The 60,948-nt window shown below is 36.5% G+C and overlaps 7 protein-coding genes and 2 pseudogenes across 12 annotated transcripts in view; 5 read left to right on the top strand and 4 right to left on the bottom strand.

Annotated features, from left to right (window-relative positions):
* The window catches only part of LOC108993387 (F-box protein SKIP23), a 3,718-nt gene extending 2,614 nt beyond the window's left edge, over positions 1-1,104 (top strand). The window contains exons 2-3 of one of the 3 annotated variants that reach the window (XM_035684432.1): positions 29-95; positions 650-1,065. In XM_035684432.1, the coding sequence (XP_035540325.1) occupies positions 29-66 (38 nt within the window). In that variant the 3' untranslated portion in view covers positions 67-95; positions 650-1,065. Of the gene's footprint in view, positions 1-28; positions 524-571 lie in introns of those variants that run through there. The other 2 variants (XM_018968283.2, XM_035684431.1) reach the window with 2 other exon arrangements.
* A 4,227-nt stretch (positions 1,105-5,331) lies between these two features.
* LOC108993428 (rop guanine nucleotide exchange factor 1-like) lies at positions 5,332-9,316 on the bottom strand. Of its 2 annotated transcripts, none has more exons than XM_018968347.2 (5): positions 8,730-9,316; positions 8,212-8,328; positions 7,566-8,098; positions 6,716-7,069; positions 5,332-5,987 (listed from the first exon to the last, which is right to left on the bottom strand). In XM_018968347.2, exons 1-5 carry the CDS (start codon positions 9,022-9,024, stop codon positions 5,559-5,561), a joined length of 1,728 nt encoding a protein of 575 aa, XP_018823892.1. In that variant the 5' UTR covers positions 9,025-9,316; the 3' UTR covers positions 5,332-5,558. The 2 variants fall into 2 exon arrangements, with proteins under 2 accessions (XP_018823892.1, XP_035540747.1); XM_035684854.1 differs by lacking the exon at positions 8,730-9,316 and adding an exon at positions 8,409-8,532 and having other exon boundaries at positions 5,382-5,987.
* Positions 9,317-20,999: 11,683 nt separating this feature from the next.
* Positions 21,000-25,464, top strand: LOC108993398 (coiled-coil domain-containing protein 124). The gene is made up of 3 exons (XM_018968297.2): positions 21,000-21,801; positions 24,729-24,848; positions 25,097-25,464. The coding sequence occupies exons 1-3, from the start codon at positions 21,244-21,246 to the stop codon at positions 25,106-25,108; spliced, it is 690 nt and encodes a 229-aa protein (XP_018823842.1). The 5' UTR covers positions 21,000-21,243; the 3' UTR covers positions 25,109-25,464.
* A 1,128-nt stretch (positions 25,465-26,592) lies between these two features.
* Positions 26,593-30,639, top strand: LOC108993327 (annotated as a pseudogene).
* A 2,124-nt stretch (positions 30,640-32,763) lies between these two features.
* Positions 32,764-36,609, bottom strand: LOC108993432 (L-ascorbate oxidase homolog). Its single transcript, XM_018968353.2, has 8 exons — positions 36,308-36,609; positions 36,064-36,173; positions 34,692-34,962; positions 34,471-34,573; positions 34,014-34,359; positions 33,491-33,856; positions 33,326-33,404; positions 32,764-33,225 (listed from the first exon to the last, which is right to left on the bottom strand). The coding sequence occupies exons 1-8, from the start codon at positions 36,455-36,457 to the stop codon at positions 33,013-33,015; spliced, it is 1,638 nt and encodes a 545-aa protein (XP_018823898.1). The 5' UTR covers positions 36,458-36,609; the 3' UTR covers positions 32,764-33,012.
* A 2,305-nt stretch (positions 36,610-38,914) lies between these two features.
* LOC108993409 (signal recognition particle 43 kDa protein, chloroplastic) lies at positions 38,915-40,542 on the top strand. Its single transcript, XM_018968319.2, has one exon. The coding sequence runs from the start codon at positions 39,315-39,317 to the stop codon at positions 40,419-40,421; it is 1,107 nt and encodes a 368-aa protein (XP_018823864.2). The 5' UTR covers positions 38,915-39,314; the 3' UTR covers positions 40,422-40,542.
* Positions 40,543-47,386: 6,844 nt separating this feature from the next.
* On the top strand, positions 47,387-49,585 carry LOC108993311. 2 transcript variants are annotated; one of them, XM_018968190.2, is made up of 3 exons: positions 47,387-48,001; positions 48,307-48,492; positions 49,267-49,585. In XM_018968190.2, exons 1-3 carry the CDS (start codon positions 47,546-47,548, stop codon positions 49,552-49,554), a joined length of 930 nt encoding a protein of 309 aa, XP_018823735.1. In that variant the 5' UTR covers positions 47,387-47,545; the 3' UTR covers positions 49,555-49,585. The 2 variants fall into 2 exon arrangements, with proteins under 2 accessions (XP_018823735.1, XP_018823736.1); XM_018968191.2 differs by having other exon boundaries at positions 48,613-49,367.
* A 981-nt stretch (positions 49,586-50,566) lies between these two features.
* On the bottom strand, positions 50,567-51,570 carry LOC108993312 (annotated as a pseudogene).
* Positions 51,571-52,774: 1,204 nt separating this feature from the next.
* Positions 52,775-56,805, bottom strand: LOC108993316 (lysine histidine transporter-like 8). 2 transcript variants are annotated; one of them, XM_018968196.2, is made up of 6 exons: positions 56,506-56,805; positions 56,282-56,415; positions 54,765-54,901; positions 53,956-54,392; positions 53,708-53,839; positions 52,775-53,561 (listed from the first exon to the last, which is right to left on the bottom strand). In XM_018968196.2, the coding sequence occupies exons 1-6, from the start codon at positions 56,611-56,613 to the stop codon at positions 53,076-53,078; spliced, it is 1,434 nt and encodes a 477-aa protein (XP_018823741.1). In that variant the 5' UTR covers positions 56,614-56,805; the 3' UTR covers positions 52,775-53,075. The 2 variants fall into 2 exon arrangements, with proteins under 2 accessions (XP_018823741.1, XP_018823740.1); XM_018968195.2 differs by having other exon boundaries at positions 56,282-56,805.
* Positions 56,806-60,948: the final 4,143 nt, after the last annotated feature.

The following is a 60,948-nucleotide window of genomic DNA, read 5'->3' on the forward strand; positions in this document are numbered from 1 at the left end:
TGAAGTGCTAATTTGGTGACTGCTACAGGTGCAAAATCAATTAGAAGAACTGGCATTGTAAAGTGATGATTATCTTCGTGGTTTATGGCCGTCAGGTAAATTGACAAACAGCTTGGTGCTTGCTAGGATCTGGAGCCGTGAATGCTTCTTAATTAATAGCTGTTGGTGTTTTAAAATCTTTTTGTACACATTATTTTGCTTATATGCAATGGAATTGGATCATTGCATGATTTTCTTTATCGGTGATTACCAAACTTCTCAAAGTGACTCAAGACACTCCCATTTATTACAAAAATGAGCCAGGCAACACGGATAAAAACATGTTTCTGGCCATTGAGGAACTATATTTCTCATAATTGATTCCTTCTGAAATTCTTCATCTTCTCAAAGAATCTCTATGGCATCAGCATATGGTAAATGGTTGTTCTTCAGTGCTTTGGAGTTTTGGAATTCTACCTTTGAACAAAATGTGCATATGCTAACAACACTAATAGTACCCTCCCCCCCCAAAAAAAAAAAAAAACCAAATAAACATTCCAATTTTGTTTGATGTCCTCTTGCAATGTTGAAGATTGACAGGTTTCAAAATATGCTCTGGATATGTATTTCAACTTTCTCATTAGCCAGAAAAGATATTTTCCCTCCGCAGATTCAAGTGCTCGGATGGTAGTAAAAAGAGGAACTTGATCTAAACATCTGTCCGCGCTGGTGCTGTTAAAATCACAGGTGGGAGTAGTAATGGACATGGAACGGCACCAATCTGACGTTTTGTAGAGATTATATCTTGAATAACAGAGTTCGACACGGACTTGGGGCGCCTAATTAAGCAATTGCAAGATGCTGACTCCTAGTTGTTGCTCTAGCAAATCTCGGCTTTTGATAATGTATTGTCGCAGTTGAGACTTGAGAGGGAAACAGGGGGAGCTATTGGCAACGGCTTTGCTTCTGAGAGGCGGTGGGAGCACTAAGAGGACAGGATTGTTCAGTAAAAATAACTGTAGACTGTAGTCAATAACTTTTTTGTATTTTGTTTTTCTACGCTAACGAAAGATGTTCATTCCCCAAAAGATCTCAATTCTATTATATAATACCTTTTTTGTATCATCACGACGACTCTCTCCACCTCCCGACTCGAAGACGTTCTCACTGATGAAAACTATGATGTTTCCTTTACACCCAGGAAAAGCAGAAGCTGAAACTTGCAACTATCACCCCAAAATAGCACTCCATCCCCCAAGCTTTCCAGCCCAACCCACTTCTTCTGACCTTCTCAAACTTGACCACGAAATTGATCTCGGCACCTTGACTTCCAGGACAGAAAACAGGCTGCAGGCGACAAACCTGCACAAACATGGAAACCAACTACAACTCGCCACTCCATTCGACAAAGACGTTCCTCTTGCAGGGAAACGCACAAGGCAAGACCAAGTCCAAACTTGCTTCCAAATAGGCATGTGCAGAAAACATTAGGACCCGGCCTGTCTGTATGGCCCGACCTGACCAAAACAGCGGGTTGAAGTAGCTTGCGGGTCGAACCCGCTGAAACCGATATAAAGACCAAAAGAAGGGGCAGTTCTTCTCCATCGTTGAAACTTGAAGTTCACTCACTTGAAATAAAAACTCAGAAACCCTAGCCTCCATCAAGAACAACGGCGCCATTTGTGGCCTCTGCGGCTTCCATTATCGGGCTCTACGTCGCCATCAAGAATAACATCGACATCGAGTCCCTACTCGAGAAATTGCACATAAGTGGTGTCAGCTCCTCCACCAAGGGTCACGCTGCAAAAGTTTCTTCTTCTTCTTCTTCTTCCGATGGGTATGTGGTAAAAAACGTTTCAGGGGGGTAAGAGATGAGATTTCAAGGGGATTTGTTTAGGGATTCGCAAGGAGGCATCAGATTCACTAACGGCTTCCGTAACTTTAATCTGGTTTTGGTTACCAACGTTGCAGGGGTAGGAGACATCGTGCGGGTGAGCATTAAAGGATCAAGCACTGGGGTTCGATTTTTCCAGCTTATTTTTTTTTGTGATTCCCCCTTATTTTAACTTGCTTTCCCAGCTTCAATTTTTCTTTATTTTCTCTAAAAAATTTGAAGTGATGGAGTGATGATAGTTTCAAGTTGTGTTTGTAATAGTGGGCGTTGGTTAAATTTGAAAATTCAGGAAATTGATTGTATAGAGATTGTGCATTTATCCATGAATTATCGAGAAAATGTGCACTTTTTGTATTGGTTTATGCTGGGTTTTGATCATATTGTATAGGGATAGTGGGATTTGTGAAATGTTTTTTGGATCTGTTTGTACACAATTCGAGATACCATTACCAGCTTCCAATCTCGGGTCGGGTCAGCCCATAGCAGATTGACCCGTTTTTAAGCAGGGTCGGGTCGGGTCGGGTCGGTCCAAAACATGGTGCGGGTTGGTCGGGTTGCAACCCTACTTCCAAAGGTTTCTTATGAATCGACAACAACAGTTGTTCTTGTGCTTTCAACTAAACAAATCTTGTTCTTAAATAGAACCACGTCATCGTACCATAGTTGCTGTTCTTGAATCATGTTCCATTGCTCATTTCCCGATGTATAATCAACTATTTTGCCACGAGCAAGGCTGGCCAATAAGATATCCTCACATTCAGAACTCAATCACAGGAAAAACAGCCTTCATGGTGATTTTTTTCATGCACGCATGAGCTGAAAAAATCTTATGACCCAGTTTAAAGAATCGGAAGTTTCTAATGTCCAATGCCATGGGAGTTCTTCTTTTCGAACTTGTAAGTGGCCTGTGGGTTCAGAAGGTGCAATCTCCCGTGCTTGTCTTCCTCTATCTTGACCAAATAATGACGAGGAATAGTTTTGTCAGGATCAACAATACTTTTGTAATTGGAATATTTATTTATTATTAAAAAAATACATATTAATTTTTTAATGTTCATATTATTCTAATAGATATAATTTTTTAATGATCTTTTTGAAGATTTGAGCATTAATGGATTTAATAAAATTTGACTAAAATTTAGCTAGAGAATTCACTTTTATAAATTTAGCTAACCACTTTTTAACAACATCAAATAACACTCTCCAACTCTATCATTATTCTATTAAAATATTGATTTTGATATTTATATTTATTTTAATTTTAATTATAATTTGAATATTTATTCGTTATTAAAATAGTACACATTAATTTTCTAACGTTTATATTATTCCGAACGGATATAATTTCCTAACAGTCTTTTTTTTTTTTTACAAAATTCAGAATCTTTCAACTGTGGGAGACGGCAACGGCTATTTTTCCTTCATCTGAATCAGTTGTTCTTTTGTCATTCTCAACTCTTGGCATAAAGCACATCAACTAAAGTTGTTGTTTTTTCATTTTTCTCTTCTTGCATAGGAGTAAGATAAATTTTTCTATATATTTTCTTCTTGCGCGGGAGGAACAGCAAGCAGCGGGAAAATAATTGTTTATGGTAAAAATAATATTTAGCCAGCCTAAGAGGCTAGCCATATTTGGCCAGTGAATAAATCTTTGGCTAAAATTATTATTCATTTATTAAGTCTATTATAGTGAATTTTTGTGCAACCTATCTAAACTTTGATCAAAATTTAGCTAACTTGAATTCACTACTTAGAGCATTGACAATAACCTCGTCTAAATTTTAACTAGAATTTGAAGTTTTGGCTATAGTCAAAACTTTTAGAGAGGTTAATACACATTAGACTAGCCATTCTAAAATCAAAATAGTAATATAATATTATATATTTTAATAATATTTTGTAAATACACTTGTATTTAATATTTAATATTTTGTATTAATATTAAAAGAGAGAATTAGTTAGAAGAGAAAATTATAAAATATTGATTTAGACATTCTACTGTGACTCTCCAAATATGACTAAGGGCCCTAAATTACTATAACTCAAAGTTGCAACAACATCTTTTTGACTAATCCAATGCAGGATTTTTAACTCAAAAAAAGTTAAAATTTAGACTTAAACTTGACAATGATTATGCCATTTTCAATGTAGAGCACTCTCATTGGATTAGTTAAATGTTAAATCCAATGATAATTTAACTATTAAAGAGTAAAATACACTCACATTGGATTAGTCAAATTCCAAATTTGGCTACAGTGACTTTCAAAATTTTTTCTAAATTTGAAGGTTACTGTACATACATCAAATACATATTTTATTAACTATTTCTCTCACTTTCTTTCTATCACATATTTTATCCCAATTAATATATTAATTTGACTTAGTGATATATTAATTTAATAAGAACATGATTATTAATTAACATATAATAAGTAGAATAGTAAAATATGATAAATAAATTAATAATTAAAAAAATTAAATATTTTTGAAATTATTAATTATTCATTACCATATAATGAATAAATGTATAATCTAATGTGAAGACTTGATGTGAATAACCAAAATCAAATTCATTTTATATTATTTTATGATTATATAATGAAAAAATAACTATTCTAATGTGGAGATTTATGTGAATGAAATAGTCAAAAGTCAAATTTTTTTTACATTCATCAAAATTATCTTTTAATTTTGAGTAATCTAATAAGAGTGCTCTTGTGATAATGGGAAGCCGGCTGGGGAAGCCAGGACGAGGTTGGGTGGGAGCCTCGACCACAAGAGTGAGGAATCCTCGACGTGAGACACCATTCCAATAATTGGACGTATAAATCCTACAACATAATTTTGGGAATCACGGATGTTCATGAATGAGAATATTTTCTACCAAGTCTAATTTTTATTAAAAAAAAAAATGGTTACGTCTTCTGAAATGTTTTGGAAGGGTGAGGTCCGAGATATGGTGACATATATAGTGGTTGAATCACCAAACCAGCTCTTCAAACTGCCCAGAAGAAAACAAATTGAAGGATCAGATGTTTAAGATTGCAAATTTCACATCGATATTAACAGCCGAAGAGTCCTTTTCGGGACTTAAGGATGTTAAACGAAGATCAAAAGTCGCTTTCACAGCAGACAGGAATGGATGGATGCCTTGAGTAAATTAGAGTGGGGTTATAGGCGTGAATGCATCAATGTTGGTAGGTTAGCTAGAAGGTTGCTTTCTTGGCGTTTCTTAGTCCGGACAGAAAGAAATTATAACATTTGGCATGGCTTGCTTTGCCCTCTTTAATGCTTTTGAGATTTACCTTGTGCTGAAAGTGATTGTGCATAGTTTTGAGTAAGAACCCTTTCCGTCAAGAGTCAAACAGTGCGTACTCAAAGCATACTCTCAACGGAAAAGAGAGTTTGGCTTTGACATTGGGAGGGAAAAAAAATAAAAAAATTCAGAGCATTAAAAATATGAGAAAATATAATCTTTTCACTTATCACCTAATAAAACTCCATGATCTAATGTCAAAACTTTAAACCATCCTAATTGTATTGCTAAAAATATACAATATTATCCCCTCCCAGATTTTTCTCGTTCTCACAGCCTCAGGGCTTTCAGTCCACCTCTGCAACTTCTTTGTTAGTTTAAGTCAACTGTTTTAACTTAAATTCACCTAGAAGGGTAAATTACACAGACTCAGTCTCGCTCCGGAGCATTTCCGGGAACCCTTCTGGCACTGAGGTTCCCAGTATATGACCACACTCGGTCTAAATCAGCAACGACTAGTTTTTCAGACTTCAAATCGATTGCATCCTTAGGAGTGGTCCTCCTCCGAGAGGAATGTGCTCTCCCAGGGCTTCCTATTACTGGTGTAGAACAGAAGGTTGGAGTCGCAAATGGTGAGCCATACGGGGTGTGGTGGATTGAGAAGGGGCTAGGAGACATTCTTTTCTGAATAGGAAGACCACCTAGACCTCCCCTGTTGAAAATGGACATTGATTCCGCTGCAGCACATTGCTTGGTCGCATCATCTACATAGAGAACGTCATCTATCCTGGCCATTATGTTAAATGCCAAGCTTTCCATCACTCTTGAGTAGCTTTCCAGAATTGACTGCCCTACATCCTGCCAGAAAATTTCTAACATGTTTTACTTCACTGGAAAATTCCTACCATTTATTCCCAAAAGATACTGCATGGTCGTAGCATGGTAATTGGTAAAGACAATATGGGAAGCTTCTTCAAACAGAAGAAGGGAAAAAACAAAGAACTCTAAATCAAATTCCCCATTCATCACTAATAAGACTCAAGAAAGATTTGCCACTTGTACTGTAATGGGAAGTAGGCGATTTCCTAGACCAAGAAATCCTGTCCCTCCCTCTCCCCCCTCCCATCCTAGACCAAGATCTGTCAGTTGTCCTAAGGCTCCACTAAAATGGTCCAGCTACAAAACTTAATCCAGGAAATGAATCATTCACTATTGCGTCTCTTGAGGTACTTACTGGTACAGACCACACATGTTCTGATTGTGAATTATGGCAACAAGACTATATAGTTAGAAGTATGTACTGGCACAAGGACGCACCAAAGCTTTCAATATCACAATGCCCCCAACTTTCCAAGAAACCCCATTTCCTCACTGCACCATTTGAGCCACAATGTATTGACAACCAAATTCTTTTTGATAAGTATTGAAACCAAAATAACAGTGACAGATATTTGTTGCAAATAAACCAAAAAATTGAGTCACTACATATTTGGCATCAATAATCAAAGTAATGCGTGTTTGTGTATGTGAATCTGTTTGTAAAATGTCATGTTTTTAGATCATAAAAGTTTATGAGAGCATCATACCTTATTGTATTGGATCTTGTTCATGTCCAGTGCAGTTTGTGGGAGGCCAGGGAATCGAAGCCTCAAGCTCTGTAAGAGGGTCTCTGCTCTTTGGGCCAAAAAATTATTCTTATCAGTATCAGCAACAAGGCCCTTGACCTTGCCACCCCAAGACGAGCGCCTAGATTTCATGTGAGTTGCGAGTTTCCTCTGGTCTTTCTGCTTCCAGACATGGGTTGCTGCCTCCATCCTGTTAGCTATCTCCAGAGTGTGATGCTCAGATGAAAGGTCCAGGCAATCAAGTAGACAGTCTGGAGAGAACTGCTCAGCAGTTATGTAGCGATAAATGATATCACCGAGACAAGTTTTCCCACTCTGCAATGGAAATCAAACAACAAAAGGAATCAATATCCTAATGCACAAGAACAAGTTTTTTCCTTTTTTTGGTTATGGGGGTTGTAGACCCATTTGTTTACATTCTCATTGATTTTTAATAAAACCATTAGCACCTATCATATTACTTAAAAATAAATTTTATATAAATTAGAGAAGCATGCCACAGCATAAAATGAGAGAGGTCAGCGGTTAATAAACAGATAAAAGATTCAAGCATCTTCTCGTCTTCTAGGCACTTTAAATAGGGATTTGGCACTGGAAAAAAGACCACAGGTATATATCCACCTACATCTCCTTCAATTAACAACCATTTCCAACAGCAATTGGTTATAATGGACCACTTATAAATTGCAAACACGGTAAATGGGTCAGATGCAGTCTAATATATGAAACAAAGCCGATGAAATGCATGCAGACTTATACATGCTAACTGTGTCATGTTAACATCACAATTAACCAGCGTGGAAACCCATACCTTGGGTAATGTCTCCAAGTAAGCACTGGGGATCTCCATCTCAGCTAGCACACTGCTATTAATTGCCAAGGCCGCCTTCAGTATCTGGTTTGCACAGTCCCTACACTGCTGCAGCCTCTTCCTTGCACCATCTGACAACCCACATGGCTGTACCTTTGGACATGGCAGCCACCACTTCTCTTCCTGCCTAACTGAAGGCCTTGCACCCCGCGATGAGTAAGTATCACAATCTCTTGTTTCACCCACAACTATCCCCCGATCATCGTACCAAAATTCTGTATCACAAAACCCATCAAGTATACCAAGCAACATCGCATCAAGCTTTTTAAGAGCAGGTAGATTTATGTACAAATCCGAGCGTGGCCTAGTTGCCATGACTTCGTATGTGCCTCCACCAGGGAACTGTTGTATTGAGGGGACGAGCTCCACTATGGAATCACTCACACATAAGAGCCACTCCATTTCTCGGCGCCACATTGCCTTCTTCTGCGGCGCCAGTGGCTCTAACCTCCACAGTTCACCAAACACGGTAGCTGCAATGGGAAACAAAATCAAAGTATTCAAACCATGAAACCAAGATATTACCAGGGAATAGATTCACATACATACATATATATATAAGGAAGAGCAGAGACAGCTGACTGACCAGAGAGATTGGTGATGGCATTTGAGATGGCAAGGGCAGTGCACACTCCTTTCCCTCCTCCAGACATGTCTTCTCCGAGAAGAAGCTTCGCAAATCTCTCCTTCATCATCTCAACCTCTGATAAAAAAATAAAAAATAAAATCAACACTAAAGTTCTTCTAAAATTATAAAGACTGAGATCTCAGCTTAACAGAGACCCTGCTTGGTCGCAGAGAAGCTGGAGTAAATTTGGCAAAAACAAAAAACTGCAGTAACTATTTTGACGCCATGCGTTCCATCATGCTTCTCATTAACAATACAGTGCATCGGCAAAAAATAATTTGAGTTTCAGAATTTTTTTGTTTTGTAAGGAAACAAACAGAGACGACAGAAGTTTAAAGAGGAGACATAAAATTACTCGGACAAAGTAAAAATTAAGCACACATGTATCACCCAGTGTCCCAGTTTAGTAAAAACAAATTTAGAGCTAAAATATTCAATAATAACTAAAAATAAACAAGACAAAAGAAACGGACTACCGGACAAATCTGTTTCCCGTTTCTCGGGCTTCTGATCCCAAAGCAGCACATCCTTGCCTCCAATCACTGGCAGCATCACTGGCGCCATGAGACCGAAATTCCGGACGAGGGGACGGGGAGAGGAGGTGAAAGAGCTGGATGCGCCACCCTCGGCGTCGAACCGCCGACAGGTGAAGCTACTGCAGCTCTCGGACTCGCTGACGTCAGCGCTCAAGCTGTAACTCCCGCAACGCTCGCTCTGCTCCTGGTCGGAGACGTACCCGTCCTCCTCCTCCTCCTCCGAAATGCTTCCCATTTCCACTGCCAAGATCGGACTCTCTCAACACGGATCTAGAGCAGTCAAGCGGACATCTGCTACAATGCGATGCAGCGTGGCAAATTCAAGCGAAACCAAACCCAGAATTAAAACAAAAAATAAAAAAGGGCCGCGTGGTTTGAAGCGGTAATGTGAAGATGATGATTGACGAAAAAGAAAAAGCGGGTACAAAAAAGCTCTCTGCCTCTCTCGGAGATAGGTTTACTCCCAACGTACTCTTTCTCCCGCTATATTTCAATAAAACAATATTACTTATCCTCTCTCTCTCTCTGAAACTGGCGATGGTTTGGTAATGCGAGTGGACCCAGTGCTACTAGTGCCACTGCTGCTTCTGTTATTGATGCGAGCAAAAGGTCCAAGAAAAGCAAAAGAGACGGCGTCTGCAGGGCTTAGCACCCGACACGCCCACTTTTCACCTGGTCCCACTCTGCACCCTCCTTAATTAAGACGTTCCTTCTTACCCAGAGGCCCACCTTGCTGACGTGGACGTAAACTTCTATCGTCGGTTCCCATCAGGCAATGTCGTGTCATGAACCATAGTATATTGTAACGAAGATAAATGTTTACTCGTTATTCTCGTCTCACACGTCAATATATAATTGGTTATTTTTATGCTTTAATTTAAATATAAATATTTATATTTAAATAGAAGAGTAAAAATAATAAATTATATATTAATATATAATATAATAAATAATAAATAAAATTTTTCTCTTAACCAACTATAAATATAAAGTGAAAGAAAAATTATATATATCATCTTTATATCACATATCATACATTATGCACAAAAATTTAAGGCTTGTATGCTTAAAATTTGTACTCACTTGTTTATTAAAAAAATTTGCAGTTAATTTAAGAGAAATAATATGAGATTAATATGAAAAAAAATATAAAAAAATATAAGATTAATATAAAAAAAATTAATTATTTAATAATAAATTTTATTTTTATTAAAATAATTATATAATATTTTTTTTATAATTATATCTAACGTTACTCTTTATTTAAACATCTTAAATATGTATCTAAAATTATTCAATTATTATTTTATTTTTTTTCGGATAGTTTGATTAAGGGTGTGTTTAGCGAGGCGTTCTAGATGATGTGCTCTGGATCTCCACCCCAAGTCTGATTCATTTTTATCTTAAACTGAATTGATAGTTAAGATTGTATTTATTTTCATTCATTTCAAAAATCATGATTGAATTAGGATACAAATTGTAATTCTTAAACTTTGTGAGGGTAACTACAAATTCGATTCAATAATAAATGTTATGTTAGGGGTGCTACCCATGTTGGTGGCAGGGTTTCATACCCCGTCCCGCCCAACGCTCAATCCATTATTTAAAATTTCTTTCTAAACTCCAATTATAATATAATTTAAAATATAAATTAAAATTTATATATTTAAAAAAAATATAAACTCATTAGCGTTATATTTTGAATTGTCTTGACCTTCTATGACAACTATTATGTAAGAGACCAAAATAATACAATAGTGATAGCTAAGCAATCGTTAACTTGAAGTTGAATTCAAGTTTTTAACAAATTATATATATCTATATATAATATATTTATAAAAATATTAAAAATTATAATTTTTTATATTAAAAATTGAGGGAGTGCGGAGCAAGGGGTGGGGGCGGGGCCCTTCGGGGTCAATCCACCCCCCCGCCCCGCATGGGGTGTTCCATGAGGGGCGGGGGCCCCTGCCCACGCATGAAAGGTAGCCCGCCCGCCCGCCCACCCATGCGGGGGCAAGGTAGCAGAGGGCGGGGCCCCACTGCCCACCCCTATGTTATGTCAGTAGTAAAATCTATTTTTTAAAAATCTATGTCCGATTTACAAAAGTCATCATAAGTTATTGACTCATTTCAACTCTTTTTTTTTTTTTTAATGGAAATAAACTCCATCTCATTCAATGAATTCAAAATTATAATTATGACTAATCAATACAGGAAAAATCCAGATTACTAGCTAAACTACTCATCTGTTAAGGGCTCCCCTGCCCACAAATCTCTTTATGGCGGACATTGTCTTAACTTCTATCAACTTTTTCCTGACAAACGTCAAAGAGAAAAACGTTCTATAAAAACAGAACTAAACAATCCCCATCCTCCAAAGGAGGCGAGGTACTATCACTCTCCGTCCCCCAAAAGAGGCAAGGTACTCTTCTGCTATGGACACCAAGTCCAATAGCTTATTTTATTATTATTGTTATTTTTAAATAACAACAAAGGACAGAACATCAAATACATAGGAAAAAATTGAAAAAAAAAAATCTTCAAGCATAAACATTGGATTGAGCAAAAACACTAGGCAAAGGGATGTAGTGGCGCGGGAAGGACGCACGCCACTCCAGGAGTTAGCCCGACTGTCGATCTTGAAAACCCGGCATCGCTAGCCCCAGAAATGCCAAGCGTGGCATCAGCAGAAAGCTTCTCGCAATGGCGTGGAAGCCACGCGCCACCTTCAACTCGCGTGTGCATGCTACACATCGCTTATTTTGACACCACGTTCGATAGGACTGGAAGATCGGCTGCTGAGAAACACCAAGGTGGGGCACGTGTAGTCTTTTGGTGCCGAAAAATTCCTGATCGGTGTTTCTCCCTTATTTGACCTAAAAAAACACACAAAATAAAAATAAAACACAGGAAAACAACATCTGGACGGGTAAGGAGGGAGGGAGAAAGGAGCTGAATCTCCCACCCCCTCTCGGTTTCGTTTTTTGGTGAGGTTTTAGAGAGAATGGAGAGGTTCTCTCCGTCCAAGCGACTTATCCAATGACTATATATGCATTTCAACTCATCTTATATGTTTATTGTAGCTCTTAAATTCTCACACAAAATATAATAAAAATTTTTTTACAGATACAAAGAGATTACACAAAATAAATTCACAAACTGATGTAACTTCATAGAATCCATTAGATCTACTTTATAATAAAATTAATTTTATAATCTGAATTACAACATCAAGCCACATCAGTTTGTAGATTTATTTTTGTGTAATTACTTTATAGTTAAAGTATTTTTCTACAAAAAATAATTGAAAATTTCCAGATCTCAAAAAAATGATATTATTATTTTTAGTAATGCTACTCATTATTCATTTTCTCGTCATCCAGTGATGTTGCATTAAATGATTGGAGACTATTTATTATGTTTCATTTGTAAACCTATCATTTAATATCTCATCATGAGATGATGAAATGATGATGAATATAATTTTTCTGAAAAATAATATTCTAATAATATTTTATTCAATTTTTAACTTTCAACTCAACTTACTATCCAAACATTTCCTAAAGCCTATGATTTGGATAAGAGTAGTGCTACATCTATTGATGGTGTTGCCTGACAAATTGTCCCGGTCATTTGGTCTTTTTTTGTTTTTCATTTCATTTTTTTTATACACTAAAACATTTTTAAAAAAAAAATTATAACATTATTAAAAAATACCTTCTTAATTACTAAAAAAAAAAATTGTATCAAAATCCATTGTTGGTAGGATGCTCGAAACAACTAACATTATTCTTTTGATAAATTTTAAGATTTCGTTTGGATTCAAAATTCACCTTAACTTATATCATTATTATTATAATTTTTTAAAATTTTAATATAAAATATAATAAATAATTTAATTTTTTTAAATTTAAAAATAATAATAATATTAAAAATAATATTTTATTTAATTTATTTAATATTTTATTTAAGTGATATGAATGGAGTCAAAGGTCGAATACCGTTGAATTGCAATAAATAAATACACTTTTTCCCGTGAAAAATCATTTCGGAATTATTATTATGGTCCATCGATGGGATATAATTCCCACTATTGAATGTACGACCTGATACAATCTAGATCGTTAAAAGACAAGAGATCCAAGGTGAGGGCCCTACTACCGGTCATCGACGGTCCAGGTTCTACAGAACCTGAGACTGAGAGAATTCTCGTCAGCTAGTGTCTACTGATAAAGGACCGAAATTGTGTGGTGGAAAGTATTCTCTCTCGGATGCCATTACGTATTCAACCGGTCTTACGTTAATACATTTTCTAATGTGGCGATTTGCGGTCTCCGATAGTCAGATTCATGTATGACCCAAAGCAGAAAATATTACCACGTTTCGAATCCCAGCTGCCGGATCCCTCGTGACGGATTTGGATTACGTCATGAAAATACTGGAATCGGATGGCTGGAATTAAATACCGGTTTTAATTCGAGTAATAATTACACTCTGTTGTCTGATACAAATAATTTAAATACCTTAATCCCCGTGCCGAATTATGGGACCCATTGCACGTGAATAAGATGGAAAGAATATAGTAAAGTGAATCGGAGCTTGGGAGAGTAGGCCAGGATGAGGACCACCGTGGAACTTCATGCACGTGATGAACCAGACGGCTCAAACCTATATATTACCGTAGGTCGTCTGGTCGGATGTGAGGAGCATAACCCGGATGCAAAATTCTATTAATTATTTATTTTTTTATAATCTTTTCACCATCTCATAATATATTATTAGATGATTAATAATTATTTATTATATTTTATTTATAAATATATTATCTAATATCATATTACGAAGGGATAAAAATTAAGATAATAAATAATATTATTCTAAAACGGATAAAGTGATGAGATTAAGATTTTCCGTCTCAATGCTATATATCTTACAACAGCCTTAAAAAGTGTCATTTTGCAAGTAGAAGTAAATGTAAATAATGACACTATTTTGGGTCGTGGTACCACAGTAGATGAGGAGAGTGAATGGGTCTTTATTGGATTGGATGGGAACAAATGTGATTAAATGTAGTGTCCACTCAAAGTGAGGCATAGAGCTTTATTTCCCATAGCATATTTATTTGAGCATTCTTTCAGTTATTATTTTCCATCATACTACAAAGTACAACCACACAGCACATAAACAGACTTTATTCTAGTTTGACTTGACTGAATAATATAAGAATAAATCTTCTCAACCTCCTAACACTCCACACTCCACATTATTTTTAATTTTTATTATTTTTTTCTTTTATTAAATATTTATTATATGAATAATAAATAGAAAATTTAAAATAATTTTAAAAAAATAAACTCAAAAAAAAATTTTAAAAAAATATTAAAAATTTTAAAAATTAAAAAAAGGGTGGAGTGTAGAGTGTGGTGGATGTTGTGTAGCAAAACCCAGAAGGCACGCCACTAAGATAGGCCGAATACCCATTATCCCTATTTAAAAAAATAATAATAAATACCCATTAGCCCCAAAATCACCCGACCGGTTACAACATCGAGCATCCGGATTTAGCTATTAGAAGATAAAGTGGCATTATAATAGATTAGTTCAATTCCAAATAATTAGAATTTAATTACAATCAATTTTAAAATAATTTTTAAATTTAAGAGTAACTATTTATACATCAAAAACATTTTATATTAATTATTTATCTCTCCATTTTATATCAATTATTTATCTCATCCTTTTAAATGACAATTGAAAAAATATAATTAGAATATGATTACTAATTAATATATAATATTATGAATAGTAAAATATGATAAAATAAAATAAATTCATAATTAAAAAAATTAAAATATTTTTGAAATTATTAATTACTCATTACTATATAATGAATAAATAAATAATTCAATGTGGAGATTTGATGTGAATAGTCAAAGTCAAATTTATCTTATATTATGTTATTGTCATATAATGAAAAAATGACTATTCTAATGTGGAGACTTATGTGAATAAAATAGCCAAAAGTTAAATTCATCTTACATTCATAAAAAATGTACTTTAGCTTTAGCTAATCCATTGAGAGTGCTTTTAGGTTGCTCGCAAATGCTAGATATAGCAGATGTATACACTGTAAGTTTTTTGCGCTCCCTTTGAAATAAAGTAGAAATAATTTTTTTTAAATAAATATTATATTTACCTATTTTTTTTTAAAAGAAGTGAGCAGTGCTCGCTCACCTTAAAATTGCACGTATGATTTCTCATTATATAGTTTTTTCGCTTTTAGTCATGCTTAATATACCATTCGTATAAATTCATTTACAAATATGTACACGCACACTCAATAAAAGTTGTCGACATAAAAATTAATTTATAAGACATGTCAAGATATATCAAGATATATAAATTTATAAATTTACTTTTATAAAATATGTGTAAGTTAAGCATATCTCTAGTAGGCTTGCAACCCGACCAGGGAAAACTGGATTTGGGATCGACACGACCACATGAGCTCACCAGACCAACCTGATCAGACCCGTAACATTCGAGTTGGGTCCTGATTAGGGTTGTAATCGAGTCGAGCTGGGCTCGGTTCGACTCAAAATACTCGAGCTTGAACCAAAACCCAAACTCGAGATTTTTATTTTTTTATTTTTTGTTCGAGCTTAACTCGATAAACTAAACTCTCAACTAGAGCTCATCCCACAAACAAGTTCGAGTCGAGCTGAACTCGAGCTCAAATTATTTATTTTTATTTTATTTTTTAAATAAGATTTAATAATTAATAAATTAAAAAAAAATAAAATATTTAATATTAAATTTATACAATTAACACATAGAACCTCTATTAAATTATAAAATTTTGAAAAATTTATAAATAATTAATATTTAACTAATTAATATTTATCCAAAATAACAATATATCATATACCTACATATATTATTAATACATATACTTAATATGATAATATATATTTCATATATAATTCATACATATTACTATATAAAATTATTAATTAATTATTATATAAATTATAAAATATACCAATAAAATATATTCATTATACAGAGCCTAGTCCGATGCCCCCCCGCCCCCGCGGGAAACATTCCACAATTCCATATTCGGATCTTTCCAACATTGTATAGAAATATGTGCTAATAAATCTTGAAGTATCGCGTGGATAAGATTGGCTTTAGTCTAGATCCCCGCATGCTGCAAAAAGTGAAAAAGTAATGCTACTCATCATTCTAACTTTTATTATCTTTTCATTATTATATGATGTGGTATTAAATAATTAGTGATTATTTATTATATTTTATTTATAAATCTATCATTTAATACCACATCATGAGATGATGGGAGGATGATAGAAGTTGGAACGATGAATAGAATTTTTTAAAGTGAAAATCTTATTCACAAATTGTGCATCTCAGTGGGACCAGCACTTCTTACTATCGCAGGAAGCTAAAAGTACCTAATGAAGAAATTCATACAGTGCTAATCAGGCAGCATATGGTCCATACCAAAGTGTTTCATATGTACAAAAACTATCTATTACTCCCCTTCTAAATTATAAAATATACAATGAACTTGCATAAGCTGTTAACTGTTTCTCGTACTTTTTCCAACCTAAGAGCAGCACTTCACACAAGCGGACATGCATCAAAACTGGCAGAAAGAAAGGGTTTGCAACAACTGCAAATTTAGCATATTATTAATGTTATGAATGCTTTCAAAAAAATATTCTGCAGATTCTCAGAAACATCCAATAAACCTTATGCATATTAATGAATTCAAAAATGTTTTCATAAATAAAATATTGAAGTTCAAACGTATCCTCTGAAAAAAATATCAACTTACCAGACATCAAATTGACATGAATATTCCCATATTGGTTTGACATCGGCAAGTAGATCAAGAACTATCATTTTTCCATATGGAATAGAATGTAAAAGTGCCTGCAGATATTGACAAGTTGGAAAGTTAATTATCAAGATCGAACAAAATAAGAAAAACAATGAATATGTGTGCAGCGAAAACCATTAGCAATTAGCTTAGTGCAAATAGAAATCTTAAGACTATGAGTTGTACCATAAATATATAACACTCAGAGACCAAAAGTTTGAAATAAAACTAAAGAAGTTGGGCAACAAATCTATCTCATAAATAAATGAAGGAGAATAGGATTATTAGATACAATTGCCTAATCATTGTATCAAAAACTTGTTGCTCCGGCACCTTACTTCAAATATAATATCAACAATTCAACATGGTACTTTTTAGGTGGAAGGTTGTTCTCCTATTATTTCCATTAAAACCACAAGCCCTCTTTACTCTGGCGCAACCACAAAAATGCCACCCCTTCTATTCCATACTTAAGGTAGCATATGGAAACTAACTTGAAATTTATAGGATTAAGGCAGGAAATAACTCTATAGTCTTTTGGCATGCACGTTGATTGCAGAGTAAGAGTACCAAAGCTAGTTGTTAATGTTATGTTTCGTACATCCTTGGGTCGGATTCTAGCAATTTGGGTCTTTATCATTGTACTTGCACACTTAAGGAAATACAGAGAGAGAAAGGCCTTGGTGGAGGCCAGGGAGTCTCCAATGCTTCAGTCCGTATATTTCCTTAATAGTTTGTGCGAGAGCTTAGTCAGTTTAGAGAGAGTTATTCGTACTTGGGAGTTGGCTTTCATACTGGATTTTTGGGTGGAGACAACCCATACTTTACCTCGGGGAGCTAATGTCACCTTAATTGTTTGCCTAGTCTAAACCATTTAATGCGGTGTGGCTTTTGCGATGGCGCCATTAATGCGGCGTGACTCCCTGACTACACTTTAGCCTGCAAATGATTATTGGTAAATCTCTTCATGCCTGCTGTTAGGAGATCGAGAGTCCCCTGCATCTCTCACCCACCTGCTTGCATAGGTTCCCAAGGGCTAAGTGTCATTGTGGAGTGTCAGGGTGGCGAGTCCCATCGATCCCTACTTTTTGTCTTTCCCACGTGAGGGTTGCTTCTCGGGTTGGCTTTGCTCAAGGACTGAGTACTTTGTAAAGGTCAAATGACCCATTTTAGAGAAGTGTTGTTGGGCTTGGCTGGGCTTTCTCCCTCTCCCCCCGAGGTCCCTTATGGACTTGCTACATGGACCAACATGAGGTAAAATCCAATGTTTTGAATACCGTACCGGATGGCGTACCGGTCAAGACACTGGAACGAAATATTTCGGTACCGGTACCGTTTCGTGTACCGTTTCGGGATAGTCGATATATGAATAAATTATATATATAAATATATATAACAATTATATTCTAAAATAATAGTTTATATATGAATAAATTATATATAAATACATACATACATATAAATTATAAATAGTCTAATTTAAATTGGGGGTCAAAAAATAAACTTGTAGTTTGAAAAAAAAAAAAAAAACACAGGCCGAAATATCGGCCGGTACCGGCCGAAATATAGGCCGGTACAGGCCGAAATTTAGGCCGAAACGACCGGTACCGGCCGGTACGGCCGGTATTTTGGCCGGTACGGTATATATCTAGTACCTGTACCGGCCGGACGGCCGAAACGAAAAATTTCGGCCGTACCGGCCGGTACGGTACAAAATTAAAAACATTGGTAAAATCCCCTTACACTAGTAATCATCAGTTGTTAAATTTGTCACCGTCATTAGTGTATCATAGTAAAATAGAATGGTGTTGTATTTGGAATCGAATTGTGCCTCGTATAAACCTAAATACACAACACTTAAATGCACTAATATCTATAAAACACATGTGTATGCTACTCTTATTCAAACACAACCATCACGAAAATGTCAAATCTCCATTCTCAAGACAATGGTTCTCATCAAAATGTCCAAATATTGGCACCACAAAATACTATTCATAGTTAAATGGAACATACATAACTCAATTGACCAATTCATCATCAAATACCAAACTCAAACGACTGAGAAAAATGAGAATTTTTATTTGCACAAAAAGAAAATATTAAATGAAAATTCAAATATTGCTCTTATAGATCCCTCGTGAGAGGCTGCGTATGTTAGAATCGGTGATTTCGAGGAGTTCCTTCTCTCAAGAGAGAGAAAATGAGCCCCAAATACCTTGGGAGAAACAACTTTAGGCACAATAGAGAACCTACATAAGTGACGCCAAACCCATTAAAATCGAAGATTAAAAAAACACTTGAAATCGAAGTTCAAAATTAAAATTGAAGATGGACAAACCGAGAGCTTGAGGATCTGAGCCAAACGACGGCGACGATAAACAGAAAGGGCGAACAACGACGATGAACAGTGGTTAGGGTTTGAGGAGAAGAGAAAAGGAAGAGAGAAAGAGATAGAGTAGAATGAAGACGACAAATGGAAAAGAATAACTTCGACGATGAAACGGAAAGGTGGCTAGGGTTTGATGATAAGGCACTCAAGTCAAATTGTTTTTCTCGGTGATCGGTTTTGACCTATAATAGGGTATAACAGACTTGATATTGGGCTTGATTCGATGAACCCAACTTTGGTCAGGTGGGCCCATGTCACCTTTTATGTACAAGCCTACTCTTTAATACAGAAGTACAATCTATTTAAAATAGAGTTATGTGATTGGATATATCTGTGTGTGTGTGTTTGCTTCTTGTTTCTTGAGCAATGTTATTCCTTATTTTAATTGCTATCATTCTCAATCACACGCAATGATGACTTCTATCAAACATTTAAATGCCACCCATTTGAAATCTACCACTACATCAAATGAGATCGAATGATAAGAATTAAGATAAAAAAGTAGGGATGCAGTCGGTCCGACTCGGCCTGATTTTGGACAAATTCAATAACCAAATTGATATATACTGATTTTGAGTTTTGAAGAATCGATATTGTACTGATTACAATCCTAAATAGGTACTTCCAGCTTTACCGGTTCCAGTTCGATTTTAATCATTTGCCATAAAAATATATATATATATATATATATATTATAAAAATATAAAATCTATTGTGATAATAATTAATATGCTAGTGGTTAGATATATGCTAGGGATAATATATTATATAATGGTTACATACACTTTTTATATGAGTGTATATGATCAAATGTATAGAAATGTATTTATGAAAAAAAAAATATTATAATTTATTATGCCATAAAATGTATTTATCCATGATATATATATAGTTCATATTAATAACATATGATCAAACAAATGTTCATGTTTAAGATTTAAAACTTTATGTTATATTCATTTCATGTTATAAAATTTAAATTTTTAATGTTATATCAAGGTTTATAACATTAGTTATTTTGTTATTATGAGTAATAGAATTTTAGAATTTAGTCTTATATTAATTAGCAATTTAACATATAATATAAAATTATTTTATATATAATTATATATTATATAAAAATTATATATAATATAAAAATCATACAAAAATATTTTATATAATATATATATATACACGAACAGGTCTGGTCTAGTGCTAAAGGGAACCATACTGTTTCTAGTCAATTTTTCAAAAGATGAAATAGATACCAGACCAAATCAACAGGTTCAACCCAGTTCACCAATTTACCCCTTTTTATTTTCACCCTTAGAAAAAGTATGAAATTCTGCGTACTATATTTTTATCTTACTTCCATCAGGTTATGATGATGTGGTATTATTTATCAACCTTTGAGTTTTATTTTAATAAAAGTAAAGAATGATTTAAAGATGATTTTTAAATGATTTAATAGTGATAAAATCATAAATTGAATGCTTTAGCTATAAATATGTTTCATAAAAGTAAACCTTAAAAATTAAAATAAATTGATATAATATGTTAAATTGTAAATATATTTTTATTATAAAATATCTAATCAATCATATAAAATTATGTCAATTGTGACTATAACACCTCTCAAATCATAAAAGTAACACATTTTAATTAGTGGGATGAAAGTGTAATTTGCAGACTTACTCAAAACATATGAATAGTGCTACATTTACATATAATTTTATGCATAATATTATATATATAGAATATATGTTCCATTTTACTATTTTTTAACTTAAATTATGAATTTCGGATTTCAAAATCTTTATTATTTCAATAATTGACACATTATTACGTATGGATATGCGAGTAAATAGTAATTTTTTTAAAATAAAGAATACTAAAATTATAAATGTAGACAACATTTTTTCAAAAAAGTATATCTATTGTACTTGTAATTGAAATTAGATAAAAACCTTTGACTCCCAACCGGTAAAGCGGATGCAATCGGCACCCTTGAACCGCGACCGCCTTTTGTTTTACCAGTCGGTGACCGCTCACAGAAAACGCGGGCAGCTTTCTCAAGTATCATCCCCCGAAGATCACAATCGATTACCGTTAATCAGAGATTGTTATCCCTGACGACGTTGTAGCTCAGTCGAAACCCCAAAGAGAGCGACGCGATGCCGAAGAAGATGGGCGTCAACAGCAAAGCCGAGGTGGCTAGGGCTCGCAAGAGCGCCACCGAATCTGAGCGCAAGGACCGCGAGGCGCGGGAGAAGGAGGAGCAGTACTGGCGCGAAGCTGAGGGAGCCAAGTCGCGCGCCGCCAAGAAGCGCGAGGAGGAGGCCGAGAAGCGGGCCGAGGCCGCCGCTCGGAAAGCCGAAGCCCGCCGCCTGGCCGAGATGGAGGAGAAGGAGCTCGAGAAGGCCGGTAAGAAGCCCGACAAGAAGGCGAATCGGGTCTCTATCCCAGTTCCCAAGGTGACCGAGGTAGATCTGAGGCGTCGGCGGGAGGAGGAGGAAGCCGAGCTCCAAAGGAAGTCTGACGAGGCCAAAAAGCGGCAGAGCCGGACCGCAGCGGAGGAGGAGTACGAAAGGATGGTGCTGGTGACGAATACGAATCGCGACGAATCGCTAATCGAGGCGAGGACCCTGGAGGATGCGATCGCACAAATGACTGTCGCTGATAGTTTGCCGGTTGATCGCCACCCGGAAAAGCGGCTCAAAGCCTCGTTTAAGGTACAATTTGTTGAGAATTGTGAATGTTCTGGTGGATTTCGAATATTTTGGAGAGTTAGGATTTTTTTTTGTTCTGTGAATTGTGTTGAGCTCGATAAACATATTATTCACACTGATATATATAACTTTTTGATCGGTAACATCGTTCACACACACACACAAACACGTGTATGTGTGTGCTTATATATTATGTTTGAATCTAAATCTGTTATCTTTCCTTGGTGTAATGAAGTTTATCTTACTTTTGAGGGGACGATTGTTGTTATTGTTATCGTCGTTGAGAACTAATTCTCAGTCAGAAATGTATTTTGTGCATGGTAGAGGGCTAGATACTTTAGATTGTCAAGGGCACGAGTTATCTATTTCAATCGATGGGGTTTTTGTGCCCTGAGATGCAGATGGTAAACTGGATGATGTTAAGTTAGTTTATGTTAATAACTTTGTGTACATTGAGTAGAGTTGAGGAGTAACTATCTTTCTGCCTGTGTACCTGGGCTTTGCCTATTTCTATGAATATAACTTCTTGATTATCGATAAAAAAAATGGGTAGAGTTGAGGACTGATAGATGCTGATTGTAAATTTGGCTAAGATAGCATGTCACAAAGACTATATTAATAGGAATTGTTAAAGGGAATTGAACTCTTGTGGTATAAATTGCATTTGGTGAATTGGGCTACGATTTGTACTCCGACACGCGAAGGAGGGTTGGGAATTCGGAACTTGTGGGTTTTCAATAAGGCCTTATTGGGTAAGTGGTTGTGGAGATACCAAAAAGAGAGGGGAGCTTTGTGGAGGGTTTTAATAGATCTAAAATATGGTGGATATTGGGGAGGATGGTGCTTGAAAGAGGTGAGTGGATCACACAGGGTGGGGCTTTGGAAACACATAAGAGGATGGACAATCTTCTCTCAATGCATTCGCTTTGCATTTGGGGATGGTTCCGGAATAAAATTCTGGCATGAATTATGGTGTGGTGATCGAACCTTAAAGGAAGCTGACCCAGTGATCTACGGTATTGCACGGAGATAGGCGAGGCTTCAATTGCAGACCTTATGGATCTATCTAGTGGTTTTGCTCAATGGAATGCCATCTTCCTTAAAGCTGCACAAGATTGGGAAATTGACACATTTACAGATTTTTTCAATCTTTTGTATACTTGTAGAGTGAATGGGGGAGAGCTGACAAGATCTTTTGGTATCCATCCAAGAAGGGGAGATTCATTGTTTATTCGTTCTACAAGACCCTTGTGATGCAAAATACAAATCCATTCTCATGGCAGAATATATGGAAGACTAAGGCCCCCCTAAAAGTTTTTTTTTTTTTTTTTTGGTATGGTCAGCTTCATTAGGAAAGATCCTCACCTTAAGGAATCGCTGAATCATTGTGTTGGATTGGAGCAATATGTGCAAAAAAAAAAAAGAGGAGTCCATGGACCTCCTATTATTGCATGATGTAGTTATGAACTTATGGAATGATTTCTTTGCTAGAGTGGGGCTCTATTTGGTGATGCCACGAAGGGTGGTTGATTTATTGGCAAGTTGGAGAGGCATCCAAAGGTAACTCTCAAATGGCAACTATGTGAAGATGATCTTGATTTGTTTATGGTGGTGCATATGGATGGAGAGGAATGGTTGGAGTTGTGAGGATGTTGAATGGACAATGGATGAGCTTAGAATGCTTTTTATTAATACCTTATTCCATTGGTCAATTGTAATAGATTTTACTGGCATGAAGGTTCATGATTTCCTTGTATCTTTAGACATTCATGCATAGGTGTTGCTCTTGTATATGTCCCATGTACTTGAGTATGCCTTTTTTTATAAAGTTCTTACTAATAAAAAAATTGCGATCAAATGGCAAGGATGGGCTGTGGATGAATGGGAATGTTATTAAGTTGGTTAGGGAGTGGTTGATACAAATCATATTTGCTTGTGGGAAGATAGATGAGAATGGTTTATGATAGGGAATTTGTTGATGATATATGAAATTTTAAAAGTTTTTACAGGCTTATAGAGGATGCCAATCTGATTTAGGAAATTTGATGAAGGCTGGAGATGCCAATTGAAAATATTCCATGGTGTGCAATCTTTATAACCATCTGTTGACTTTTTGCTGTTATTTTCTTGAATTGCCGAGACTGATATAGTGTGAAGCTTAAGGGGAGCTAGAACAGGTAAAGAGAATGATGCACCTTGAAAGCATGAATTAGAGGAGCGACATTCTTCTCTCTTGGTCTCTTTTGCGTGCATGCACATACACACTTGTCTTTTAAGTGTGACGTGCTGATAATTTTTCTCTCTCCTACTGAAAGCTTGCATCCCTAAAAACAAATAACGCCTATCCCCAAGAAAAGAAAATATAATTTCTTTCTTTCTTTCTTTTTTGTGTGCACATGCCCACTCAAAGTTTCATATATTTTATTTGTGTACAGTGTATACACCAAAGGTAAGAATTGAATGTAGCAATTGTCTGGATGGGTTTTGGGCATTACACGATTGGAAATTAGTCTTTCGAAAGCAGGAGATTATCTCTTTGTGATTTATCTCATTGATCATCCTTTTATGGAATTGATGCTGCTGCTGCGGCCGCCGCCACTTCTATGATATAACTGCTACTGTTGATCTCTTCTTATGAAATTGCGCTTTGGAGTTTGTAGTTAGAGGTCCCAACTTCCACTTGTATACTTCCTGTATATTTGGGTTATGCCTATCTACTTGCATTAATAAAATCTCTTATTACTTATTAAAAAAAAAAAAAAAAATTATGAAACTAATTTAACCATTTAAGGGTCACTTGGTGACTGCCAATCTACTTTATTGAGTTGGATGTTCTACTCCAATGCATTTGCTCCTTCCAGTATTACGTGGTCCTATTTTGGCCACCGAAAATTGTCTTCTTCCTTTCGTGAATTCTCTGTTACTTGCAGGCCTTTGAGGAAGTTGAGCTCCCCAAGCTGAAGGAAGAGAAACCAGGCCTTACTCACAATCAATACAAGGACATGATATGGAAGCTATGGAAGAAATCTCCAGACAATCCTCTTAACCAGGTGATTCCCAACCAAGGCCTTTAAGGACGATCCAAGTGTTTGTAATCTTGTTGTGTTTTTCTTTTATCATAGATTAGGTAGAATCTACATTTTTTTGCCTTACAAGCTTAGTTCTACGTGAAAACTGATCAAGATTCACCTCTATTTTAACATCATGTTGTCATGTCTTTCCATAACATACGGTCCGCAGTCTTTTCACAACTTATTTTTCCTGCTGTTGTAACCATGGTTTTTTTCTGCTCGTCCAGATTGCTGAATGAGTGATCACAGCTGCATCTTCAACCTAAAACAGCAGGCAGGTTTTCATTGGGGCTGGTTGAGGAGAACTGCATTTCGACGAATGGCAGAGCATTAGTAGTTTATATACTATGTGCTTTCTGATCTATCTATGATTCTATGTCTCTCTTACACAATAAGATAGATTGAGAAAAATAACGGTCGCTGTATACTCTTAGTCCATTGAATCTGTGGGTAATTGGTACAGTTGTCAATAATTTTCCCCCCTTTAAGTAGTTGACTGTTGTATATGCAGAGAAATGGTATTTGATATGAAAATCAGAGAGTTGCTATTTCCGTTAATGCAGAACATGGAATATGCCTGATTGGTTGTTTTGGAGGATGGATGTGTTCTCTTTCTTCCATATGTAGAAGGAAAATGATAAAATTTCAACTCTTTTTATAACTCTATTTCAAATTGTGTCTGGTATAGATCATAAAACTCTGGGAGTTGGTTTTAGATTAAGCCGATAAATGCAGAGTAATGGCTCTCTTTGATCGGCAAATGCTAATTTCGACGTGGTGGTTGTAAGCATAGAGCCCTTGCCTGCCAAGGGCTGCTGCTTTGTTACTACAAGATCACCAATCAGTTTTAATAGCCCCCGCAATAACCGAACAATTCACTTCTGCTTCTTTATTGGAGGGTAGCTCTTGTTGAAGCGTAAAGACAGAGAGCCCGTATCTTTAGGCCACATTGGTTGGGAAATATCTCTTATTAAAAATATGCTCTACCCATCTTGACACTTCATTTGATGCTGTCGGTAGATCTCACGTCCAGCATTAGTTATGGACTGCTTTATCCTCGTCGTCAAATAACATAATGTCAAGGCGGTTGAATTTTCTATGTGAGTAACGTTAGAAATAAGTTTTAAATAAATAAGTTTCTTGTCGGTTTTTTTATAAAAAAAAAATAGATTCTACTAAAAAAAGAATTTTTTTTTTTTCCTTTTCTTTTCATAGTGTTCACTTTTTAACAAAAGAAATGTGCGAGGCTAAGGTATATCTATTTAAAACTTTATACAACTATACAGATCTCTTTGTATATGTAGTAGTTCTCTTTTATAAAATAGGACTACGGAATGTGGCCTTGAATACAGTAATTGCTCTCAACTGCTTCACAAGATCGGTAGTTTTCAAAGTCATTTACTCTTGTTAAATACAAACATTTCGAGTTATTGGAGGAGGTGAAAGGCAGGGGAAACCCCCGCGAGTCTATATTATCAGTTGAGCAACTTGTTGCAACTGCTTCCCTCTTTTGGCTGTTTTGGTGTCTTGAAGCTATTAATTTGTCATAAGTACTGACCAACTATCAGTAAATGCTAAAACCGATCAACTAGTGTTGCAGTTTATGAAATAAATTTTATGTTTCATGAAATCAGGTGTGGAAAAAGCACTTGGAAATGAAACATAACTCCTCGGGTCTCCAATGAGATAGTGTCTGTAAGATCAAGCATCCATATGGTGTATGTTGATTGGAATTGACATCCGAATGCCAGCGCTCTTCAGGTCTAAGACAGGGAAGAGGAGGAGGACAATCATTGTAGGCTTGAAATCAAACAACTGCAGTAGAAAGATGCTTCTTCAATTACTCATTTCGTTTGTCAAGAGAGGGGATAATTTGCTGGGAATTCACGTTCAGGTTGCAGATGATGCTTTTGATCCAAACACTTTCCACATCCATGAAGATCTTTGCAATTGAAAGCAGGTAAGGTATTCCCATATTTTCAGTGGAATGAAAAAATTATGGAGGCAGGAGATTGGATCAGATTAGTGTCGAACGTTGTTGCTTATTTAGTGGCTTGGCTTATCATGCAAGTGGATTTCCAAGTTAAGGTTTGTATAGGAGACTCGTACATTTCTGAACTAACACATCAAGTAAGAGTCAACTGCGCAATGACCCTTGCACTTGGATGCAGCCCTACAGGGTACTGAAACCAATAACCATCTCTCTCGGTGTCTCTCATGTTGAAATCCCTGCCCAAAGCAAACAGTCAACAATGACTGCTTCTGCTCAGCCTCCGTGCCCAGCGCTCAACAAATGCAAATAAATACACTCATACCTGAGGCGAAGTGACAATAAATTGAAGTTGCCAGAGTTTAAGATACATCCAAGAAGCAAAGAAAAGAGAGAGAGACGGGAGAGTTTTGAGAGAAAAAAAGAAGAATTGAGTTGAGTAGAGTGTGATTTTCCTTTTCTGTAATATTTTATTGTGTTCTACTATTTAATAATGAAACTCTTTTCTGTGGATGTAGGCAGTTGCCAAACCACGTTAAATTTTTGGTGTCATTGAGTGCATGAGCGTACTTTTTTATTTCCGCTTTTATTCCTTCCACTATGTTGATTTTCCCAACAAGTAGTATCAGAATTATTGTTGGAATGAGTTTTTTTTACAAAAAATTCGTTTTTAGTGCGTTGCTCAGTTTGAAAATTTGAGAATACTACTGTGTTCGTCTCATCGAGACAAGAAAAACGATGAAAACCAGAGGCCAAACGGACACTGCACGCTCCTACACGCGCCGTTTGAAGATCGGAGAGTGAAGTCCACCATCTACAAGCGCCACACGCGTCAAGAAGAGGCTTGAGCGCGTGAATACCACGCTCATACACGCTCCACACGCACTTCAGAGAAACCCTTGCGCGTGAAATTCACGCTCCTGACGCGCCCCTTACTCCTGATTGCGCGTGATATACAGGCGCCTACGCGTTCCACGTGCACCAGTGAGGTTTCTGCGCGTGAATAACACGCGCCTACGCGCTGTCTGTCGTACCACGCGTTGCACGCGCGACAGTGTTGCTGTTTTGGTTCTTTTGCTCATTCCTTGTGCTATCTGAGTCTGATTTTGACGAAACAAGACTCGTTTCCAACGAAATCAGGTGTTCTAGACACAACGATGCTGTCCGTTTTTAGATATTCCACCTTGAAGATCTTGTACTTACATTTTATATTTAGAATCAATCTAAATCCATGAAGGATTCAGCATTAGGAGCCATGATAAAGCTGACTGTCTCAAACTATAGTCTTTGAAATTTTTGGATGGAGGATCTCTTGAACTGTAAAAATCTGTCTGACCCTTTGAAAGATGAAGGGAAGAAGTCAGATGTAGTTACGGATCAAGTGTTGAAAAAGATGCACAAGAAGACTATCGGTCAGATCAGGCAATAGATCGACCATAGTGTCTTTCACCACGTGGCCGAGGAGACAGATGCATATAACCTCTGAAAAAAGTTAGAGGATATGTATCAGGCTAAGACAGCTTGAAACAAAGCTCTGTTGATGAGACGGCTTGTTAACTTGAAGTTAAAGAGCGACACATCTGTTGCCGAGCACGTTAAATTCTTGATGTCATTGAGTGCATGAGCGTATTCTTTTATTTCCGCTTTTATTCTTTTCGCTGTATTGATTTCCCCAACATCTCATATGGTTATTTGTTATGCAGGCCCAAACAAGCAGTAGTTACTACTTGTCTGAAAAAGTTTGCCTCACACTTGCTCTCTTCTGGTTTTGGATAAAATAGGAAGAATCCTAATCCACAGGCAAGGAACTTCCCAACAAGGCTCTTCAAGGGTAGTCCTCCAATCTTCTTCATCATCTCCATCATATCATACTTTCTTTCATCAATCAATTCCCGACTGGCTTTTTCGAAAGTCATTAACCGTACCATGCCTGTCTTCTTTGATGACACAACAAATATACGCTGAAGGACTGCGGAAAGTAAAAAATGCGGCGCAGGTTCCTGACTTTTTCACCCAGAAACTATTTCAGAGATTGGGACTCCTAGAAGTGGAAGGATCTATCACACATTTCACATCAGAAGAGCTTAGTTGCGCAACTAATAACTTTAGCCCTGCAATGGTGATTGGAGAAGGTGGCCAAAGTACTGTGTACAGAGCAAACCTCGAGGATGGTCGTGATGCAGCAGTGAAAGTCCTTAAAAACGCACATTGGTCAGCAGATGATCTTCTCCGAGAAGTAGACCTGTTGTCTGGAATAAAACATGACCGCATAGTACAGATGATTTGGATACTGTAATAACAAGGACATGCATGCGATCGTGTATAGTCTACTAAAGGGAAGCCTTAAGCAGAATTTGAGACAGCTAAAGTGGAATGAGAGAATGGGGATCGCAATTGGTGCGGCAAAGGCATTGGAATACCTTCATCATTCTTGCAACCCTTCTATCATTCACAGAGATGTGAAATCATCAAACATTTTCCTCTCTGACCATTGCCAACCACACGTAAGTTCATTCCCAAAGTACTCAAACATCCACTAATGCTAATTGGTGATGTTTATCTTTTCAAGAGACAGCCTGCTGTTGGAAATTTCCCCCAATGAAACTTAATCTAAGAGTAAAAGTCAGATGATCTGACCTTGTTAATTAATCAGAAATAGTATGTCTGATATTATTTTTTCTATTGATATAACTCGGCAATATATATTAAATTACCTCAAGTTTCTATATTGACCTTGTTATTTGTACGAGTCTTCTTGGTATGAAAGGGAAGCATCTTCCCAACCTCTGACAACTTACTTTCATGTTTAATTTGTGCCTATGATATGATATTATATTACTGCATTTCATCCTGAATATGATTTTTATCTCTGCATTCTATGTAAGCTTCCACATCAACTGATTATTTTGGTTTTCATTCTCAGCTATCAGATTTTGGAGGAGCAATGGTACTTCAGAAATCTCAGCAAACCTCAGAAAATGCAAAGTCATTAGATGTTGTTGGCACCTTCGGATACTTGGCTCCCGAGTACATGATGTATGGGACATTTGATGAGAAGACAGATGTGTACTCCTTTGGGGTTGTGCTTCTGGAACTCATCACTGGAAAAGAGGCAATTCAAACCAACCAGGAAAATCACGAAAGCTTAGTTCTCTGGGTAATGGAACAGAATACTTGGCTTCGGTAATCCTTAAAAAACCAGATTTCTTAAGATATTGAGCAATTAAATGTGCTGGCTTGACATGTATGCAGGCGAGGTCTTTACTCGGCTGCGGCGTTTGCGAACGTCTTATAGACCCTTACCTGCACGAAGACTACAACAAGGAGGAGATGGAAGTAATGATGGTTGCAGCACGCCTCTGCCTCTTGGATACATCTTCTAAAAGGCCAACAATGAAAATGGTAACTTTGTTTTACAGAAAAGAATATCCTCTAACTCTTAAGACATTCTCACTTTGCACTCTGAACTATCAAAACTTAAATATCACACTCTCAAACTTATTCTTCATCCATTTTAACGGTAAAAAATTGATCAGGGTACTGTTTGCTAGTCTTTTTATAGCTTCAGGGTGTAATGTGCCAATTCTAGAGATGCTGTGTTATTTTGTTTCGCAGATACTGAGGTTATTGGAGGAGCCGGACTACTGGCAAAAGATGCGGAGGGATAGAGATGAGTCCCTGCATGAAAACAGTTCGAAAGGTGAAAGAGGCCCGTGGACACATGATGACTCAGTCATTGATAAACCTATGGATGATTGTACAGATTCTCTTGCTTTTTAGCCACTTATTTGTAGGAAAAGTTATCTGAAAAATGCAAGCTCAATGAGCTATCAGTGAACATATCCCAAACTCTATACAAAGTCCAACCACTTTTCATAGAAGATTTGGGATTTGGATTACTTAGGCCCCCTTTGAAAGTAAGTTCAATCTAATTTTAAACTGAATCTGATATCCAAACACTCAACTCTCAAATTACTAAACTCATCTCAACTCAAAATTTCTTTACACGTGAAACACACAATTTTTCAACTCAATACCTTTTTACATGCATGACCCACAACCTTTTTCAATTTCTTATAAATACATTTAAACTCATCTTAACATCCAAATACATCTAAACTAATCTTAGGTGGGCCCCATAAAACTCACTTCATCATCTTAACTCACTATTATTCATAAAAAACTCAATTCATATCAACATCTAACAGGGCCTTAGAGTGGGAGATACATGCATAAAATGAGTCTTACAATATTTATCAATATTCAACTATTCTTAGAGAATTCAGACAGGCAGCCATAAATGCCACTATATATATATATATATTTATATATACATATTTTTTTTTCTTAAACTCGAGACTCTAAAAATCTAAATCCAAAAAAGTTAAATGTACCGTTTCTTAATAATTGTTAAGTTAAATAGCTGCTCATTATGTTTACTAGAAGAACAAGGCATGTAACGGAGAGGACATATGCTTTTCAGCCTTCTAGTTGTCAAAGCCTGCATACTGGTATTGGGATTCATAATTTGGGTCACCAGGAATTTAAGACATTGATGAATTATTATTAGCACTAAACTTTTTCTGATTAATTAAATGAAGATTTGACAAAGAAACAGAATTTTCAGAATACAATAAAGATTTGCCATTTTTTAAATAAAAACCTATGAAGCATATAAAGAGTAATAAACCGATAAGAGTAGGGACTAGCGAGGATATCAGAGCGGTTCTCGCCCATTGATTCTCTTGTTATGCCCAAAATCCCAGACCCTCCAAAGGCGAAGTTTTTGTACGTTTGAAGCTTTTGCTTTACTTAAAACAGATGAGCTGTTTTCAAGTGAAAGAAAGGGGTGGTGGACTTCTCTCGTAACCCAAAAGCTTTGCTGACCAAGAAACTATAATCAAGAGAGAGAAGGGGCGAAATTTGAAATTTTGAATAACGCCATTAGCTATTTTGTTCACAAATGCATGGAACCATCATTAAAAGAGGGGGGGAAAGACAATGTGAATAATGCCACCAGCTATTGATTCAAACAGATGCATGCATTTTATGGAAAAGGTAGTGTTTGAAACTACAGGCCTGATTATTTTCCGGCAAGTATATAATTAAGCCCTGTAGATTTTCCCATAAATTGAGTTAGAATGTGCTAGAAATATACCAACCATGAAATTCAGAACTATTAAGCCACTTTCCAGTGATGAACCATTTAAGATCTTGCCAGCAAGTGTTTATATTATAAAGCGGCCATTTTCCAGCAAGAATGCATACATGCGAAAGAACGGAGGCCAAAGCCATTGCTTGGTCGGATTGTCTTAGAGGGTTTTCCCAGGCCCGGTTGACCATGACATAAATCAGTCATTACTGAATGAATGAATGGCAAAAAACAAAATGCAATTAGGACGAGCAATAGCTGAATTTCGAAACCAGATGCTGCAGTTAGGACAGCTAAAGTATGCGCACTTGCCTAGTTTAATGTGTTCCAGTGGATTTTAGCTTAGTGAAAGATTAAAAGAAAAGCAATATGAACAAATTGAGTTAGAATTATTCTGCTAAAACTTTTGATAAAGGTAAAAGTAGAAACCTATTGACATTGCAATAAAGTGAAAGTGGTTAGCCATCTTTTGTATTACTGTCATATCTGTGTTCAACAAATTGGTTGTTGGAGCTGTAAATCATTTCATGGGGACATGTAAAAGCTAAATTCCTTGCCAAAAGCAGGTCAGAGGCCGGTTGTCTTTTGTCCTCTCGTGGGGTTATTGATAAAGTTTCCAGTAAGAGGAAATTATTTCATTAACAATCAGTGAAAGACATAAGACAAGAAAGGGATGAAAATCTAAAGAAAAGCCCAAGAAGGGCTTATAGCAATATACTCCACTCCACACATCAACATGATTGAAAAAATGGTTAGAGGAAATCACAAGAATTTTTATTAACCGAAAATTAAATTGAAGTATCCAATCAAATGCTAAACAAATTCTAATGCAGAAATTTACTGCTAAAACTTCAAGGTTTACACAACTAAAAACCAAGCATAACTCTTCAAAGCAAAGAATGGGAACCTCGAGTTGAGGTCAATTATATATATAAATATATATATATATATACTCGTAACTGCTAATACTCTTATCCTCTCCAGCTTTTATTTTGTTTTTTTTAAAGAGGTCTTGTTTGTCTGCCTACAGCCCTGCCACAGAGAAGGGCATTCGCTGGAATGGGGTATTCATCTCTGACAGATTTCACTGGAGAGTATACGCGCAGATAAAATTGCTGTCCAAGGTACTGGCGTGCCCAAAACTCAGTTCTCACATTCCACATTCCCACATTATCAAGTGCCATGTAAATAGCAGTCCACGACTTGGGATACACCTGTGCCACCACCAATTTACAGTTCAGTTCCATATTCCAATCCATTGTTTAAATTTGAGGACTTTGATTTATGAAACCAGAACAAAAATCACCCACTAACCTGTGTGGTGCAACGTGAAACTGCATCTCTTAGATTGTACTGGTTTCTTTTTGCTGGCGTCCACACTCCTCCATCCATTCTGTTTGACAACATATATCCCGAAATTAGTAATGCATGAGGTACATTGGGAATGCCAAGGTTGAAAGTTTTTGTTCATGTTCTTACCCAACAACCCAGAATGAGTATCCATCGATGTGCCAGCTCTGAACTATGTCCTCATGGTTCTGGAACACGATCTCAACAAAGGCTCTAAAGTCGGCTCCCATGACTGATGTGTCAAGGTACATCTTTTTTCCAGTAGGATTATCGGAGATGCTTCCAACACGAAAAACACCATCAATGTCGAAGTAGTCTGCAATCTTGAGCGGTGTGTCAGCAGGGACAAAAGATACGCTATTGACTGCATATCTTTGCTTGTGATTAATTTGAGCAGCAGAGCTCTCTAGCTTGATACTCCTCGTTATGTTGATAAGACCATAGTGGTATGAGCCCTGTGGGTTTGGTCTTGGTCCACTTGCAGTAAGGTTAGTCCTGAATACACAGAATTTGAACCATTTCTTAGTTGTTATGATTCATTAACTGTCTAATATGCCAAGCTGCTAAAACTCTGGAGTCCTGATAATGTCTTTTGGCAAGTAACTTTAACTCCCGAGAATCATGGGAAGAAATTTGAACTCGTTAGAAGTACCTGATTGAACGAGCCTGATTAAGAGACCAATCAATTTCGGTGGTTGGTCCACCAGGAATTGGGCCGGAAACTGGACGTTTGGAGTTGCTGTAGTGAAGGGTGGCAGTAGTAGTGAGTACTGGTTTGGTGAACCGGGTTGAGACTGCAACGAAGTGGTCCTGAGCTGGCTGATCTGCTGTGATTAGGACTGAGTAAGATTGACCGGCATGGATGTCAAGCTCTGAATAGGTGGTTTGGACAGTGTGGGTGCCCTCAACTTCAACAAGTTTCATCTTGTGGCCTTGAATTCTGAAGTTGAGTGAATGTTGAAGACCCACATTCGATATCCTGAGTCTGTATGTTTTTCCTGCAATGTTAAGATGAATACACGTCGTTATTGACTATAGACAACCTGTTTGTCACACACAGTACTAAGACTTATGTGACAAAAAAATAGAAAGGGCTTTGGATAAGTTACCTTGTTCAACAGTGAAAGATGTACCATTTGGTCCCTGACCGTTTATTAGAATACCATCAGGAAAAGGAAGCCTATGACCACGGTCTAAGATAGCCTTCAATTTCTGAAGAATATAGCAACATAAGAATGTGAATATATATGTTACATGAATAGATAAAATTATGCAACAAGTCTGCAAAACACCATGTAGCTAGCTCATTGAGAATGAAACCATTAATTACCGTGTGATTAGTCTTGTACCAATCTCCAATGAGAAGAGAGTAATCTCCGGCGGGTTCCGGGAATGGGACTGGAATTCTAGGCCTGCTGAGGACTTTGATGGCTCCAAAGCCACCAGCTGCCTTGTGGAATGCAAGTGATGGGAAGTAGAAGAAGCTGCCGATCTGATCTTTCATCTGTAGTGTGTAAGTGAAGTTCTTGCCTGGAGGGATGGGGCATGTGGTTCCATACACTCCATCTTGGTAAGAATTCTTCCTTTGCTGAACCCCATTCCTGTCATGTTTTTCCATGCAATTTAGTTTGATACCAACTTATTAATTTCCTACATTTTCAATTCCAAGCTAGCAAATTTCCTTTTTTGGTGGGATCTATTTATTTCTAAAGGACTTGCCCCCAACCGAACTTTCACGCCTAATCAGAAAGAAATCTCCAAATCTAAAGAGTCACTCATTATGATAAAATGTCCCAGTAGTCAAAGACTGAGACATAAAGTGGACCCATTTTGGGCCCTTGTGTTTGATGTTTTCTTTCTTGGGTCGTAGCCCACCAAGTTAACATCAGCTAATTCAACAAATTAGCCATCCTGTGAGTGTATGCCAACTGTAAATTCGGTATAATTAGTTAAACGCGACATAGAAAATCATTAAAAAAGAAAAAGAAAAGAAAACTAAAACAAAGAATATATGTCAGTGGATGGCAACATTTGTATTTCACCCACACAGGTAGATTACTGGTACTTGTGATCAACTAATCTAGACCGTATCCATATCCATATTTATACGAGGTCGTATTAATGCGTGATGCATGCAACCAGTTTTTTTCTTAAAAAACAAAAAAAAAAAGGAATTATTTAAATAAACATCAATCTGTCACCAAGAAAGTAGAGTTTGGTACGGGAAAGGAGAAAAGCTGGTTACCTTACCTGCATATTATAAAGGTTAATCCCGTAGCATTTTTTTTAACCTATCGTGATCATCCACGTGGAACGATAATTACGATATTTGATTGGCTATTTTATTGCTTTAGGAATAAATATCGGATTTTATTTTATTTGTTGCTAAGTACGTACGTAGGACAATATTATTCAGGATCTCTAATTTATATTAGATTGGAATAGTAGTTGAGTACGTGTTTCGGATACAGAAAAAGGAGACTTGTTTACTCACGAATGTAGTACATAAGGAGTATAAAAAAAACTGGGTGTTGGTTTCTGACTCAGGACCCATATGGTACCCATTAACACTGTAATATAATGTTGTTCATTGGCATCATGCAAGAGCTCATGAACTACTTGAGAAGAAGCAAAGAAAGAACACAAAGATTTGCAAAAAGAAAGCGAAATGGAAGAGCAAATAGAGATCGTTAAATTCTGACCATGATAAGAGGAAAGGTTCTGGCAAACTGTTGTGCACATTTATGATCAAGTTGTCATTGGTAACAGAGTATATCTCGGGCCCCGGAAACTGGCCATTTATAAGAATTCCCTGCAACAACGACCCAAAAGATCTGTAGATCAGAAGCATGACGACGTACGACATGAATTAATTAATACTGATCATTCTCCCTCAGATCAAACGCGATTAATTAAAGCAACCATATTCGCAAGAAATCTACAAACCTGTTGACGAACGCCGAGGGGATATATATCTCCATAGGTAACATTCCAGTTGAAGAACCTGTAAGGATCTTCTGCAGTTACGATGCTGATCAAAGCCAGAAAAATGGCACACAACCGCCATGCAAAAAGTCCTGCTTGTTTTAGCAGCATGTTGCAGCAGCAGAAGCTAGCACAAATTAAGCAAGTATGGATGAAGAAGAGATCAGACACTTGAGAAAGAGACAGAGAGAGACAGGAAGAGAGAGACCAGAGAGAGAGGGAGATCTAGTGTTTTGGGTTTAAGAGGAGATCACACTTGATATATTATATATATATATATATATATGGCTGTAGATCAGGTAACTCATGAGTAAGAGAAGGGTTGGCTTTATTTAAATCGGGTTACATGCAAAGGGGAGGGAAGCCACAGTGCCAAAAAGGAGGAATAATTATGGCTTATTCCACACAAACCATCAAAAAGAAATGATCAATTTGGCGTCGGTTGGACGTCAGTTCTGGACACCATATTAAAATGTATAACATGGTTTGTTTAGTGGGGTAGAATAAAGCGGTGGGTGGGTCCAACTCTACAAAACTATTCATTTTTCTCCATTCTCCACCGTGGATTATGTAAACCTGTTAGGTCCTAACACGTGTACAAAACTGAGTCCCCATTTTTTCTTTTGATGACAAGAATATCCTTGCTATTTTAGGTGTCACAATTCTGGTATTGAAATTTGAAACTCAGCACAAACGCGTAGGCTTTTATTGCTTCTTTTCAATGATGGGCTGGACAATCGTGTAATACCCGTGATTTCTGACGCGACACACGGCATTCTCATGTGCATCATTTTCTCTCCTCCCAAACACGGCACTGAAGCTTCTCAGGTGGGGCTCCTCAACGGTGCATGTTGTTTCTCTCGTTGGGTCCACTGAGAATGGAGGGTCGGGATGGGGAATGATAGCCTCAATGTACAGATCACGTATATAAATGGGAACTGTGCGTTTGAAAATTAAGTATGGAAAACTTAAAAAAAGAAAAACAAATTATACGCGGAAACCAACTATGATTGGCTTCTGGGACAGTCTTATATATGCTTTTTGCCTGTTGCCAGAAGAATATTAATGAATCAGGATTTGTGTTCTTTTTCTTAGAAAGGAAAGGCCGCGTACGTTGAATGCTGTAACCTAATCAACTTTGACTTGTTATTACTAGCAAAAGATAAATGCATTTTTTATATCCAAGGATATGATCATACACATCAATCATCATCATTGCATGTTAGTTTTTCAATTGTGCTGGCGTAGTATTATTTATTATTTTAAAATAAATTTTGATTTGATTATTAATAAACTGTATCTCATGTATTAACAATGTGAACAAAAATTCAGATAAATTAATGTAGTATACATTATAATTCTATAACGTGTGAATAGAGATCAGTCTAGAGACCGAGTTGGCTGGACTTAGGTTGTGTTTGGATGTTGAAGTGAGTTGAGTTGATTAGAGTTGAGATGATAAAATATTGTTAGAATATTATTTTTTAATATTATTATTATTTTGAAATTTGAAAAAATTGAATTGTTTATTATATTTTGTATTGGAATTTGAAAAAGTTGTAATGATAAGTTGAGATGAGTTGAGATTATTTTGAGATCCAAACGAAGCCTTACTCTAGCCGTGACGCTTTCGTTTTCCTGTCAATATGATGTGTGAATATGGGACATGTCACATGCAAAATAATTTTGTACAGCAAACATGCAATGATGGCTAGTCTTGAGTCTTGACAAATGGCAAAGACACAATTATATCCTTAGATCATCATGAATATTCAATGGCATTGTGCGTATAAGCTTACACTATAATGTCACTTTAAATTCCCTGTCGTATGTCCTTGCAATAAACTAATTAGATAAGTTAGATCTGTCCCGTTGGTGTAAAGGCAACTTGATCATGATTTAGTACTACTAGTCCGTTTCCATCTTTAATTCGTTTTTTGAAAGAAAAAAATTCCCCCCCAAAGCTCCAGTAGTTTCTCCATTCTTAATTTCTTATTCCATGCACCCTCTTTGAATCCAGGCCAAGACCCCTTTCCCTTTCCTCTCCTACTAATTTTTCTCTACCTTTTCCTCAAGTTTTGCAAGGCTACTGTTTTTCGATTCGTTATACCCACGTACGCCAATTCCAATCAAATTGGAATTGTCATGCACGTTTCTAACATTTAACTCAACCCATCGATCGGGAGGCCAATTGAAGCATGGCTGCCTTCATGAAATGTTGCGCGAGCACCACACACCACTTCTGTAGGGGATGATGCTCTTTACCTCCATTGACCAGGTTTTGCAATACCGGCTCTTTTGATTGTTCCTCAACTAAATTTTCTACAGTTTTTTTTTTTTTTTGCCCATTTTCCTCCCCGTCTTTCATCAGAAGAAAAAAAAAAATGTCACGATCTTCTACCTTTTACCCACCCATCAATTGCGACGAACCAGCCAAGCTGGGCTTACCCACCCTTTGATCCACTATATTTGTGGGGTGTTTGTAAATACTTTTCTGCCTTTGCCTTCATTTATCTCTCTCTTTTTAAATGCAATGCTACTAATAAGATATTTAAAAAAAAAACAAAAAAACAAATTGGGGGCCCCTGCTAGGCCTATGCTCATCTTACAACGAGGTCAATCTACAGAAAAAAATGGGAAGGCCCATTCTCATCCCACAGACAAGGCTAAGCAATTGATATCCAAATGGGCTTCGACAATGTTTTACAGACCAACCAGAGAGAGAGAGCTCATGGCAATTGCCGTTTGGCCAGGAAAAAAAAACAAATAATAAATAACTAGGGGGTGAAAAATAAATAAAAAGAATGGCAGAAACACCACCATCGTCCTGATACTGGATGTGGTTCCTTATCCTAAGCCACTCGCTCCCAAGATTACACTTGCACCCACCGATGACAGTTCAGTTCCTTCTCTAACCCACCCATCCCCAGCCACCAAAACCCACAAACACCACACGATCACACCACCTATGGACGCTCTAACCCTCAGCCAATCTCTCTCCAGACTCAAACTCCCCACCATCCCTTCTTCATTTCCTTCCCAACAACATATCACCCTCAAACCTAGCTGCTGCACTACTCGTAGCTTCATTGTGTTTGCCGTCCAAAACCAAGATTCCCAGAAAACTCTTGCCAGAAATACCAATGAGGACGAGTCCTACGGCGAAGTCAACAAAATCATTGGTAGCAGAGCATTGGAAGGTGGGACCGGGATGGAGTACTTGATCGAGTGGAAAGACGGCCATTCCCCATCATGGGTCCCCTCCGATTTCATAGCCAAAGATGTGGTGGCCGAGTACGAGACTCCCTGGTGGACCGCTGCCAAGAAAGCGGACGAGGCGGCCTTCCAACGGCTCATCTCCGCCGAGGAAGACCTGCGAGACGTGGACGCAGTGGACCCAGACGGACGCACCGCGCTTATTTTCGTCGCCGGGCTCGGCTCTGAGCCGTGCGTGAAGCTCCTGGCCGAAGCCGGCGCGAACATCGACCATCGCGACAACAGCGGCGGGTTGACGGCTCTTCACATGGCGGCCGGGTATGTTCAGCCCGGCGTGGTGAAGCAGTTACTGGAGCTCGGCGCGGATCCGGAGGTCGAAGACGATAAGAGACGGACGCCGTTGGATTTGGCGAAGGAGATATTGAGGGTGACGCCGAAAGGGAACCCAGTCCAATTTGCTAGGAGATTGGCGCTGGAGAGGGTGATTAGAGTGTTGGAGGAGGCAGTGTTCGAGTACGCGGAGGTTGAGGAGATCATGGAGAAGAGGGGGAAGGGAGATCATGTGGAGTATTTGGTGAAATGGAAGGACGGTGGAGATAACGAGTGGGTGAAAGCTGGTCTAATCGGGGAGGACCTGGTGAGGGACTACGAGGCCGGTCTCGAATACGCAGTAGCCGAGGGAGTGGTGGGGAAGAGAGTTGGGGACGATGGGAAAATGGAATATTTGGTGAAATGGACGGATATGGAGGACGCCACGTGGGAACCTGAGGAGAATGTTGATTCTGATCTGATCAAAGAGTTCGAGGAGGCCCAGGCCCAGGCCCAGGCCCAGGTCCAATTGAGTACGGATGGGCCATGAAAACACTTGGGCCTTTGGGAATTGGATGTTGTGTTCATTTCTGCTGTAATTTTTTTTTTTCTGTACCTCTCCAATTATAAGATTGTGTGGATTATGAGTATGGACAATCCTAATTGGTGTCGGGAGTAATTCTATATATAATTCTACATATAATTGTGAAGTGCATAAACGTTATATAATCGTTTTGAAAAAAGTGGGATTTATTATTAAAATTTTAATTTTTTTAATGTGAAATTTCATGTTTTATTTACTTTTTTCAAAACGATTACGCGACAGTTGTATAATTAGAGTTGCAAATATATTTTCTCCACACTAGGTAATTGACTTTTAGTATATGTAGACAAAGACTCACGGGCAAATAACTAAATTCAAACGGCGTGGTCGCACGGGCGCCTAGATCACCATAGACCATGGAGTTTTTGGGAGGAAAGATTCTATCATCTCTTAATTATTTTTTGATGTGATGTCAAATACTAATTGATTTTTAAAAATTCATTTAATAATAACAAAAATATGATGATAAATAATAATTCAGATTATATCAAATATATGAACAAAAATGGTATAACAAATGTAAGTAATATACACGAAAAAGAAAAAATAAATATTTGAGACAAATATCATATGAGTAATGTCCGTGTCAAAGGCCCACCATAGAATAAATGCCTGAATTCCTCACGTACCTACAGTAATAGACCTGCACCTTTCCCACTCATTGGGCTGGGGACACGGCGTTACTTTATTTTGAATAATGCTAGATGAGTAATGATATACGACTAGTCGAGTGTGTAAGTTATGTATAATTTTTTTTTAAAAATTATTTTATTTTTAAATAATTACAAGCTAATTATTACTTAAATTTAATTTTTAATATGAATATGTTATTTATTCACTTTATTTTAAATATTATTTATCGTTTATTTTTATTTTAAAGATTAGAAATTATTACTTTCATAAATTGGGAAGCAATAATAATATCTGTCTCTGAAAAAAGTAATTGTACTTGGAATAGCCAATACGAGGTGAATCCCAAGGAATCCGCCAATCCGGTTGTAATTTTGGAAAGAGAGTGAGTCAGGTGGGTCTACATGTCGTTCCTGGATTACTTTATCCTTCCCTTCCCTTCATTCTCTCTCTCAATTTCACCCTCGAAAATAAAATCTGTGAGAAGTTGGTTCCAAATTTTCCAATCTATGAGAATTGTAATCATATCATATATATATATATATATTTAAGAGTTGTATTTATTATTATTGTCTAATAAAATAAGATTTTTTTCGTGAAAACGTTTGTAGATTATAAATAATATTTTTGTACACTTCCATTAATAGAGATGATGAAGAAGCTAAGGTATTATCATGGCGATATCCAGAAAGAAAACAGAGTTAAAAAAGCTGACACTATAAGCGAGAAAATATGGTAATGACAGCTAGCACTTGATTGTCACGTACCTTCTGGTATCTCTATCAATTGCAGGGGACTCTTTGAATTTTGAAAGTCTATCGAATGAATGATTCCATGATTTCCACAAAATTAAAAGCAAAAAAAAATTCGGAAAAGTCTATCAATTACGAGCATGGCATGGGTCCCTAACTGTCAAACTATCCAAACGCCAACATTCACGCCGTTGATAGGCAAATGCCATCAAACATGATGTCGTGGACTCTAGTCCGCATTTTTGTTTTCGAAAATTACATATGTTAATGACTTGTTTTTGCAAACAGACTAGAATAAATGAAAGAATAATCTCTTACCCATGATGATGGTCCTACAAATATCATAAATAGCTACTGTCTGTATTACCCATCCCTCGGGAGTTTATAAACAAATACATATAGTTGGGAACATTGATATGCATTTCTTCAGGTTCATCTATGAAATAAATAGTAAATAAATAAATAAAAATAAATAAAGAGACACACAAATATTTACATAGTTCGGCATAATATTTACGCCCATTAGTTATTTGGAGGCAAAATCTATTATGATTGGTAATTTTACATTCTCTTGTGACCTCTTATATAACTTAATACAATTGAGAAATCTAGAGTTTCGAGAGGTTAAAGATGATGCCTCTCTTGATAGAGTAGTATGTGGAGTTATGAGACAATGTAAAATCACCAATCATAATATATTTCGCCACCAAACAACTCGTAATCGTAGGCATTATGCCGAACTACGTAAATTTTTGTGTATCTCTTTATTTATTTTTATTTGTTTATTTACTATTTATTTTATGGATAAACGTGAAGAGTCTCGTATAAACGCCCGGACCATCATCGTGGGCTGGAAATTATTATTTCCTCAATTCCAGTCTGTTGTGCAAAAATAAGGCATTAAAAATTGGCGTCGTTTGTGGGATTGACGAAATCTTCTGCATCGAGATTGGGAGAAGGATATTCTCTAACTCATGGGATCGTCTTCGAAAAACCAAATAAGATCTCCTCAATTTTGTTATTTCTTATTATTTATTCTCTAAACATTGCAATGAATGGAAAAACAAAAAAATCACTCGACAGCAACACAACCTTAGTCAAGGAATAGTTGAACGCAGCAACCAAATTACTCTGCTCCTCGAGGTTCCACTAGAGAACTAGTGGTGGGCATCACGTGTCCTCATCAGAATAGATCGTTTGGTATCGCAGGCATCCCGTGTCCTCATCGTTGGCAAAACATGGTTGCCAACGCCCATGTGTCACCAGCCTTCACCACAATCAAGTGAGATGTCTCAGGTTTGCAAATCTCAACTTGTGATTTGGATTATTTAATCTAACTTGTTTGGTTTTTATCTTGGTACAATCTAGTTCTAGCTCCTGCCACAGAGTGTGGTCGCACTTTGTTTCCCATTACAACGAAGCCGTTAAAGTCAACTTTAACATCAACACGGTCGAGGTATCCTCCCACTATGCTTTCATCGCTAGAGTTACGCGATCGAGACATCCTCCCGCTATGCTTTCATCGCTAGAGTTACGTAGTCGAGACATCATCTCGCTACGCTTTCATTGCTAGAGTTACGCGGTTGAGACATTCTCCAATTATGCTTTTATCACCAGAGTTACGCGGTCGATACATCCTCTCATTCCACTCTTATTGTCGGGATTGTGGGATCGAGTCATCCTCTCGCTACACTCTGATCGTCGAGGTTATGCGGTCGAGGCATCCTCCCGCTACACTCTCATTTCCAAAGTTACTCAGTTGAGTCATCCTCCCGCTACATTTGCATCGCTAGAGTTACACGGTAGGTACATCCTCCCGCTACACTCGCACTGCCAGGGTTACGCGGTCAAAGAGTCCTCTCGCTACACTCGCATTGCCAGGGGTACGTGGTCTAGGCATCATCTTTCTACACTCTTATCGTCAGCATTATGCGGTTTAGGCACCCTCGTGCCAAACGCAAGTCGAGTGTCTCCACTCGCCACGACCACGGCCAGTGGGTTTTCTTAGGGAACGAGCCTCTGAGCTCTACAACAACCTCACGTAGGTGTCCTTCAGGAATGAGTTGATGGACTCAGCAACCGCCTAAGATGGATCCAGGGGTCGATGGGCTCCCTGACCACTTAAGTGCGGGTTTTTACAAACAAACTCTTACATCTATATCAAAACGGAAACATTAAACATTAAACACCAACTAAAAATCGTGGCACAAAGCAAAATCTACTGAAGCCACCAAGAACAAAAAAGATCATCGAGTACGAAAATATGCGCACTTCACTAGCTGTCACATGCAATCATCAGTACACTCAATTATCACGCAAATATTCTTACAAACAAACTTCATAGAAGCCCATCCTCAAAGGCTCTTACTACAAAGTTCACAAATTCTTCTTGATGATCACTCATGGAGATCACCATTGCATTGCATAATAGTGACAAACTATGGACCAGTTTCTAGAATTATTTTTTCTACAATTTCTTACAAGTTACCTCGTTACGATTGACTTCAAGATTCTCAAGACCTTCTTGATAAACAAGTTTATCTTAAGAATCGTGGGCATCTGTTAGAGACTAAATTGACTAGGTCCAGCCTTTTGAAAACTTATCACTAATAATAAGAAAAGAGATAAAGCTGCGAGATAAGGTAATGAAGAGATGAGGCAAAGAAGAGATAAATCAAAATAAGTTTGCTTAGACTTCTAAAAGGAAAAGGTTTCACAAAACAAGTTGGAATCTGTTACTCAAAGGAAGAAAACATATCTCTATAAAAGGAGGAGATCTCTACAAATGAATGGGGACTCTCGATAGGCTCGGGATGACTTCTCTATGCCTAGACTAAATTCTTTCATTGTATTGAGTAATATGTGAGGTCATGAGAGATTGTAAAATCACTAATCACAATGAATTTTATTTCCAAACAACCCGTGGACGTAGACTTTTATGCTAAATGACGTAAATATATGTGTCTCTTTATATTTATTTCTATTTGCTTATTTATTATTATCTTATGGATGAACGTGAAGAGCATTGTATAGAAACCCGAATCACCATCGTAGGCCGGAGATAATTCTTTTCTACGTTCCGATATGTTGTGTGAATTTAGACATGAATAACATAATATTATATTAAGATGGTTGATGCGTGTTTTGTCACCGCCACATAGGTTGGACTCCCTACCTTCCATCTAAAGGTTGGTCGGAGCTGGGAAGCCTCCAATGCTAAAGTCAATGAAATCCGCTTTTGTCCTGCCTAAAGTTCGGGAGTCTGAGTTCCTTACATGTTTCCTGTCGCCTTCTTTTCCTTTTAAACCATTGCCCTTTCTCCGTTTCTTGCTTTGCTCCTCGTAAAAAACTACATGTCATGATCATCTCCCCCTTTTAGGGTGACAGCGAGAGGTAGCCCGTAGCCTTTAATGTGACCATCAGCAACAGGCATCGAGCCCTGCTTTGAGGAAGACCACTTTGAGCTGAATTTAATATGGTTGATTCCTTGGGGACTAGACTCTAAGCGATCTTAATCTCATTTAATGCACTAAGATGGGGAAATAGGACTAGCTGCCGACCGAGCTTCTTCCCTTCCCTCGGTGGTTGTCGCCTGGGCCTAGCTACTTCAAACTTCTCGGACTCGTCCCCTTCTGGCATTGCAGGCCTTGTGAAGTGGCATGAGCCCGACCCAAAGTGCATAAATCCCCCTTCCAAATATAGAAGAAAATATATGAGAGACGGATATTGTATTTATGATACAATGAACGATTAAAACCAATAATAGAACGACTAACATATTTAATGAAGATCCTTTTCTAATACGGACTAAAATGTACAAAATTAACAAATAATTATGGAACAATTACCATTTATACATACTTTAGGCCACTTACCCGCTCGACGCCCAATTACCATTTATACATACTGTAGGCCATTTATTATTATTTTTTTCTTTTATCAAATATTTATTATATGAATAATAAATAGAAAATTTGAAATAATTTTAAAAAAATAAACTAAAAAAAAATTTAAAAATTTAAAAATTTAAAAAAATGTGGAGTGTAGTAGAGGTTGTGTAGCAAAACTCTTTTCATCATCCTAAGCAATTATTAATAAGGTTGTGCATCTGGATCCGCATCCGGATTTTTGAAATCGGGCAGATACCCATCCAGGCAAAATCGATTACAGTTCGACAGGGTATCCGGTTTTAGATTCTAAGCAAAATTCAGTTTAAACCCATCACTCATAATCAAACTTTAAACACATAAATGTAAAAGTTACAATACAAATTGACACAAACATTCAAAACTGAGAGTGATGAACATACCGATAATAGTGAGAAAATGCTAGTTATTTTATGATGTTAAAGGATGGCGACCTCTCACCAGTGACGACTGATTGATAGGGATGCTATTTGATAGGATTTCAAGAACTTGAGAGAAAGATAGAGCAAATTGTAGAGAGAGAGAGAGAGATGCACACTGTATGTGTAGAGGTAGGGCAAGTTGGGGAAGTAATTAGTATTACAAAATGTCGTGGTTTTGTTTAAACAAAACCACTTTGTTTTTTATAAAAAAGATTCGGTTACGAATAACTGAAGAAATAAACGGTATCTGTAACTGGATTCGGGTGGATAATTGCCAGAATTCACTTAGATTTATGGGTTTCAGACCGGATTGAAAATATATTCAGCCTAAATGCACAACCTTACTTACTAATAATTATTATTTCAAGAACCCTAATATTAATTAACTTTGAAATATTACGAGAGACTTGAGTTTTGGGTGTTTTTTCCATTGCTCTATATGGGGAGTCAGAGAATAAATTGAGGTGTTGTTTGAATAGTGAATTGAGATAAGATGAGTTGAGGTGATGTGATGTGAAAGTTAAAAGTTAAATAAAATATTGTTAGAATATTATTTTTTAATATTACTATTATTTTGTGGTTTGAAAAAATTGAATTGTTTACTTTATTTTGTGTAAAAATCTTTAAAAATTATCATAATGAGATGAGATAAAATACTTCTTATATCCAAACGGTCTGAATTTGATATCCCAATAATCAATATTGAAAAATGCTACTTTGTCCACTCAGTTTGTCCCCTCGTTTTGACACATAATGTATTTTAGTTTTTTTCTTTATTTAATAATCAAGGAAGTATCAGTATATTAATTTTTTTAATATATTTTAAAATAATAAAAAATATAAATTAAAAAACTAATAAAAATAAAAGAATAATCGGAGGTAACGGTAAGTTGCAGTGAGCGGGAGAGCAGCACCGATCATCAATATTTAAGGAACTCTGAAATGTTTATTAATATTTACTCCAAAGCCACCCTAGTCCTAAACGAGATGCACAAACGAACAAACATTGATCCTCGCAATTTAAAAACTTCAATTTAGAAAGTCTCGTTATTTGCCGTTTTAATAGTGTCATATTATTTTATTTTATTTTATTATTATAATTTTTTTAAATTTTATATAATATATAATATTAAAAAATAATATTTAAAACTATCTCTTCTATCTATCAAACCGCACCGATATCTCTTGCACCTTCGTGCTCTGCGTTATCTGTCAGACTGCCACTTCCTTTCTTGGATATATAACAAATAAAAATACAGAAAATATAACCCTCGGGCACAAAGCCATATCCCCTATCTTCCTTAATCCTTCACCGTGTCTCTGTGTCCGCGTGTGTTTTTATGGCGATGGCAATGCACGCGAAGTCAGACTCGGAGGTGACGAGCGTGGACCAGGGTTTGTCACCGCCGCGCTCTCCTCGGAGGCCCGTCTACTTCGTGCAGAGTCCCTCGAACCACGACGTCGAAAAAATGTCTTACGGTTCGAGCCCCATGGGCTCCCCCCACCACTACTACCACTGCTCGCCGATCCACCACTCTCGCGAGTCCTCCACCTCGCGGTTCTCCGCGTCCCTCAAGAACCCCAGAAACCCATCCGCCTGGAAGAAGATACAGAAAGAGCCACAGTCTGACGACGACTGCGACGATGACGACCACGAAGGTGGAGTCTTCGAGGGTCCGTGCCGCAGAGTGAGGCTGTACTTCTTCTTCGTTTTTCTCTTCCTGCTGCTTTTCACGATCTTCTCATTGATTCTGTGGGGTGCGAGCAAGAGTTACGAGCCTAAAGTATTCGTTAAGGTAGAGTCCCTTTGTTTTCATTCATTTCCTTCTCTCCCCGGTATTGATCATCCGTTTCGAGTTCAATAGTACAATAGGCTCGACTCAGTTTTTCGGTTCATGGTTTCGTTTACCCCAGAAATCGTGGGATCATATGCCGTTGCGTTGTACAAATTATTCCTTGAATCCCGCAAACATTTAGCTTTTTGCTTGTTTATTTGCTGGATTGTTTATAGATGTATCAAATAAATTGTTGCCTTTTAAATATTACTAAGAGATAAAGCAGATAAAAAGAAGCGTATCTTTTGGTTTTTGTCTTTGGGCAGAACCTAGTTTTCGAGAACTTCAACATACAGGCGGGGAATGATCACTCAGGGGTACCAACAGATATGCTCTCGTTGAATTCGACGGTCAAACTCTTGTACAGAAATCCAGCCACGTTCTTCGGCGTCCATGTCACGGCCACCCCTTTCGAACTTCACTATTACCGGCTCCAACTTGCCTCGGGAGAGGTCTGTACAATTTGCATGCTTAATTAATGCACTTTTAACCGTGCTAGATTAGGTTTACAAGCTCGGAAAGTCTTTTTTTACCCCTTTTTAACATTTCATTCTTATTGTATACATGGGTAGTATGGTCCTTCAGAAGGTCTTCTTGGAGTGGGGTCAGACTGTTCTTGGTTTTGTCATGTTGGGAGGTGGGACGCAGCAGAAGAAATTGAATTTGATTGGTACTTTCTTTATTATATTGCCTGAAAAAGCCTGTTTCAAGGCTGCACGAAGCAGAGCCCCAGCCCAGCTGTTTATCAAAAGAGCACCAGGGTTAGGGTCCATTATGTTGTATTTACTTGGCTTGTCCTTTAGGGTCTCGTGTTCTTGCCCCCTTGGAAACTTCCTGCGTTTGTCCGCGTGGAAAATCAATGGTCATTTAATCCATGATGGAAACTGATGTAGACTAGAACGGTTGGAAGTTGAGTCCTACTTCAGCGAATAAAAAGTAAAATCCAGATGAAGAAAGCATCTTGCCATGTAAGAGAGGAAAGGTTTAGAAGTTTAAACGAGGGGTCATAATCGCGCTAAAAGCTATTTATGAACAAGTATCGATTCAACTCATCTCTATCGGCAGTCCTTATTCCCTGATAATTATTAGGGCTCATGTCTTCATTACCCTCTCTAATAACATAGTGTTTCCATAAGGATATACTGGACATGCTGTTGGTTCGCTCTATTCCCTATTAATAATGTTTTCATTTTTTTTTTTTTTGGGGTGACGGATCGATGAAATAGATGAAAAAGTTCTATCAGCCAAGGAAGAGTCAGCGAGCCGCAGTGACGGTGGTTCTAGGGCATCAAGTGCCACTCTATGGTGGGATTTCGGCAATCCCAAGCGTGAGAGACCACCATGAGAAAGTAGCCATTCCTATGAACTTGACATTTGTGATGAGGTCGAGGGCCTACATTCTGGGTAGACTAGTAAAGTCTAAGTTTTATACAAGAGTCCGATGCTCTGTAACTCTTAGAGGCAGTAAACTGGGCAAACCCCATAATTTGACACATTCATGTATCTATCATTGAATGGCCTACACCTTCTTGTCTTTCCAATTTATATGAATTGTCTCAGTGAGTAATTACTTCTCAATTTTCCGCCTGTAGATGATTTTTGTCATTCTTATTCGTAAAAATTTGATGTACTAAGTATATTTCAATCTAGTCCTCGGTTTTTTGGTTGTTTATTACTTAAAAAATGGATGATGGGACTCAAGAGCAGATTTTCACTTTCTTTTCCAATGTAAATCTCATTAGTTCTATGTAAGATACATTATGTAAAGTAGGAGCTGCTGGCCACTGATTCTGTGGGAGGCATTTCCCATGAAGTGTCTATCATTTTTTATTGTTGAATCTAGAATCCCTCAGGAAGGTTGGTTTTTTTATGTGATAGTTGGACATCTGGATTCATATTGTAACTGTTATGTAAAATTTATTACAGTTAGAAATTTGCACCAATTGCAAAGAATCTCGGTTCAGTCATCACTGAACTGATGACGGCACTAGAAGTAGATCTCACAAGTTCCTGAAGACAATTGGCATAGCTGGAATTTTAGAGGTGGTTATTTTTGTTGTTGATAATTGTCATGACTCATGACATATTTAATTGAAAAATAGGATATCTTTAGGCTTTCATTGACATCTGCAGAACATCGTCACACTGTGCTAGGGCCTGTATATGCCGATGACATATATGTTCCTTATTCCTTTGAGGAAGATTGTAGAAGCTTAGAAATACCTTCTTAGGAGAGGAAACAACTCTTACAAGTCTTTTAGTTTGTTGCTAATGTGATGAACATACTTACTATTCAGTAAAACATCGACACATATTGAAATGCTTGTGCTGTAAATGTTGCACGGGGTTTAGTGATATTGTTTGCAGCTTCTTAGAATCCTGTTTTATATTTTCTATTGTATTTAACAGCGTATGTACGTATATCTGTTCCTTCTGTTGTTTTTATATCTGTGAACACAGAAGCCTGTGATTTGATTGCAGCCAACTCAGGCATTAGGCTTTAAAGAAGTGCTTCCCTGACGAGAAGCGGAGACTAAACAAGAGTTCCCGTTCCCATTTCAAATTTTCAGTTGAAGGCTAACCAGATGAAAATTTTGGCCCGCAAAGACAGCCTTCATGAGCCATTAAGCAAAACACACAACGTCTACAGAGTGGGGAAAAAAAAAAACTACATCTAAAAAACTAGAAATCACCAAATCAAGACTCATGCATACATATGAAGCAAGCTGCACGGGAAATGTGCGCGATGAAAATTCCTTTCCAGGTTCCATTTTAGTCAATCCTTCTTCTCTTCATTCCTCTGGCACCCAGGCAGCTTCTCCTTAATTTTCTCCAAGATTCCTTTCTTCTCCTTTGGTTCACCTTCAGGGCTCATTTGCTTCACACCCTTCGGAAGCGCCTTCTTCCGGCTTCTTGTGTTGTCCTGGAAGTTTTTCTTTGATTTTCTCTAAAAACCCTTTCTTTTCCTCTGGGTGTGTTGCTTCTGCATTTGCTTTTTCATTGCCATTGTCAGCTGGAATGAATGTTTCGTTGTGCTTGGTATCTTCCTCTCCTTTTTGGCCTGATATTTTTTTCTTCAACCCTTTCATCTTGTTCTTTTTCTTCTCTCCTCCATCGTCTTCATCGCTAGACTGCACATTTCCAAAGCAGGCCGGATATTCTTAGTTAATAATGACAAAATTGACTTGTGTTTATAGAACAATCTACGGTCGGTTTCTTCTCCTAGTTACGCTATCCTATCGACGTGCTGCCGTAAATAATCAAATTATAGCTTACCGAGCCGGACTTGCTTTCAGACTGGCGGAGCTCTTCCAAGAGATTGGGCTTCTCTTCCTCTTCCATTGGTTCAGCATCCGTCACGGCCACATCCTCTTGAGGTCTCTTGTCTTCTTTCTTTTCTAAGAACATCCCAGTACAAAACACTGATTCTCCGGCCACCTTTGGGGCTGCCTCATCTTCCTGGGCTTTAGAATGCTGATCTGCCATGGTTATAACGTTAGCAATGAAAATGGACAATAAATGATAATGATAATGATAATGATAATTACTAACACTGCTGGGTTTTTACAGTAGGAAGTGGTGCTATTTATAGAAGAATCCAAGGTTAGTCCAACTCAAGTTGAGAGAACATAGCTGATGAGGCATTCTATTTTACTGCGTTGGTTCAATAAAAGAAAGGAAATATGCTCAAAGTGCTTGTTAACGCGCTCTAACAATGCATGATTTAGCAACAATGCGAATAATTCGAGACGGACTTAACTTTCTTTGTGAATGTGTGCTGCACGAAAGTTGAAAATGTGTGATGCAGCATTCAAGGCATTGCTTGCAACTGGGTATGGTTTGCATTGAACAGGGCTTGCATGGCTCTCCTGTTGGCCATGGGGAAGACAAAAGACAAAGCGAACGGGGGTCGGTATAGTCGGTCCGCTGTTACCAAGAGGTTCCTCTCCTCATGGTTGCCAATGGGGGAGGTTCCAAGGTTAGGAATTTGATTCCTTCGAACTTAGTACTGATTATATATAAAGAACTTCAAAGGCTCAAGAAACATTTAAGAGCTGTATCAATCAGTAATTTCATGGTAAGAAACCATGGGAAACAAGCACTTGGATTTACTGTTATGCTTCGACCCTCCTAATTTTGTCCAAATACTGATTACTAGTTAACTGTTAGCTCACAAAAACTGCAATATATATCGCTTTGTAAGACAGTCTATACTATGTTGTCTTTAGGCCTTTAAAAATCTATGCTACGCTCCGAATTAAACTCGAAGCATCTCTATTTTCATTTAGATTCTGCTTACGTTCTCTGTATTCTGATAGTATGCTTGCATAGCTAGAACTTGGTTATGTTCCGTATTCTCAGGTTCAGCCTATTTCAGCTTCTTATGTTTGCTCTACAATGCATCTTTTTTTGCCAAATAAATGCATGATCTAGAAACTTGATGCTAAGATGACATGGTCCATCTGATTCCCATATCATAAAACAGAAAAAGATTCATTGAAAGCAATTCTTCTTGTCGGCATAAAATTTGCCAATCATATAATTAATCCAGAACCCTAACAATTATATACTTTAACATGATTTCACATCCTTCCCAAGTTCCCATGCATGGTCAACTCACAGATGAAGCAAATGCCGCACTTCCTAGCAATTTGCTTAGCCGTATCACATGGGCTCATAAACATTATTATCGAAGGAGATCCTTAGTTTGTAATATCCACAATAAACAGCACCTTCCTAAACAAAGTATCATTTGCTCATCAGATCCATCTGTGACACATGATTTCTCTGTTTCGAAGGCATCTAAAGTCCATAGAGCAGCAAATGACACAACACTTGTGTCACAATGCTACTTCTCTGTCAATATGATTGGCGCAAATCCCCCTATCATCAATACCTCAATAATATCATACTGCTATAATCTGATATTAGTTCTCCCAGCATTTTTATCTTTTGCCTTGAGAGAAGAAAAAAAGTAAAAAAGAGGATATGTAAATTACATGCTTTAAATTACATTAAAGATGATCTCCTTTTGTCAAGGCTTGAGGAAATTGGCAGTTAAGCCTTTGTCGGCTAAAGTCCAGGCGGCTGCAACAGCTAAAAGAACACTAAAAACAACGCCGAAGCAACCGAGCCCCAAGTTTAGACACCACACGAAACCATTCGGGCGCGGTTTCTTCATGGAAAGCCACATGAAACAGGGATAAGCAAGCGTCAAAGGCAACGTGATACCTCCAATCAGAGGAGCTAAGCTTCCCAAGAATGGAAAAGCCACTGCTACAAAGAAAATCAGCCCTCCAAAGAACAGCCGGATCCCTATGCGAACCCACCTCGGGCAGCGCTGCTTCTTCTTGGATGTGTACCTGGCTTCCAAGTTGTCAAAAACTGGCATGGCGTAGACTTGGAATGTACATAAGCAGTTCGCCAAAAATAGTATGTAGATGAAGCCCATCGTGTACTTCGAGGTGTTGGGTCCGTGGACTTGCGAAAAGGCAGTCAGCAATCCTCCATTATAAGGTACCTGGAATAATTCAGAGTAAACATGCACATTCTCATTAAGTAGGAATATTATTGTTTCTCCCCAAGGCGAGAACAGAATGCATGGCTTGTCCATGTCCTACAACAGAGGCAAGAGTAGACAAATATCATAATTGGAAATTTTCTTGCCTTGTTTCCATAAACCCAAAATCCAGCGATTGCGAGGGGAAGTTGGCACATGGCAATTATTAGATAAGATACTGCCACTCCTTTGCACATTGGCTTATGGGATGAGTGTTTTGGACTCGAAGGCAATGTTCCCTGCAACAGTACATACAAGTTTAATACAACATGGAAATTTGAGGTATTCTTACCAAGCTCTAAGATTAGATTATGACCGACCTCAAGTTTAATAAAAAAGGTAGGGAATGCTCTACCTGTATCTCAAGAACAAGATTATGACCTCTGAAAGCAAGAGCAATGATCCCAAGAGCATTGAGAATATTGCTTATTTTGCTCATGTCAGAGTTGGCAATCTCTGGGGGACTGTAGGAGACGCCACTGGGCTTTCCCTTGTGGATGGAGAGAACCCAAATCATAGTAGAATAGAGGACGGCAGTGATGGCCCCGATCAGAGACAGGCCGGTCAGAGAGTTGAGGTTTGGCAACTGGGCTATAAGAATTGCCATGCACGTAAACACCAAGAACCACTCTGCACCGCTCAATGACTTGGCAAGACAAGTGGCCTCACCATTACACATGGTTTTGAACAAGAGCTTCAGGGTCCCACCACCAGTGATGATCAGCATGGCACAAGTGCCCCCAGATAAATACATCGTCGGGAATATGGCGAGCAATTTCCCTAGCTTTGCACCTAAATATATATACATACGCCCGTATGTCTTCTTAGTCAAGACTTGTACAATAGTGCTGGATAAAATTCTTCAGGTAAATACATTCATTCGGTTTTCTTGAAAAACTCTTGTATAAAAAACCAATCGAAATAAATTTTTAGTATCTTTTGCTTTATTAATAGATTCTAATATACTTTTCATCAAAATCTATTAATTAATTAAAGCTTTTGACTTTAGTACTGATGGTTAAGGCACGCATACTTCGTATAGACTTGTAAATAGAATAACATCTTTGCCAAATGTTGAAAACTTAAAAAAAGATTGTTAAAATTGCAAGATTTTTTAGATCTTAAAGAAAAGAAAATATATAAACGTGCGGTGTATATACTAACCGAATGCAGCAATAGCAAGTTGAAGATATCTGCTGTAGCGGACTGATCCAGGGAGTGGTTGGTGGAGGCGGACGAGAAGACATATGGTGTAGAGCTGCCACACGTATGCTAGTAACCAACATGTGACGCCCCATGCCCTGCAACCGATCGAAATGGACAAAACATGAAAATATTAGAGAATTATCTTCGAGATAAAGGCAAAATTGGGACGGAGACTCTTGACAATTTAATGCAGTACGTCAGATTGTAAAATTATTTTTATTATAAAATAGATCTATTGAATCACATGAAAATATGTTAATTTATGAATTTATTTTTATATATATGTAGCACTTCTCATATATATAGGTACTATTTGTATTGAGATGAAATTAGATAATTTTATATAAAAATTAAAAATTAAATAAAATATTATTAAAATGTTATTATTTTTAATAATAATATTATTTTAAAAACATTCTAATAATATGAGATGTAACATTTTAATCTTTCACTATCAGACAGGATATTACTCTAACCACTGTATACAACTTGGAGGACTTGAGAAAGCCGACTGGGTAGCTAGGTGGTCCAGTACGAGGACTTGACTGGGCCGAGTCAAGTGGGAAATTAATACAACACAAAACATTTAATTCCGTAAACATATAATCTGAATCGATGTAAAAAATCTGGTAAAGAAAACTTAGTACACTCTTCGTTCTTTAATTACTTATTTAGATTTGTATTTGAATAGTGTTTGAAAAAAAAAATGAGATGAGATAAAATGATGTAGCATGAGATGAAATTATTTCCAAGTCATCACCTCTTAATTAGCACATGATCTAACATATAATATGGCCTGTACGTACGTGTGCTTTTCTTGAAGATAGTAACGTTAAAAAAATAATTTAATGCCATATAAACAATATGTATATACATACATGAGTACTTGGCCTGGTAACCACCAATAAAATGATCTTGTGCTTCGCACAACACCAACACCAGATTTTTGGATGAACTTCCAATCTAGCTAGAAACGATGAGGGGGTCGGTATATATAGATCGACTTTATTAATTAGATCCACGTCTTCATGGAGTCAACTGGGAAGCTGCTGGCCTGGAGGCCGGAACGCAGTTTCCAGCAAGCAAATAAAGACTAGCAAAGTCTCAAAAAGTTGAGGGATCACCCTTTTTTATTCTCTAAAATGAAATAAATACACATGTTAAAAAAGCACATGGCCAACCTAGACTCTGAAAGTCTGCAGGCCTGCCTGTCATTAGAGCCACCTCGTAGTCAGCAAATTCATACTCGATCTTGTTTAGAACAGTTTTGGTTTCACTGATATCGATCCATTTCATGTGAAATAAAAGCATTGTCTTTCTATCTCGTCGACCGAGTTTATTAATAATGGCGTAAACGAGCAAATTTGAGTAGTTGAATCTGACAAAGTAAATCATGGGCCGGATTGAAAAGCTTGCATATAGTTTTCCGAACGAAATCTCTCACAGAAGGAAAAGAAAAAGGAAAGAAAACTTACCATCCAAGTGTGCCAAATGCAACAGGAAGCAAAAGGGCCTGCATTCCAAACCCAGAGCAGAGTAAATGAAAGGTGACAGAAAAGGTGTTGCCATTCCTGGATTCAGTGATGGGAAGCCAAGCTTCTTGTTCGTTCTGCTCGTAACCTTGCCAATCTTTAGATCCAGTACGAGAAATCTCTCTCGAGACTAGACTATTTGTAATATTGATGTTACTGGTAATTACCTGCAACACCAGATGATCTTCTAGGCTTTTGGTACCATTGGAAGGGTGGATAGGCACTATGTCTGCAGGTCCGTAATTATAATTTGCTTCCAAAACCAGCTCTCCCATGGCTGCCTTTCACTATATATTCTGAAGTAATTGGTACAGACTTCAGAAAGCCACGCTCCTAAATATATCTATGCAGGCAAAACTCAGTTGAACATTTGGAAGTGGGTGTCGCAATTTAAAGCGTTCATGGTTGGTGGGGGATTACAGTGACTGCCTGATCAATGGTGGAGTTGTCTGGTCCCTGTGCCTGTGGAGCACTCGCTATGTATATATTTCATACCAATTCCAAATTAATTATAATTTCTAAAGAGATTAGAAGAAATTATATATCATGCATGTTGTTTTGGCCTTGGGACTTGTCGACATGATCATCTAGAGGCAGCCCCGGTCAATGTGGTGGGTGGTCATGATGATGAGTAGGTTTGCATGAAAGCGTATATATGTATATGACTTGGATTATTCGTCAAGAGTGACATCATGATACTGATATAATCCTGTGACGTAAAAGTACTACGACCCACATGACCTTTATAATTCCTTTTTTTTTTTTTTTTTTTTCCCGTGTATACGGGGCATTAATTTTATTCAATTTTATATATAAAAAAAAATTACTATTTTACCTCTTACTTTAACGGTTTAAAGTGATGGCTTGATTTTTTATTTTTTATTTATTTTTTTATTTAATGATTAAGAAAATAATTTTAAATATATTGATGTATTTTTTAATTTTTTTAAAATATTAAAATATTTAAAATATATAAATTAGAAAATTAAAAAAAAACACTATCGGTCAATTTGAGCGGCTACTCTGAACGAGTGGCCTGACTCATCAAAAAAGACCAAGCAAGATACATGCCGAACGTATACCCAAACTAAAATCCGGATTTTAAATACAGATCAAAACTGATTAGTCTAGTCCAGACCAGGACATAAACCCTGATGAAATTCCAGGTTCCTAGTTCACTTTTTTTTTTTTTTGGATGTTGAAGTAAGTTGAGTTGAGTTGAGTTGAGTTGAGATGATAAATTATTGTTAGAATATTATTTTTTAATATTATTATTATTTTAGAATTTGAAAAAATTGAATTATTTATTATATTTTATATTAGAATTTAAAAAAATTATAATGATGAGTTGAAATGAATTGAGATGAAACTCACCCATGTTTCAAACGTACAGCTTATCTCCTGGGTCATGTCCATTGTCTCAGGTGAAAAGCTGAAAACGTTTGAATCTGCAAACTCTCTGCCCCAAGAATATTGGCCTCCTTTAATGACTCTTGAATGCAGAGAGTAAAGTAATAACTCTTGGATCTCAATGGCCTCTCGTAGTAGGTCAGACGATTCAGACCAATTAAAATCGTTATCACACTTTCACCCGACCTAATTTACACTTGCTTAAAAACACTTGCTTAACCATTAAATAAAAAAAATAAAAAAATAAAAAAATATAATTCGGTGAAAATTTTCGGTAAGAAATTTAAGATTGTGTTTGGATGTTGAAGTGAGTTGAGTTGAGATGATAAAATATTATTAGAATATTATTTTTTAATATTATTATTATTTTAAGATTTGAAAAAGCTGAATTGTTTATTATATTTTGTATTAAGATTTAAAAAAATTATAATGATGAGTTGAGATGAGTTTAGTAACCAAACTCACCTGAGTAGAAATATTATTTTCCATTGAGTAATCCAAACCATTGGAAATTGGAATTAAAGACTGCAGGCGTGATCCTAACCAATGAACCATCACTCTTCATATCATCAATATTCTGTTTGACAGTACCCAGATCATCATCAGACATAAACATCAGGGAAAAAGAAAAGAAAATGATACTAGAATTTTTTTTTAATTTTAATTATTTATATATTTATTTTTTTAATTTAATAATTAAAAAATTAATTTTTAATGTATTAATATATTTTTTAAATATATTTAAAAAATAAAAAATAAAAATAAAAAAATAATTTTATACTAACAGACACGCCCAGCAATTAAAGTGGCACGCTAGCACTACTCTAAACATCAAAGTTCAGCAACATTTGTGACCATGTGGATATTATTTTAACATAATCAATATTGGTATTAAAAGATATTCAAATTAAAAAGAAAATAAATTGAGTTCTGGATTTAAAAAACACAGTACCGTAATTTTGTAACCTAGGTTCACGTCTAGATTTGTTTCGGGTCAAAACCCAGAAATGGAATCCAATTTTCATTCTATATCGAGCAAGGTTTTGAGCCGAAAAAAAATTCAATCCGAATGAATAGTCTTAATAAATATATATGATTAGTTGTAGTTGATAATGATATCTCTTCGTATGAATTATTTTATTAATTAAAATGTGATTAAAAACTTAAAACCAAAAAAGAAAAATCCAATTAAATTGGTTTATTGAGTTATATATATACAGTATTAATTGAAACGTTCAAGATTAATCTGAGGTTACGTACTTATTTTGGTTTGAACCTCTAGGTAGGAAATTAATAATTAAGGAGATCAGGAAAATACGATCATAACAGGAAATTAATTAGGAGGATATTATCAATTCCATTGGATTGGGAAAAAAGCTATCTCAATATTTGAACACGTGCAGCTTGATCTTCAGGCCGCCGTTGACGGACGTTTGGTAATTAAGCTGTGCAAGTCTTCCATCTCCTCTTTAAATCACATTACACTTTCTTTTATTTTTTTAAATTTTATTTGATTTTATTTTCTTAAAATAATTGAATTATTCTCATCATCATTCATATAATACACATTAAATAAGAGAAAAAAAAAATAAAAAAAATAACAAAAAAATAATGTGTGGTGTATTAAGCTTATAAATATAAATTTTCTTTTAAATAAAGCAGCCAAACTTGGACTCTTTCGGATTCTACAAATGACGTGACATGATCAATAGGTATATATAAATTAACTATGAATAATGCTAGGGGCACTGCTCAGGACTTTTGTTGTACTTTAGTTATTTTTTTTATATAGATTTTTTTAATAATTTTAAATATTTAAAAAAATAAAAAATATTTACAATATTATTAAAAAATATTTCTTTAATTACTAAATAATATTTTATTTTGTGATTAAAGAAGTATTTTTTTAATGATTTTTTAATGATTTCTAAATTTATTTTATTTTTTAAAAATATTTAAAAGTGTTAAAAAAATTTATGTAAAAAATAACTGAAAAATAAAATACATGACAAAATACATGTTAGAGTATGTGGGAGCCCTAAGCGGGGGGCTCTAGCATTGTCCATTAACTAAAGCAACATTAAGGTCTGTTTAGATAGTGAGATGAGACGAGACGTTCTTAAATGAAAATAAAAAATTAAATAAAAAATTATTAGAATATTATTTTTTTTATTTTATTAATATTTTGAGATTTGATATAGTTGAATTATTTATTATATTTTATGTGAAAATTTAGAAAAATTGTAATGATGAGATAAGTTGAAATGAGATGAGATGAAATGAAATATTTTCACTATCCAAAGTGGGGTAAAGAGTCGAGACAGGTTTAGGAGATGTGATGAGATACAAAATTCTCATATTATTTTATCTCATTATTACATTTTTTTCAAATTATCATATAAAATATAATAAATAATTTAACCTTTTCAAATCTCAAAACAATAATAATATTAAAATATAATATTTTAAACTTTTAAATAAAATATAAAATTTGTATCTCACTTCCAAACCTGCCGAATTTTTGAATAAAGCAATAATTTTATTTAAAACTACTTTTGACTACTACTTTAATTTTTTTATATAAAAAAGGTACTACTTTATTATATATAAAGTTGTGAATTTGATGTAAATAGATTGTGATTAATGTCCGCGCGTATCAAGGTCATATACTTTATAACACGCAACAAATCAGGAAAGCAAGCTAGGCACGTGAAAAGAGTCATGCATGCGTGGAATCACGCCTTGGGTATCACGATTCACGAAAATTGTCTGGTACACGCGGGCGGTACAGTACTTTTCTCTGCAAGAAAAATTGAAAATTATAACCATCCTACCAAACGAAAAAATTAATTAAAATTTAGATAATTTATAAAAAAAAGATTTTACATTAGATTGATTATCCCTAAAATAATTTAAATTTCTACTATAATAATTAATCAAATATAGAGAATTACAATTAATTCACCAAACATTAAAATAATAATTTTTCACTCTAATTAAATTTAATCAAAATTTTATTTTATTAACATTAAATGACATTTGAAAATATGATTTTTTTAATATTAATTTAATTAGAATATAATTATTATTAATATTAAATTGGTAGAATTATAAAATGTGATACAAATAAATTAAATAAAAAAATTATTAATTTAATAATATTTTATTATTATATAGAAAATAAATGACTAATTTAATAT

The sequence above is a fragment of the Juglans regia genome, chromosome 13 (genome assembly GCF_001411555.2).
Source record: "Juglans regia cultivar Chandler chromosome 13, Walnut 2.0, whole genome shotgun sequence".
NCBI lineage: Eukaryota > Viridiplantae > Streptophyta > Magnoliopsida > Fagales > Juglandaceae > Juglans > Juglans regia.

Excerpts from the sequence above, each read along its gene's own strand:
- LOC108993428 (XM_018968347.2), bottom strand. The coding sequence starts at position 9,024 with ATGGGAAGCATTTCGGAGGAGGAGGAGGAGGACGGGTACGTCTCCGAC. Across the intron at positions 8,329-8,729 it reads ACGGGAAACAGATTTGTCCG|AGGTTGAGATGATGAAGGAG; the intron begins GTAGTCCGTTTC and ends TTTTTTTATCAG. Across the intron at positions 5,988-6,715 it reads ACAAGATCCAATACAATAAG|GATGTAGGGCAGTCAATTCT; the intron begins GTATGATGCTCT and ends ATTTTCTGGCAG.
- LOC108993316 (XM_018968195.2), bottom strand. The coding sequence starts at position 56,613 with ATGGGAGAGCTGGTTTTGGAAGCAAATTATAATTACGGACCTGCAGAC. Across the intron at positions 54,902-56,281 it reads GCATTTGGCACACTTGGATG|GGCATGGGGCGTCACATGTT; the intron begins GTAAGTTTTCTT and ends GATCGGTTGCAG. Across the intron at positions 54,393-54,764 it reads ACTTGCTATTGCTGCATTCG|GTGCAAAGCTAGGGAAATTG; the intron begins GTTAGTATATAC and ends ATATATATTTAG.
- LOC108993398 (XM_018968297.2), top strand. The coding sequence starts at position 21,244 with ATGCCGAAGAAGATGGGCGTCAACAGCAAAGCCGAGGTGGCTAGGGCT. Across the intron at positions 21,802-24,728 it reads GGCTCAAAGCCTCGTTTAAG|GCCTTTGAGGAAGTTGAGCT; the intron begins GTACAATTTGTT and ends TGTTACTTGCAG.
- LOC108993432 (XM_018968353.2), bottom strand. The coding sequence starts at position 36,457 with ATGCTGCTAAAACAAGCAGGACTTTTTGCATGGCGGTTGTGTGCCATT. Across the intron at positions 36,174-36,307 it reads CCCTCGGCGTTCGTCAACAG|GGAATTCTTATAAATGGCCA; the intron begins GTTTGTAGATTT and ends TCGTTGTTGCAG. Across the intron at positions 33,226-33,325 it reads TTTCACGTTGCACCACACAG|GTGTATCCCAAGTCGTGGAC; the intron begins GTTAGTGGGTGA and ends GTGGTGGCACAG.
- LOC108993409 (XM_018968319.2), top strand. The coding sequence starts at position 39,315 with ATGGACGCTCTAACCCTCAGCCAATCTCTCTCCAGACTCAAACTCCCC.
- LOC108993311 (XM_018968190.2), top strand. The coding sequence starts at position 47,546 with ATGGCGATGGCAATGCACGCGAAGTCAGACTCGGAGGTGACGAGCGTG. Across the intron at positions 48,002-48,306 it reads AGCCTAAAGTATTCGTTAAG|AACCTAGTTTTCGAGAACTT; the intron begins GTAGAGTCCCTT and ends GTCTTTGGGCAG. Across the intron at positions 48,493-49,266 it reads TCCAACTTGCCTCGGGAGAG|ATGAAAAAGTTCTATCAGCC; the intron begins GTCTGTACAATT and ends TCGATGAAATAG.